Raw genomic sequence first — 72,089 nt, 5'->3', positions numbered from 1 at the left:
TGGGAGCTTTCCGTTCTTCAAGTATTCAATATATTTATTCCTCCAATCCCAGGTTAAGCTTGTAGAGTTTATCTCGGCGTGACCTTCCCCGATTACGGATCTCGAGAGTTGAACGACAGTCCCCGAGCTGATCTCATCTTCCTCGACCGATGACCCTAAGCTTGCAAGTGCATCGGCCTCACTATTTTATTCTCGAGGTACATGTTGTAAAGTCCATTCCTTGAAACGGTGCAAGGTTACCTGCAGCTTGTCCAAATACCTTTGCATTCTATCCTCCCGAACTTCGAAAGTTTTGTTTACTTGGTTCACCACCAGTAAAGAGTCACACTTGGCTTCAATGGATTCTGCTCCTAAGCTTTTAGCTAGCTCGAGACCTACAATCATGGCCTCATACTCGGCCTCATTGTTAGTCAACCTAGAAGTTTTGATAGATTTCCTAATAGTGCTACCCGTGGGAGGGTTCAAAATGATGCCTAGCCCGTACCCCTTCACATTCGAAGCACCATCTGTGAAAAGGGTCTATACCCCCGATTATGTACCCGATTTTAACAATAGTTCCTTTTCTACTTCGGGTACGAGGGTTGGCGTGAAATCGGCCATGAAGTCCGCTAAAATTTGAAACTTGATGGCCGTCCGGGGTTGATATTCGATATTGTACCCACTGAGTTCGACGGCCCATTTGGCCAATCGGCCCGATAGTTCGGGTTTGTGCAAAATATTACGAAGTGGGTAAGTTGTTAATACGCATATGGGGTGACATTGAAAGTATGGTCTTAACTTTCTAGAGGCATTTATCAGTGCAAGTGTTAATTTCTCCAAATGTGGATATCTAGTTTCTTCTTCTCCTAAGGTTCGACTTACATAATAAACGGGAAATTGCGTACCTTGCTTTTACTGAACTAGGACACCACTTACCGCGATTTTCGATACTGCCAAGTACAAGTAAAGTTTTTCATCTGCCTTTGGAGTGTGAAGCAGTGGTGGGATCGATAGGTATCGCTTCAATTCCTCTAATGTCTGTTGGCATTCCGGGGTCCAGGCAAAATTGTTCTTTTTGAGCAGAGAGAAAAATTTGTGGCTTCGATCCGATGACCTCGAAATGAATCGGCCTAAGGCAGCTATCCGTCCAGTTAGCCTCTGCACGAATTTTACACTGTCCACGATGGTGATGTCTTCGATGGCCTTGATTTTTTCGTGGTTGATCTCGACTCCCCGATTTGATACCATGAAGCCAAGGAACTTGCCCGAACCGTCCCCGAAAGTACATTTCTCGGGGTTGAGCTTCATGTTGTATTTCCTTAAAATCTCGAATATTTCCTGAAAATGAGCCAAATGGTCCTCTGCGCGCAGGGACTTAACTAGTATGTCATCGATATAAACTTCCATTAATTTACCTATTTGTTCTTCGAACATTTTATTTACTAGGCGTTGGTAAGTAGCTCCTGCATTTTTTAGCCCGAAGGGCATTACATTATAACAATATGTTCCATACTTGGTGATAAATTAAGTCTTTTCTCGGTCCTCCAGGTTCATTTGGATTTGATTGTACCCGGAATAGGCATCGAGAAAAGTAAGGATCTCATGGCCAGCCGTGGCATCGATCATGCGATCGATGTTAGGCAGTGGAAAAGAATCTTTGGGGCATGCCTTGTTTAAATCCTTATAATCTACACACATTCTAAGTTTGTTCCCTTTTTTGGGACTACAACTACATTGGCTAACCATTCGGGATATTTCACCTCCCGAATGGACCCTATCTTGAGAAGTTTAGTTACCTCGTCCTTTATGAATGCATGCTTTACCTCAGACTGAGGTCTTCTCTTTTGCTTCACCGGTCTGAACCTAGGGTCCAGGCTTAGCCGATGCGTCGTTATCTCCGGTGGGATCCCTGTCATGTCTAAATGGGACCAAGCAAAAACAATCTATGTTATCAATAAGAAATTGAATAAGCTTTTTCCTGAGTTCGTGGGTTAATCCCGTTCCCAGGTATACCTTTCGCTCGGGTAGGTACTCGATCAATATAACCTGTCCTAGCTCTTCGACCGTTGATTTGGTGGCGTCAGAATCTTCGGGAACAATAAAAGTTTGAGGGGTCAGAAAATCCTCCTCTTCTTCTTCTATCTCCTGCTTCCCTGATTCGGTCGAGGCTGGTGGCTGTGATTGCTATTTGACTTCCTGTTTACTTTTTATGCTCGACCTTTCCGAGGTTGATAGTGTCGATATCAGTGTTACCTCATCGACTGCAAACATTTCCTTTGCAGCATGCTGCTCCCCGTATATTATTTTTACCCCGGCCGACGCCGAGAATTTCATCATTTGGTGGAGATTCGAAGGGACTGCCCTCATATTATGGATCCAAGATCTACCGAGTAGTGCATTGTACCTCATATCGCCCTCGATTACATGGAACTTAGTATCTTGAATGGTTCCAGTCACGTTCACCGGTAGAATAATCTCCCATTTAGTTGTTTCACTGGTCATATTGAAGCCGTTTAAGACCCAAGTTGTGGGCACAATTTGATTTTGTAGGCCGAGCTGCTCCATGACCCTCGATCGGATGATATTCGCTGAGCTACCTGGATCCACTAAAATACGCTTAACTTGAACTTTATTTAATAAGATAGAAATTACCAGAGCGTTGTTGTGGGGCTGAGAAATGCCTTCTGCTTCTTCGTCATTGAAAGATAAAGTGCCTTCGGGTACATATTCTCGGGCTCATTTTTTCCCTAGTGATTGATACCTTAGTGCGTTTGAATATGGGTCCCTGTGGAATGTCGACCCCACCGACGATCATATGAATGACATGTTGGGTTCTTCCTGTTCATTTTTCCTATTGGCGTCCCTTTCTCTGAAATGATTCTTGGCTCGATCGCTGAGGAACTCTCGATGGTGGACCTCATTGAATAGACGGGTTATCTCCTCCCTTAATTGCCTGCAATCCTCGGTCTTGTGACCATGCGTGCCATGATACTTGCACATCAAATTTGGGTTTCTTTGGGAAGGATTGTTTTGTATGGATCTGGGCCACCAAGTATCTTTGATTCTTCTGATTACCGATACAATACCCGATGCATCGATGCTAAAGTTATATTCCGATAACCGAGGTGCCTCTGGGGGATCGTCATACTTGTCAAAACCACTTTTGCTCATAAGTCCCCAAGAATTCTGTCCTCGATCACTTCTTCGATTGCTCCGTGCGGAATTGCGTCCTGAACCATTGTTCCTTCGATCTGTGGTGTATGGTTGATATCGGTCTCTGTTCGATCCTGGCTCCCTGTTGACGTCCCTCTGGTTTTTAACTGCCGACCTGTTTAGATGTACTGAACCGGGAGGGGCTCCTAATTGGTCGTCCTCGACCCTGATCTTTGATTGATATCGATTGTGCACATCTGCCCAAGTTACAGCTGGATACTCGATCAAATTTTGTTTCAACTGATGTGATGCTATCAAACTCCGCTCGTTCAACCCTTGGGTGAAATCTTGAACGGCCCAATCATCTGTGACAAGTGGCAACTCCATGCGTTCTATTTGAAATCGGGATACGAACTCCCTCAGCATTTCATTATCCCTTTGTCTTACTTTGAAAAGGTCTGATTTCCTCGTTGCGACCTTTATGGCCCCGGCGTGTGCCTTTACGAAAGAATCTGCTAACATGGCAAATGAGTCGATGGAATTTGGTGGTAGGTTGTGATACCAAATCATTGCCTCCTTCGAAAGGGTCTCTCCGAATATTTTTAATAGCACAGATTTGATTTCATCATCTTCTAAATTGTTACCCTTGATAGAGCATGTATATGAAGTAACATGCTCGTTGGGATCGGTGGTCCCATTATAATTGGGTATGTCTGGCATACAAAACTTCTTTAGAATAGGCTTCGGAGCTACACTTGGAGGAAACGGCTTTTGTACAAACTTCTTCGAATCCATCCCTTTCAAGATTGGCGGTGCCCCCGGTATCTGGTCAACTCGAGAGTTGTATGTTTCCACTTTTTTATCGTTGGCTTCGATACTCTTCTCCCCCGATTCAATTCTTTTGGTGAGCTCCTCGAGCATTTTCATTACCGCAGGATCAGTCCTCGATTCGTTTCCATTCGACCTTTCCAGTACTGGCTCGGTACGGCGAGTAATTTCCGGCTCGACCCTATTCGAAGCTCTATGTTGAATTTGTAACTGAGCAATAGCGGCTTGCTGAGCCTAAAGCAACTCGAATATCACTTGGAGACTGACTCCTTCATCTCCTCTGCCTTGTGTTCCTTGGTCACTAGATCGGCCTTCTTTGCATACGCTCCCATCGAGACCTACCCCTAGGTCCCCATTTAGAGCAACGTGCAAATTGGCATCGACTGGGTTGGAAACCGGTGCTCCCCCGAAATTAGACCGTGGCACCTCGACTCCTGGAGCAATTACATTTTCGTTTTCACCGTGGAATCTGAGGCCGTTGTCACCGTGTATGGATGCGTTCTGTGAGTTTGACATGTTTTAACATGAAAGCAAAGATACTTGACAAGAACAAGCATACAATAGTGCGTTTTACTAGAATCAATATTGAACAATCACTATTATCCTCAGCCCCACGGTGGGCGCCAAACTGTTTACCCTAAAAATTGAGTAACAATTAAACTTATATTGTAGTTTTAAGGATATGTGATTTAAACCAGCACCAATTGATAAACAATGAATTAAATAGATAAATTGGACAATAAAATAAATCAAATCGGTCTGCAAACAATGCCTCGTCCTTGATTCGAGATAGTCTTGAGGTTAGTTAATAAGAACAATAGAGGATGGACAGTAAGTAAGACAAAGAAAGCAGCGTATATGTATATTCTTATCAGTGAATCTGATTAGAACTCCTCTTTATATAGTAGAGGAAACCTAATTATGGCATGTCTGTAATTACAGAAGGAAATCGTATAAACGGCTAGTCAACCGCTTCTGATTTGGTCCATTCCGAGATTCACGCCATGATCCTTGACCAATCACGGATATCCGTCCCGAGATTCACGCAGTGATCTTCGACCGGTTACTGATATCTAGCCATTCCGTTATTATGCTCCCCTCGAAGCCGGTCATACTTGATCTCGATTGTTGCTGACCTCGGTCTTAACGTACACTTCGATCTCTAGGCTTGATGTCTCATCTTCGAGCTCGGGTCTGATTTATTATGAGGCTACCCCCGATGTAACTCCCTTCTCTCGATCAAACAGCAAAATCGGGTAGGCCCGATTTTGACCGTATACAAACATATCCTAGTAGATTTCCTAATAGATTTCCTGTATAAAATTACTCATCTTTTGCTATATAGGGCGGGAGGCACCCATGGTCAAATTTGGCATTTGGTACCTCAGTTCGAGACCTACGGCCACATATGATATTTAACTTTTAGCTTGATTTTTCTTCTATTTTTTTCTTTTTTCTTTTTCTCTTTTGCCTTTTATTATTATTTTTTCATTTTCTTATTCTCTCCTTGATTGCATTCAACTCGATTAATTATCTCAAGACTTGATGATAAATAATAAATTAAGAATTTAGAGATTGGTTATTCATTGTTCTTAATTGAGATTTATCTTAATTTTGAACTACAACTATAAATTTATTTGTAAATAATTTATGTGATCATAAGATCTATTCTAAGTTACAGAAAAAGACTTGCTTAATTATTTTTCTTTCAATCAAATTATTGTTTAATCGTATTGTTATTCCAATTAAATTATCAAACTCTTTTCTCCAAATTTTTTTAGAATGAAATATAGTTCTCCTCTTTTGGTAAGCTCGCATATAAAGAATTAGTCATATGCTCTAAGGCTTTTTGATATTCCGTGCTTCTTTTTTCCCCTAAAACTTGTACAAGTGTTCAATTCTTATGGCATTAACTTGTAATTTAGTATTCTTGTATACGGGTAGAACCGAGCTCGACGCTTGATCGAGCATCTGGAACAATAGGTCAAGGCTCGACACATAAGTAAGAGATCGAGGTTAAAAATGTAACCGAGCTCGATATCGAGTATCGAAGTTCGAACAAGATCATCAGATTTTCCCTCGAGTTTATCAAGGGCACGACTGAACCTGCTTCTAACGGCCTCGAAGAAAAGTTTTGCCAACTCATCCGACAAGGATCCGTGATTCTTGCCATTAACCAATCATTATGGCAGAAATCACGGGATTAAGTCAAAAAGGAAGCCAACGGTCTGCATAATTTCTTATAAAATAATGTCTTAAATGCTTCATCTCCCTAGATATATAAAGGGAACTGAATAATTCATTAGGCATATTGGAACATACTCAAAAGAATAAGATACTACGTTTTTCAGCTTTGTTCATATTATTTCTTGCTTCAATAATATCACATCTAAATTCGAATGAAGTTAATCTTACGGGGCTTAAGTTGTTCAATCTGCATAATTTGCATTTATATTTCTACTTATTCTTCCATATTAGATCTGATTTCTCATTTTGTATCGAATTAGATCACATATCCTTAAAGCCGTGTATAAATTCAATTGTTATCCGATTTTGGGGGTAAACAGATTTGCACCCACCGTGGGGCTAGGGATAATAGTGGTTATTTGATACAAATCTTCATAACGTATACTACTTTACACTTGCTCTTTGAAGTGTCTTTAATTTCAGGCCAAAAATAACAAACTCTTTATTAGCACCTCTACATATCGCTAACGAGGCTGGTCATCAAGGTGAGAATAAGAACATGGCGCTCGCTAATGCGGGACCACCCGCTGATGTCGTTGGAATTCAGACTGTGGATCCAATTGATGTAAATTCACATGTGGCCATCGACGTGAACTTACGTACCGACCCTTAAAATAGCGTCTGTGGTGGAGCCCGATCTGCAGCTCGAAACACACAAAACATTGAAGAAGACGGAATTAGCCTACGCATGATCTTCGAAATGCTTCAAGCCTAACAGGTGGCGATAGCTCAGTTGTATAGCCAAACCCAGGCACCGAGCAGGGTTGAACCCGATCCGCCCCAAAAAGTCACCCGTAGAATTAAACCGGACATGGTAAGGTCGAATGAACAAGAGTCGGGGACTAACCCCAAAATTATAAAAATGCTCGAGGAGCTGACGAAGTGGATAGAGTTAGGGGAAAAGAAGATCGAAGCGAACGATAAAAAGGTTGAAACCTATAATTCCAGGGTAGATCAAATCCCAGGAGCACCCCCGATATTTAAGGGACTGGATTCCAAGAAGTTCGCGCAAAAACCTTTTACTCAAAGCCGCCCTAAAACCGATCCCCAAGAAATTTTGTATGCCCAAAAAACCTAAGTACAACGGAATGACCGATCCAAACGAGCATGTAACCTCTTATACATGTTCCATCAAAGGGAACGACTTAGAAGATGGCAAAATCGAGTCTGTTTTGCTGAAAACATTTGGGGAAACCCTGTCAAAGGGAGCCATGATATGGTATCACAACTTACCTCCTAATTCTATTGACTCTTTTTCTATGCTTGCAGACTCTTTCATAAAAGCACATGCCGGTGCCATCAAGGTCCAAACCAAGAAATCAGACCTTTTCAAAGTCAAACAGAAGGAGAACGAGATGCTCAGGGAGTTCGTGTCCCGTTTTCAAATGGAACAAATAGATCTGCTGCCGGTCGCTGATGATTGGGATGTTCGGGCTTTCACTCAGGGACTCAATATTCGAAGCTCGGTGGCTTCGCAACAATTAAAGAAAAACCTGATAGAATACCCTGATATTACCTGGACCGATGTACACAATTGGTATCAATCAAAAATCAGAGTCAAAGATGATCAACTCGGGGCACCTTCGAAGTCTATATATCTCGCCAGGACTCTTGATAGAGCCAAGAGGGACATCGATCGTGAACCAGGATCAAACGGGGATCGATATCGGCCCTATAGAGATCCAAGAAGCAGTGGGTCAGGGCGGAACCCGTAACAAATGACAGGAGAAGTGATCAAGGTCGAAGCAATCAGGGAATCAAGACCAAAAATAGCTTCGACAGGTCCTTCGGGCCTAAAGAGGCACCGAGGCTATTAGAGTATAACTTTAATATCGATGCTGCACCCATAGTATCTGCTATCGGGTGCATCAGTGATACCAAATGGCCTCAACCTTTATAATCCGATCCAGCTCAAAGGGACCCTAACCAGATGTGCAAATATCATGGCACTCACGGTCATAGAACGGAATATTGTCAACAGTTGAGAGAAGAAGTAGCCTGTTTATTCAACAATGGGCACCTTCGGGAGTTCTTGAGCGACCGAGCCAAGAACCACTTTAGAAATAGGGATTCTAACAAACAGACATGACAAGAAGATACCTAACCTCAATACGTCATAAATATGATCATCGATGGAGTCGACATCCCACAAGGGCCAATGTTGAAATGCACCAAAATCTCCGTCACCCGGGAGAAATGAACTTGAGACTACATACCTGAAGGAGCCTTATCCTTCAGCGACGAGGACGTGAAAAGGATCATAAAACCTCACAATGATGCACTAGTAATATCTTTACTCTTAAATAAAACTAGAATCAAACGTGTATTAATTGATCCAGGTAGCTCAGCCAACATCATTCGATCGAAGGTCGCAGAACAGTTCGGTCTACAAGAGAGGATGATGCCAGCAGTCCGAGTCCTAAACGGGTTCAACATGGCATATGAAACCACCAAAGGAGAGATAACGTTACCGGTCAATACCGCCAAAATCGTACGAGAGGCCAAGTTTTATGTAATCGGAGGGGACATGAGGTACAACGCCCTTCTCGGAAGGCCATGGATCCACCACATGAGAGTAGTACCCTCAACTCTTCACCAAGTGTTAAAATTCCCAGTCCCAGGGGGGATCAAGACAATCTACGGGGAACAACCGTCCGCAAAAGATATCTTTGCCATCGAAGAAGTGGTTCTGATATCAACGATCATAACACCGAAGGAACCGAATTCTGGCGCCGACCCAGAGACCAAATAACAATTACTGATTCCGGTAACAACCCAATCAGATAAGAAAAAGACTTACGAAGACGATGATTACGGGGTCCCCAATCTTTTATAATCCCCGATGACTCCAACACAACCAAATCGACGATCGAAGAGCTGGAACATATTGTATTAATCGAGCATTTGCCCGATCGAAAAGTATACTCGGGCACCGGACTAACTCCCGAGCTCAGGAAAAAATTTATTCAATTTCTTATAGTTAACATAGATTGTTTTGCTTGGTCCCATATTGATATGACAGGGATCCCACCAGAAATAACCACTCATAGACTAAGCATAACCCAAAAACTAATCCGGTCAAGAAGAAAAGGAGGCCCCAGTCCGAGGTCAAACATGCTTTCATCAAGGATGGGGTATCTAAACTCCTAAAAATAGGATCCATTCGAGAGGTTAAATACCCGGATTGGTTAGAAAATGTAGTGGTAGTCCCTAAAAAGGGGAATAAACTAAGAATGTATATAAATTACAAAGATTTGAATAAAGCATGCCCCAAATATTCTTTTTCTTTGCCCAAAATCGATCGTATGATCGATGCCACGACCGGCCACGAGATTCTTAGTTTTCTCGATGCCTATTACGGGTACAACCAAATACGGATGGACCCCGGTGATCAGGAAAAAACCTCCTTCATCACTAAAAATGGCACATACTGTTATAATGTAATGCCGTTTGGATTAAAAAATGCCGGTGCCACATATCAATGCCTAGTAAATCGGATGTTCGAAGAACAAATAGGAAAATCGATGGAATTTTACATTGACGATATGTTGGTTAAATCCATGCGAGCAGAGGACCATTTAAAGCATTTGCAGGAAACCTTCAGTATATTGAAGAAGTACATCATGAAGCTGAATCCGAAAAAATGCACGTTCGGAGTCGGATCAGGTAAATTTCTCGGATTCATGGTATCCAACTGAGGAATCGAGATCAACCCCGACAAGATCAAATCTATCGAAGATATCACGGTAGTGGACAACATGAAGGTCGTGAAAAGGCTAACCGGGCGCATTGCCGCCTTGGGGAGATTCATCTCGAGGTCCTCCGATAAGAGTCATCGATGTTTCTCGTTGCTGAAGAAGAAAAACAACTTCACATGGACCTCGGAATGCCAACGGGCCTTGGAAGAACTTAAGCGATATTTATCGAGCCCGCCACTGCTTCACACACCGAGGACACACGAACAACTATACTTGTATTTGGAAGTATCGGAGATAGCGGTAAGTGGAGTCCTAGTTCGGGAAGAACAAGGTACATAATTTCTGCTTTATTATGTTAGCCGGACCTTGGGTGAGGCCGAAACTAGATACACCCACCTAGAAAAATTGGCGCTCGCATTGCTAAGTGCCTCTAGGAAGCTAAAGCCATACTTCCAATATCACCCCATATGTGTCGTAACTACTTACCCATTTAGGAACGTTATGCATAAACCCGAACTCTCGGGCCGATTGGCCAAATGGTCCATTGAAGTAAGTGGGTACGATATTGAATATCGACCTCGGACTGCCATTAATTCCTAAATAATGGAAGACTTCGTGGCCGACTTTACATCGGCCCTGATACCTGAGGTTGAAAGAGAGTTATTGGTTAATTGAGGGACATTTTCGGAAATCTAGACCCTCTTTATAGATAGGGCCTCAAACGCCAAATGGTCCGGACTTGGTATCGTACTAAAGCCACCAATAGGTAATATAATTAGACAATCTATTAAGACTGTGAAATTGACTAATAACGAGGCCAAATATGAGGCCATGATTGTAGGTCTTGAATTAGCCAAAAGCTTGGGAGCAGAGGTGATCGAAGACATGTGCGACTCCCTCCTTGTGGTAAACTAAGTTAATGGAACATTCGAGGTCAGAGAAGAATGAATACAGAGATACTTAGACAAGTTACAGGTGGAATTACATCAGTTCAAAGAATGGACTTTGCAACATGTACCTCGGGATCAAAACAGCGAAGCCGATGCCCTCGCTAACTTGGGATCGTCGGTCGAAGATAACGAGTTCAATTCAGGAGAAGTCATGCAGCTTATGAGATCGGTGGTGGAAGAAGGCCACACCGAGATCAACTCAACGAGCCTAACTTGGGACTGGAGGAACAAGTACGTGGAGTATCTCAAGATCGGAAATTTGACATCAGGCCCAAAAGAATCGAGGGCCATAGGTACAAAAGTAGCCCAATTTAGCCTGGCCGAAGACGGAACCTTGTTCAAAAAAACATTCGATGGTCCACTTGCAAAATGTCTAGGGCCGGGGGATACTGAGTACTGAAAGTACAAGAGGGGGTTGAATTGCTTATTTTTAAATTAATTATTATAATTTGACTGGTTTTCCAATTAGTCGACTAGATGTAATAGCGAGATAATAAGAAATGCAGAATTAAAATACAGAAGTAAAGTGCAGGAATTAAAGACACCAGAGTTTTTATACTGGTTCGGATTCAATGTGAATCCTAATCCAGTCCCCTTGGGTTGCAAGAGAGTTCTCTTTCAGTGATTGAGTTTCTTGAGTACAAAGTGAATGGTGTAGTTTACACCAACAACTCAGTTTCTATGTCACTCGTCTTTTCTAGATACAATGCCTCACCAGTATTTTTCTCTCTTTCTTCTCTAACTTGTTACACAGCAGATCTAGTAGAGCTACAATGTTTGTTTGAAGTAGAACAAAGAGAGGATAATTGGTTTGATCAAAGTATATCTCTCTAAGACATAAGGTTGCGTATAAATACTTTGTAGGAGACCGTTACTGAAGAGATTTTCCAACCCAATTGATTTGATCCTTGGAAAGAAATTGATTCTTTCCAAGAATAAGGTTAATTCCCGTTACTCTTCCTTGATGTGTGGACTTTGACAGCTTTCCATTTTTAAGTCTTGATAGCGCCGAATTTGCTCCTTAATTCTGGGTCCTTCCAGTTTTAGCTACTGATTGATTATTTTGCTGGATCTTCAATGCTTCTTTTGCTTTTTAACTCTTCAACCAATCTCGGATTGATTATCTCGCCGGATCGTCAGTGCTTCTTTTCCCTTTGAATGCTTCAATCAATCTTTGATTGATTTCTTCCTTCAGCTTTGATTGTTTCTCTTTGTGCACTTCAATCTTGGTTGATTTCCTTGAGTCCCTACACCAAAAGCAATTATATTATTTTTTTATCATTAAAACTAAAACCTAACAATCTCCCCCTTTTTGATGATGACAAAAACAATAATATATGTAAACATCAGTTAACTTCCCTGTATTTTACTCCTCCTCAATGAGTGCAGTTGAATCCCCCTCAATAGGTGACGTTGGGACTACTTCTTTTAGTCGACTTCTCCTGTAGTATCTATAGTCGACCCCCTGCAATGGATATACATGCACGAATATATGTATAGCCTTCTCCCCCTTTTTGACATCAGCAAAGAGGGGATAAAAACAATAAAACACCAGATACTAAAGCAGAATTTGTAGCATGATATGCATGCAGAGTTAAAAAAATAAATTCATCCAACGACTGGTTATCCAGTCCAAAACAGCACAGCAAAAAAAAATTATTTGAAACTTCCACACTAATGATGCAAGAAATAAGTAAGAGTGTTGCAAATCGCCTCCTTCAATTGATCAAAGCTAGCATTAGCTGAGACAGTCACTCCATCAAGCCTGTCGTGTACTTCCTTGAATGCCTTGACTGCATTTTTCCTAACTCTGAGAATTGCAACCCTTATCTTTGAAACATCAGACCCTGTCTCTTTGAAGATTGCACGAATGTCTCCAACAGTGGACTGAGTGGCAGCAAGAAGATCTTTGATGGTGGTCAGCTGGTTGTCAATGGCAGTCAGTTTCTCAGCAAGATCAGGATTACTAAGACTATGATGGGAAACAGAGGCTTTGGTCTTGGAATCAGGTTGAACATTCTTGACCTCACCTTCCTATTTCTTAACCCAGGAGCCCTTCACGCACACATATCCCATACTAGCAAATGCCCTAGAATTATAAGATTTTGAAACAGAGACAAAGGGATATTCAGAGATAGAGATATTATGAGCTTCCAGAATGTGAGTGATGGCCATGCCATAGGGCAAACTGGTGGGGGTCATCAGCACTTTCAATCATAAAATTTATGACCCAGGAGGACAGTTTGATCTTGAGTTTGGTCACAAGGCAATAGACAAGAAAGGTATCTCTTTGAGAGAAGGTGGAGAAGGAGCCAATACGAGGGAGCAGAGTAGTTGCAACAATATGGGCTAGAACACGAGTTTCAAATCTAACATCACTTGGACCTAACTGGTTCGGGAGGGATTCAGATGAACACTCAGTAATACAACATTTTTCTTGATCAAAGGTGATTTCAAAATCATCAGGCCAAGAATTTTTGAAAAGCATGGGAAAACCAGAACACTTACATTTGAAAATTGAGTCAAACATGGCACAATCAAGAACGATGCGCTTTCCTAACACTAAGGATTCCAACTTGTCAGACTTACTAGAGCGAAGATTGGCATAAATCATTCTTACTAGGGGTTCATAGACTTTAGGAGGGGGAACAGAAAAGAATTTTGACCAGCCTTGATAAACAAACAGATCTTTTACCTTACAGTTTAGGGCTTTCATGTCATCAAGGTCGACTACTCTGCCATGAGCGATTGGCTTGTCTTTCAGAGCAATAAAAAAATCTTTGTTTGGAGAATCCCAGAAATTTAGGTCAGACTCTAAAGAACTTGAGAGATCTATTTTCGATTTCTTTGGAGTAAAGGATTCAGGAGGTTCTTCCAAAGGTCTTTTTCCTAGGGCTTTTTCTCCTAGAGGATGAGAATGATCGCTGGGAAGAAGGTTTTGCTCTGGAGCGAGTACTTTTTCTGGTGGAGGCTGAGGGATTTTTAGAGTGTTTAGCCATGGAAGAAACTGGTTAAAGAGTGTTTCGGAGAGGGTTTCTAGGTTATGGGAACGATGGAGATTGGAAGAGGGTTTCAGAGATTAAAAAAAGGGGTTTCTGACGATTGGGTACAGGAAAGGAAAGGGTGTCAGTTGAACAGGCATAATGATTGGTTTTCCTTTCTTGAACGCTGCAACTGATGTGAAAAGAGAGGAAAAGAGAGGGAATTCGGAGGCGCTATTAATGACTATGAAAAGACAAAGTTTAAACTTTAGGCATACAAAACATAAAAATACCTCATAGGTCCTAATATTAATGATCAATGGAAATAATACCAAGTAATTCTCTTAAAAAGCAAAATCTGTCTTCAAGTAAAGGTTTAGTGAAAATATCTGTTAATTGATCAGTAGTTCCAACAAAAGATAATTCTATATTTCCCTTAAGAACATGATCTCTAATGAAATGATGCTTGATGTCTATATGCTTTGCCCTAGAGTGATGCACAGGATTTTTTGAGAGACATATAACACTAGAGTTATCATAGAAAATTAGAATGGGTTTAAAGAATAGTTCATAGTCACCCAATTGATGAGACATCCATAGTAATTGTGCACAACATTGTCCAATGGCGATATACTCAGCCTCAGTTGTGGATAGTGCAATTGATCCTTGCTTTTTACTGTTCCAAGATATCAGTGCTTTTCCAAGTAATTGACATGTTCCGTTGGTGCTTTTTCTGTCTTCCTTATCACCTGCAAGATCAACATCTGAAAAACCTTCTAGTTTAAAATTGTTAGAGCGTGGATACCATAATCCGTGAGAAATAGTTCCAATGAGATATCGAATGATTCTCTTTACTGTAGGCAGATGTGATTCTTTAGGAGCTGGCTAAAACCTGGCACATTTACAAATACTAAACATAATATCTGGTCGACTAGCAGTTAGATAAATAAGGGAGCCAATCATTCCACGATATTTAGTTTCATCAACAGGATTTCCCTGTTCATCTTTGTCAAGACTTGTTGAAGGACTCATTGGTGTGCCAATAGCTTTAGCATTACTCATACCGAACTTCTGAATCAACTCCTTTGTGTATTTTGTCTGACATATAAACATTCCTTCTTCAGATTGTTGAATTTGAAGTCCAAGAAATAACGTTAGCTCTTCCATCATACTCATTTCAAACTCACTTTGCATAAGATTTGAAAATTCCTTGCACAGAAGAGAATTAGTACTACCAAAAATAATATCATCAACATAAACTTGAATAATGAGATTACCTTTCGATGATCTTATAATAAAAAGGGTAGTGTCTACTTTATCTTTTGTAAATCCGTGATCAATAAGAAATGAGCTGAGTCTTTCGTACCATGCTCGTGGAGCTTGTTTAAGTCCATACAATGCTTTGGTCAATTTGTACACATGGTAAGGAAACTTTGAATCTTCAAATCCAGGGGGTTGTTTTACATATACCTCCTCCTCAATGAAACCATTTAAAAAGGCACTTTTGACATCCATCTGGAAGAGCCTAAATCTTTTAAAGGATGCGTATGCAAGAAGAATTTGTATTGATTCCAGTCGAGCTACTGGAGCAAAGGTTTCATCGTAGTCGACTCCTTCCTATTGTGAGTATCCTTGAGCTACTAATCTGGCTTTGTTTCTCACAACCTTTCCATCCTCATTTAGCTTATTTCTGAAAACCCATTTTGTTCTAATTACAGGAGCGTTTTCAAGCTTAGGCAGCAGTTTCCACACTTGATTTTTGTCAAATTGATCTAGCTCTTCGTGTATTGCTTGTAACCAGCTTGAGTCTTTCAGAGCTTCCTCTATTTTCTTTGGTTCAATCTGGGAAATCAGTGCTATGTTTGCTTTCTTTTTGAGAGCTCCCCTGGTTTTCATTCCTTCGCTTGGGTCTCCTATGATAAACTTTTGAGGATATTCTGGTTCACCTCCCCATTCATTTGGACGAATTGTACTTGTATGAGTAGTTGGCTCCTTCGAAGATTCTGATTGACTGTTGCTAATCTCATTAGTTGACTCCATTACACCATCAGGTTTATTAGTCAACTTTTGAGATTTGCTTATCTTCAGAATTTTTTGAATTTGATCTTCATCACCTGCAATAATTTCTTTCTCGACCGAAGAGTTATTTTCATCAAATATAACATGTATTGATTCTTCTACACACAGTGTGTGTTTATTATAGACTATAAAGGATCTATTATTTAATGAATAACCCAGAAAAATACCTTCGCCACTTCTAGGATCGAATTTTCCAAGATTATCCTTACCATTATTGTGAATGATGCACTTGCTTCCAAACGGATGAAAGTAACTTATATTGGGCCGTTTACCTTTCCACAATTCATAAGGAGTCTTCTTCAGGATAGGTCATATGAGGCATCGATTGAGAATGTGACATGTTGTACTTACTCCTTCTGCCCAAAAGTGATTTGGCAACGAATATTCTAGTATCATAGTTCTTGCCATATCTTGTAAAGTCCTATTTTTTCGCTCAACAACTCCATTCTGTTGGGGTGACCTTGGAGCAGGCAAATTGTGGGTGTATCCTTGATCATTGCAGAAATCTTCAAATGCTCTGCTTTCAAATTCTCCTTCATGATCACTTTGAATTATTGTAATAAGATACCCTTTTTCTCTTTCGACCTTTTTACAGAATATCTCAAAACTTTTCAAAGCTTCATATTTGTGAGATAGAAAAATCACCCAAGTAAAGCGTGAGTAATAATCAACAATAACAAAGGCATATCGTTTTTCTCCTATGCTAGCAGTTCTAGTGGGTCTAAATAAGTCCGTATCAAGCAATTACAAGGGCTTTGAAGTAGATGCAATATCTTTATTTTTGAAAGAGTTTCTAGTTTGTTTACCAATCTGACATGCATCACATACATGATTTCTAGAGAAATTGAGTTTAGATAAACCAATAACTAAATCATGCTTGAAACATTTCTCTATCATATGCATGTTTGCATGGCCAAGTTTCTTATGCCATAACCATAGATCATCAGATATGGACGTTAAACAAATATGACTATCTATATTTTCAAAACCATCAAGAATATAGACATTTTCATACCTTTTACATGGGAGGATTATTTTACCTGTCTCATCTTCAATAGCACAACCTGTTTTCTTGAACTTTACTTCATACCCTGAGTCGCATAGCTAACTTATACTCAAAAGATTGTAGTTAAGTCCGTCAGCAAGATAAACCTCAGTGATATCACAGTTATTATTGAAAGGAACTGTTCCGGTACCGACTATTTTTCCTTTTGAGTCATCACCAAATTTGACACTTCCTCCGTCTATTTTTGTAACTTCTTTAAACATATTTTTGTCACCTATCATGTGACTGGAACACGCACTATCTAAGTACCATTTTCCTTTGTGACTCCTTCTGTGGTGTTCCTCGCTTGTTTCACCTCACGCCATGAAACAGTTCTCATTGTCATCTTTGTATTCGTGATCTGAAGTTTCCTCATCTATCCAGTACCTTGAGAGTTTGTTCATGTCGTTTTCCAGATAAGTCATGAAACATAGATTTGCTATCTCTTTGTGTTCTGAACTGTCTTCATCACTCCAGCTTCCAAATGATTTGTTCTTGTTAAATCCTCTGGAAACCTTTCTTTTAAGATTAGGACACTCAGCTTGAACATGCCCAAATCTTCCACACTCAGAGCATTTCCCATCATTTTTGTCTTGTTTGTTATATTGCCTAGTTCTCCTGGGTGGTATCCTGCCTCTTCTTGTATTCCTGTATCTCCTCATTAAACCATCCATGTTCCTTGATACCATGACAATTTCTTCTTGAAGAGCTTCAGGGTCATCATCAATATCATTGTCTGCTCTTTCAGTTGTCGCCTTGAAAGCAATTGTTTTCTTCTTTTCTTCTTGGTTTGTTTTCTTGAGATGAGTTTTCTCGAAGGCTATAAGTTCTCCTCGAAGTTCATCGTATGATAATTTGTTCAAATCCTGTGATTCAAGTGTAACCACTTTTGTCTGCCAAGTAGTGGGTAGACTTCTCAAAAGTTTCCTAACTTGATCACCACTTGAGTATGGTTTGCCAAAAGCTTTTAGATCGCTAATGATTTTGCTAAATCTGGCAAACATCTCTTCAATGGATTCTCCTTCTTTCATCTGGAAGATTTCGTAGTCATGAATCAACATGTTGATATGGGTTTCTTTCACTTTACTGGCTCCTTCATAAGTAACTTCAAGTTTATCCCACATCTCTTTGGCTGTATCGCAACTGGAGATTTTCTCATATTCCTCACCACTTATAGTATTATAAAGAAGATTCCTTGATTTAGCATTAACTTGCACAATTGCCATTTGTTCATCAGTATATTCATCTATATCTTCAGGATCAGCAGGTGGTTGAGCAGCATCCGGTAGAGGATAGTTCCATTTTTTGATAACTCGCTAGACCTTGACATCATAAGGCTTTGCGTATATTTCCATACGCACTTTCCACTGAGAGAAATATTGTCCATTGAAATATGGTGGCTTTACTTGCGATGTTCCTTCTTGGAAGAGTGCTCCGACAATAACTTGATTAGCCATGATCTTTTCTCACAAGCTGTTAAGCAAAAGAAAAATGTGAGCCTTGCTCTGATACCAATTGAAAGTACAAGAGTGAATTGCTTATTTTAAAATTAATTATTATAAGTTGACTTGTTTTCCAATTAGTCGACTAGATGTAATAGCGAGATAATAAGAAGTGCAGAATTAAAATGCAGAAGTAAAGTGCAGGAATTAAAGACACCGGAGTTTTTATATTGGTTCGGATTCAATGTGAATCCTAGTCCAGTCCCCTTGGGTTGCAAGAGAGTTCTCTTTCAGTGGTTGAGTTTCTTGAGTACAAAGTGAATGGTGTAGTTTACACCAACAACTCAGTTTCTATGTCACTTGTCTTTACTTGATACAATGCCTCGCTAGTAGTTTTCTCTCTTTCTTCTCTAACTTGTTACACAACAGATCTAGTAGAGCTACAATGTTTGTTTGAAGTAGAACAAAGAGATGATAATTGGTTTGATCAAAATATCTCTCTCTAAGACTTAAGGTTGCGTATAAATACTTTGTAGGAGACCGTTACTGAAGAGATTTTCCAACCCAAGAGATTTGATCCTTGGAAAGAAATTGATTCTTTCCAAGAATAAGGTTAATTCCCGTTACTCTTCCTTGATGTGTGGACTTTGACAGCTTTCCATTTTTAAGTCTTGATAGCGCCTGATTTGCTCCTTAATTCTGGGTCCTTCCAGTAATAGCTACTGATTGATTATCTTGCCGGATCTTCAATGTTTCTTTTCCTTTTTAACTCTTCAATCAATCTCGCATTGATTATTTTGCCGGATCATCAGTGCTTCTTTTCCTTTTGAATGCTTCAATCAATCTTTGATTGATTTCTTCCTTCAGCTTTGATTGTTTCTCTTTGTGCACTTCGATCTTGGTTGATTTCCTCGAGTCCCTACACCAAAAGCAATTATATTATTTTTTTCATCATTAAAACTAAAACCTAACAAGTACGTTCTGAGGGAAATCCACGAGGGTACTTGTGGAAATCATTCGGGCGTCGAGTCGCTGGTTCGAAAACTAATCAGAGCCGGTTACTACTAGATCGACATGGAAAAAGATGCAAAGGAGTTCGTTCGAAAATGTGATGAATGCCAAAGGCACGCTCCGATGATCTATCGACCTGGGGAGCCGCTGCATTCGATTTTGTCACCATGGCCTTTCATGAAATGGGGGATGGACATCGTCGGCCCCCTCCCTCGGGCACCCGGTAAGGCTTAGTTTATTTTATTTATGACTGACTATTTCTCTAAATGGGTGGAAACACAGGCATATGAGAAGATCAGGGAAAAAGAAGTCATTGATTTTATTTAGGACCACATCATATGCCGATTCGGGATACCGACCGAAATGTTTTGCGACAACGAGAAATAATTTATTGGCAGCAATGTAAGTAAGTTTCTCGAAGACCAAAAGATCAAAAGGATATTATCCACTCCCTATAACCCTAGTGGGAATGGACAAGTTGAGTCTACCAACAAAACCATACTCCAAAGCCTTTAAAAGACGTTAACTGACGCAAAAGGAAAATGGAAGGAAATGCTACCTGAGGTCCTATGGGGATACTGCACAACCTCGAAATCCAGCATCGGGGCCACCTCGTTCTCTTTAGTTTATGGCACCGAAGCTTTAATACCGGTCGAGGTTGGGAAGCCAAGTATTAGATTCCGATATGCAACAAAAGAATCAAATAACGAGGCCATGAATATGAGCCTAGAGCTATTGGATGAAAGGCATGAAGCCGCCCTTGTTCGATTGGCTGCCCAGAAGCAGCAGATCGAGAGGTATTATAATAGAAGGGCTAACCTTCGATATTTCAATGTCGGGGACTTGGTACTAAGAAAAGTCACGCTAAGCACTCGAACCCCGAAATAAGGGAAATTGGGCCCAAATTGGGAAGGACCATAAAACATTATCGAGATCACCGAAAAGGGATCCTACAAGCTCGAAATAATAAACGGCGAGCAATTACAGAACAACTGGAATATAACTCACTTAAAGCGATATTATTGCTAAGGTACGACCCCAATTCTTTCTTTCATTTTGTTTACATTCCAAACTGACACTTGCAGGCAACCTACAAAGAATAATACGAGATACTAGGTCTGAAAGCACGCGTTGCACTCTTTTTCCCTTGGACCGATTTTGTCCCAAATGGGGTTTTCGGCAAGGTTTTTAACGAGGCAACAACTAAATCGTGCTAACTTAGAATCGAAGGCCGGCTATCAACTGTTTGCAATGATCACAACCGCATTCGAGGCCTCTCTTTGGTCAACCTCAAACACTAGGGGGAAAGATCCTTGGGGATATCGAATTTGACATGGCATTTCAACTTCGTGATTAAAGGGCCTCGATCAACAGGATTTATTGTAAGGGCCAAACGGTCAAATGAACTGTGCCCGCTCAAATCAATCGACCCTTGGCACTAAACATGTATATATGTACAACTATTATGTGCAAGAATAAAAGAGCCCCCTTTGCATATAAACATCTCGTTCTCAAAAATATTTCTTGCATTTTTCAAGGAATTCCCTACAGCTAAAGATATCAAGCCTAAGGGCAACCTTAATCCGAGTTCGAACATTCACTCGGGGACTAGACATCAAGCCTAAGGGCAATCTTAAAATCCGATTTCGAACATTCACTCGGGGACTACCGATCGAAAAACAATCTCGGACGTTCCGAGATAGTAGATTACAAGGCCATTCCGAGTTAATAAAACTCGAGGGCATAGAGCTTATTTGGAATTGCCCGAATTTAAAGGCTAAGGCCATTCCGAGTTAATAAAAACACTCGAGGGCATAAAAGCTTATTTGGCATTGCCCGAATTTAAAGGCTAAAGCCATTCCGAGTTAATAAAAACACTCGAGGGCATAAAAGCTTATTTGGTATTGCCCGAATTTAAAGGCTAGGGCCATTCCGAGTTAATAAAAATCAAGGGCATAAAGCTTATTTGGCATTGCCCGAATTTAAAGGCTAAGGCTATTCCGAGTTCATAAAAACACTCGAGGGCATAAAAGCTTATTTGGCATTGCCCGAATTTAAAGGCTAAGGCCATTCCGAGTTAATAAAACTCGAGGGCATAAAGCTTATTTGGCATTTCCCGAAATTAAAGGCGAAGGCCGTTCGTAGTTAATAAAAACACTCGAGGGCATAAAATCTTATTTGACATATCCCGAATTTAAACGATAAGGCCATTCCGAGTTAATAAAAACACTTAAAAGCATAAAAGCTTATTTGGCATTGCCCGAATTTAAAGGCTAAGGTCGTTTCGAGTTAATAAAAACACTCAAGGGCATAAAAGCTTATTTGGCATTGCCCAAATTTAAAGTCTAAGGCCATTCCGAGTTAATAAAACTTGAGGGCATAAAGCTTATTTAACATTACCCGAATTTAAAGGCTAAGGTCGTTCCGAGTTAATAAAACTCGAGGGCATGAATCTTATTTGGCATTGCCCGAATTTAAAGGCTAAGGCCGTTCCGAGTTAAAAACACTCGAGGGCATAAAAGCTTATTTGGCATTGCCTGAATCTAAAGGATAAGGCCGTTCCGAGTTAAAAACACTCAAGGGCATAAAAGCTTATTTGGCAGTGCCCGAACTAAAAAGGCCACGACCATATTAACACGACTCGGAGACGTCCGAGGATCGTAACAAAAATAAGGCCTTTGAAAAACTCTTATAACCGGTTCTAAAGGCTGCCCTCGGCAAAGCTATAAACCTAAGATATTTCGGGGAAATATTATCGGTAACACCGAACCCCTACAAAACCTTAACCCAAAAAGGCGATAAAGGTAAGGTTTGTTCGAACCTTCGAACACAACCTAATTATCTCATGCTAAGGCATCTCGATATTTTGCAAGAACAAATAATAAAGAAAAGGAAAATTTTGTTAAAGGCAAGGTTCGAACCTTTGAACACAACCTTATCATTTCAAACTAAGGCATCTCGACTTTTGCGAATACAAGTAAAGCAAATGAGAAATTCGAAAGCTACGAAAGGGAAAAGCCTTATATATATATATATATATATATATATATATATATCTCAAAATCTTCTTTACAAAGGCTGAATAGCCCCGTTACATGTTATATACAAAGGCCACACTGCCTCGAAAAAGAGTCAGTACAAAAAACAAATTTGAACGGCCTATTCTTCACCAGGGGCTGCGTCATCACCTTCGGGGTCTTCTTCGCCACTGGACTCACCCAACTCTTTGGATGCCTCGGAATCCTCCTCAGGAAAAGCTATCCTCTGAGCATTGGCTTCGCATGTGTTGGCATTCTCGATTTCGATCAATATGTCAAAATTCTGGGCATGAACTCCCTCGAGGGTCTCCCTTCGGTATTCCCACCATGCATGCTTCACCATATTTTTTGCCTGCTCCTGGATAGCTTCGGCATCAACTTTAAGCTGGTCCACCCTTTTATGAGCTTCATTCCGGTCCGTAATAACTTCTGACATGCAAGCCTCGAGCTCCTTGGCCAGATTCTCTTGTCCAGAAACAGCTGAGCTCAGCTGAGATTGGAGTTCCTCGATCATTTTGGCCTGCGCCAAGTTCTTCTCCTTTGCAGCCCGAAACTGAACCTCAGCAGAAGCCAACTGTGTCCGGGCAATTTCTTTTTCTGAGGCCAGACGGTCCATATTTTTCTTCCATTCTTCAGCCTCGGCCTTCACCGCATCCACCTCTACCTGAAGCTACCCGACCTGGTCAAGTCTCTTTTGAGCCTGTAGTTTTGGGTCATTAGCCAAAGTGTCTGAATCGTCATCACTAAGATTGAATATTCATATTACTTGCTCGACCAAACCGGCATGCTCCTTCCGAGCCATTTCTAGCTCGGCCTGAAGCTTCTCACTAAGAAACATGTAAGTATCCTTCTTCTTGGCAAGCTCCCGAGTCTCGGCCTCGTGACACTTGGACTCCTCCCGGTATCGGAGAAAGGCCTCATGATGAAGCACCGAGGCCTGCAAACACAAAGGAAGATGTTAGGATTATTCACTATTGAATCTAAGTATATAGTGAAGGGATATGCGAAATTACCCGATTCAACGGCTGTTGAGCTTCGTTGAAAAAGCAAGGCGCCTCTACCTCGTTCATTTTGATTTGATCCTTTTCGGTCACCAAGCACCTAAGGTAACTAGCAATTCCCACCGGGGCAGAAAGAACCCGGGAGTTCTCCGAAACGGACATAAAAATGGTACGTCTCCGAGTATGATCAACACTTGGAGCAGGGAACCGGTTCAGTAATTTCAGGCTCGAAGAAAACCCGCCAGCTCCCAGGGACGGTATCTTCCTTGGCACCGGTAAGTCGCCCAAACTGGTAACATCCTCCGAAGCAGTAGAGTCCAGGCCGTCAAAAAAAATTATGGAAAGAATCGACTGCTCCTTGGGCCCCTTCGCTGAGGTTACCTTTCAACGCCTGAACCTCGTTTATCATAGAATTTTTAAACGAAGGCGACCCGGAAAGGTCAATCACCCAAGTGCCTCTTTGGGTATATTATCTTCTAACCGAGATGTACCGATCACATTTTCTTTTTCGACCTCATCGACTTGGGCCAAATCAGTCTCGACCCTCTCGGAGACTTCAGCCACTGTTTCTTCTACGGTCTCCATGGCTCGAGGCATTTCGGAGTCGCTTCGCACGTGGGCCACCAACTCAGAATTTTCTTCTTCCTCGGACTCATCCCTCAACCGGTTGAGTAAGTCCGATGAGAGTTCTCGGACTCCAGCTTTCTTAGGTTTATGCGTCGGCCACTTCCTCGACTTTTTCTTTTCAGGGTTCGAGGGACTCGAGGCTTTTCTTTTCTTCTTTTCTTTGACCTGTTTCGAAGCAGGAGGTCAGTGTATATATTATCATCAGCTAATGGAGGCCTCATCTCGACGTCTTTTGGTAAACTTGCAAAATGGAAATATAATGGATTAGAGACCGATGATGAAAAAATGAGATCAGATATATTATTAGGGAAAAACTTTTACCATGATTACGGGCCTCCCATCGGCCCTTCGAGAGCTCACGCCATAAATACTCGGAGTAAGGTCTCTGTGTCGCGATGCCCTCGACCCACTCTTTAAGTTCAGGAATGGGGTTCGGCATTTGGGCGACAGCTGCATCATATAACATCGATGAGAAATCAACTGAATGAAAAGCAATAAAAGGAATACCGAAGGCAAAGCTAAACTTACGTTTCATGTTCCATTTCTAAGAAAATGGCATGTCCGCAGTTAGGATGAAGTCCAAGATCCTCACTCGGACAAATCGACCAAACCAGCCCCGGTCTCGATCCTCGTCGATACTAGAGAATAAGGTCTTGGTAGCTCGGCTTGCAAGCTTAATTAACCCTCCTCGGTAAAGTCGAAGGTTGTACAAGCGCATGAGATGGTCGATGGTGAATAGACATCCCTCGACCTTGCTCAGAAAGAATCGAAGCAGAATAACGATCCTCCAAAATAAAGGATGTGTCTGCCCGAGCGTCACATCATACCTTTTGCAAAAGGCTATGATAATCGGGTCTAGAGGACCCAGCGTAAAAGGGTAACCCTCCACGTGGGTGGTGATTGATTCTTCAGGGGTAGGAACCATTACGAGTTTGCCTACCCAGTTGTAGTCCTCTTTAACTTTATCAAGGATGTTGTCCGTAATCGTACATATGTACCTCGAGACCGGTTCACATCGACCCTATACGATGGGCATATTCTCAACCTTGAAGTCAGCCACAGTAGGGCACCCGGTAGGGATATATGATCTCAGAGGAGGTTCCTCAGTAGCAGCGTGAGAAACATTTTCAGAAGGCTTTGAAGAAGAAGGTGCTTCTTTTTGAGGAGCAAACTTTGAAGTCTTTGCCATTTTTATAAAAAACGAAAGAAAGATATTGTTGCTAAGGGGAATCTTTGAGGTTAACAATGCGAAAACCAGAAGATGAAGAAGGTGAAGTTTTCTTAGAACACAAGAAGGATTTAAGCGTAAAAGTTCTAACAAACGAATTAAAGGGTATTTATAGGTTCCTCAAGCAACAATTCATCTCCCAAGGTAGCCGACCGGCAACTGACACACATTTAATGCCTCGAAGATCGGACTGACGGGACGTTTCCACTATTCTTATCACCTACGTCATGTACCATCATCATGATTTATCGAAGTAAGGACCGAAGGTTCATATCATTTTCCATCGCTTACTCTCCAAAAAATGAGGGGACTATCTGTATACGGGTAGAACCGAGCTCGATGCTTGATCGAGCATCTGGAACAATAGGTCAAGGCTTGGCACATACGTAAGAGATCGAAGTTACAGATGTAACCGAGCTCTATATCGAGGATCGAAGTTCGAACAAGATCACCAGATTTTCCCTCGAGTTTATCGAGGGCATGACCGACCCTGCTTCTAACGGCCTCGAAGAAAAGCTTTGCCAGCTCATCCGACAAGGATCCATGATTCTCTCCATTAACCAATCAATGGCGAAAATCACGGGATTAAGTCAAAAAGGGTGCCAACGGTCTGCATACTTTCTTATAAAATAATGTCTTAGGCTTCATCTCCCTGGATATATAAAGGGAACTGAGTAATTCATTTGGCACATTGGAACATACTCAAAAGAATAAGATACTACTTTTTCCAGCTTTGTTCATATTATTTCTTGCTTCAATAATATCACATCTAAATTCGAATGAAGTTAATCCTACGAGGCTTAAGTTGCTCTATCTGCATGGTTTGCATTTATATTTCTACTTATTCTTCCATATTAGAATTGATTTCTCACTTTGTATCGAATTAGATCATATATCCTTAAAACCGCGTATAAATTCAATTGTTATCCGATTTTGGAGGTAAACTGTCACGCCCCAAAATCGAGGAGCGCGACCGGCGCTCAACCGAGTGAACCCGACCGAGAAAGCCTATTAGATTTCCTTCTACCCAAACTCATTCATGAATGAAGAGAATATATACGTTTTCAATAATCAAACAATAAAGTGATCATGTCTGCAATACCAATTTTTTTACCAATAGTTACTTCATTTTTAAATTCTCAATTCCACACAAACTTTTCATAATCTGAAGTGGAAATGGTAATTCAAGCACAACACAACGAGTTTGACTTCCCCATCACCATTATGAAACCCACACTATGTCTATGGAGCCTCTATAGATAAAGAAGAGTACAATGATAATGTCGGCAACAAGGCCCTAGCTATACCTCAAACAGAATACACAAAGTACAAAAGATTCATGAACCCGGGATGAAGTGGGGCTCACCTAGTCAACTGGGAAGAAGGTACACTGCTATCATTGATCAATATCTCCTGCTGTGGAACCACCTGCATCCATTTAAAGATGCAGCGCCTCCGGCAAAAGGGACGTTAGTACTGTCGAATAGCACTAGTATGTATAACTAAACACCCTCTCAATAGAATGACAAATAATACAAATAAGATTATCATAATATTAATGGAAGCCTTAATCAACATCAAACCTCAATTTAGGATCAAGACAGTGTTTCAATTAATTTCCATATCTCACATTGGGAGATTTTTAGTATCGATATACCATTGTCCACAATACCGTTATTCACAATACCAGTACCACCGTACTCTTAGCACGGAGTCCGATCACGACCCGATCGGCTAGGCTATCTCATTAGAGCCATCAACCACAATTACTCATAATATCAATACCACTGTCTTTAACACGGAGTCCGATCACGATCCGATCGGCTAGGCTATCCATTAGTGACATCGACCACAATCACAATTTCAATTACAATTTTCAGCATAATCACCACCATGTATGCGATATGGTGTCCGATCACGACCCGACCAGCTAGGCTGTATTATTCGAGACATCAACCTTTTTATATCAATCATCGAATTTAATATTACTTTCACATCTTTTCATTTCATTGGCACAAATGGCCATAATTTATAAGATCATTCTTGGCACGTTGGCCATATTTAGTATTTCATGCTCACATTTTCCCTTTCTAACATCAACGTCATCAACAACAACAACAATAATTCAAATCAAGGCATGTAGTACACCTGTGAGCAATTAAGAGTCTAAGGTACATAGAGATTTTTCACAAAATTTGGCATAATAGCCTTCGTTTGAATTTAGCTTCAAGTCGAACATTTCTAATGCACAGCTCATATTTTTAACACATCCCCAATTGATAACATAACATAAATAAAGCATTTGGAATACTCGTTGAGCATATATCTTTCAACCCAATCTTACTCGGAATAGCCAATCTTATAATGAACCACTCGGGACTTACATAATTTACATGAATATCGTGAGATTCAATTCTAAGAGAAGAGTTTAGCCAACATACCTCAAATTCGTCCTTTAATGATACTACAATGCTCCACTACACTAAGCAACTTTAATCTACAATAACAACATCCAATAGAACCAATATTAGTAACAAATTTCATAGTTGATGCCATTTAGGCATTTTATCAAACACCTAGTAGGCATGAATCTCTACATCTCTTACCCATAGAATTAGTTCATCCAACTACTACCATTTCCCAACAATTTATACCACCATCATTCTTAAACAATTCATAACTTCCAACATCACATACATGACCATCCATCCATACCCAACCAACAAACTTTTATCAAATAATCACCTTTCAATCTCTACAATATTTTTGTATTTAGATTGGGAACTTATGGCTTCCAATCACCATACCATAAGTTCCAATACTTAATTCATACCCATATTCCCATAATATATCCATACATGTAAGTCTAAAGGTGTAGGATTACCTTTTGGAAGAAATCTTGCAAAACCCTCCTTTGAGTTCTTGAAGAAATTTCTTGAAGATCTATGTATTTTATGGAGGATTGAGTTAGTTTTAGGATGGAATTGATGGAATGAATCACAAAATTAGCAGGCATTACTCACCTTGAAGATGGGGGGGTGGGGGAGTTAGAGGTCTTGAGAGAATGGAGGAAAACCCCAAAGTTCGGCCAAGAAAAATGGGGTAAAATGAACTCCGAATGAGTAAATAGCGTTTCGGGCGCCACAGGTGGCACCGGGGGCTGCTTGTGGCGCTGGTTCTAGTAGTTGAAAGAAATCCCAGCGCCAGGGACAGCGCCCCGCACTACCCTGGGCGCTGGCAATGGGAAATGGTTTTTCCTGATACGGGAATGTGCATAACACTCTCATACAATGTCCGAATTCGACGATTCTTTTTGCTATGGCTCCATAATTTCAATACGAATCTAATTCTTTAATCAAAATGGAATTTGGATCTCGTTTGCTTAATGTGATACCACATATACTCAAAGAAACGACGTCGTTGAAACACTTTTGATGTCAAAATAATGCGGTTCCACCCCATAGGTCTCCTTTGATACTCGAATATGTTATTCCCGAATACCGTTGTCGTACTTCAAAATATTAAATCATTCGGAATTTTTAACGGGGCCTTACATTCTCCCCCGCTTAAGATCATTCGTCCTCGAATGAGGGTTAGAATTCGCTATAGACACCCAATGTGACTTAAATCCTCATCCACACTCCAATAGTTCCCAATTTTACTAACTTCATAAATTTCCAAAAATTTTGCCAGAGTCTCCCCTGTGACTGAGTCTATCCACCTGTCAGATAATCCCATAAACCAATCCTACAACATATACATAATCCGATGATGCAATATAACATGAAAACAACACCAACTGTGGCCTCATAAGCAAAATATATTACCAGAAAATGAACACCCTTAGCATAAGCTGTACAAATGATATGTAATTCAGAGGGAACAATTTCATAGAATGATTACATATCTATTCAAACAAATAATGGTACTTCTTCTTGATTTCTTCTTCGGCCTCCCATGTGGCCTCTTCAACCTGCTTGTTTCGCCATAACACTTTCACAGAGGCAATTTTTTTATTTCTCAACTTTCGGACTTGCCGATCAATAATAGAAACTGGAATCTCTTCATAAGTCAATTCCTCATTAACCTCAATAGTCTCTTCCAGAACAATGAGTGTCGGGTCTCCAACAACTTTCTTCAACATAGACACATGAAATACCGGGTGCACTAACGACATCTCAGGTGGTAGCTCAAGCTTGTACGCCACCTCACCAATCCTCTGAATGATTTTGTACGGTCCGACATACCTCGGACTCATTTTCCCTTTATTACCAAATCGCATTACACATTTCATGGGGGGAACCTTCAAGAATACCCAATCATCTTCTTTGAACTCTAAATCCCTACGACGAACATCTGGATAGGACTTCTGATGACTCTGAGCAGTTTTCAACCGCTCCTAATAATTTTAACTTTTTCCATAGCATGATGCATGAGGTCTGGCCCTATTAACTCTGCTTCCCCAATTTTGAACCACCCAATGGGAGATCTACACCTCTTACCATATAAAGCCTCGAACAGTGCCATCTGAATGCTAGCATGATAGCTATTGCTATAGGCAAATTTTATGAGTGGCAAATGATCATCCCAACTACCTTTGAAGTCTAGAACACGAGCACGCAACATATCCTCAAGCGTCTGAATAGTCCGCTCTGCATGCCCGTCAGTTTGCAGGTGAAAGGTTGTACTAAGATTCACCTGAGTACCCAAACCTTACTGAAATTTCTTCCAAATATTAGCAGTGAATTGTGCTCCCCGATTAGAAATGATGGAAACCGGAGTGCCATGCAGCCTGACTATTTCTTTGATATACAATTGAGCATATTGTTCCATTATATCGATAGCCTAACCGGCAAGAAGTGTACTGATTTCGTGAGTCGATCCACAATCACCCAAATTGAGTCACACTTACGAGGAGTACTAGGTAATCCTATCATAAAGTCCATATTAATCATTTCCCACTTCCACATAGGAATTTCTATGTTCTGTGCCAACCCACCAGGCCTTTGGTATTCGGCCTTCACTTGCTGACAATTTGGACATATCGCCACAAAGTCCACTACATTCCTCTTCATATCATTCCACCAGTAGACTCCCTTAAGATCATGATACATCTTCATAGAACTCGGGTGCACTGAATACCTAGAGGTGTGAGCCTGTGTCATGATTCTTTCCCGGAGACCATCTACATTTGGAACACATAGACGCCCTTGGTACCTTAGTGTACCATCACCTGTGCCAAGAGAAAAGTCCATGGTCTTATGTTTATGAATCCCCTCTTTTAGTTGTGCCAACAATGGATCGTTGTACTGTTTCTCCTTAACTTCCACAACAAGTGATGATTCAGCCCTATTTTGTACAATCACCCCTCCTTCACGAGAGTCCACAAGACGAACTCCCAAACTAGCCAATCGATGAACTCATTTGGCCAATGGCCTTTGATATGCCTCCAAGTATGCTAAACTACCCATAGATTTTCGGCTAAGAGCATCCACCACAACATTAGCTTTCCCTAGGTGATACAGAATATCGATGTCGTAATCCTTAAGTAACTCAAGCCATCTTCTCTCCCTCAGATTTAGCTCCTTTTGTTTGAAAATATATTGAAGACTCTTGTGGTCCGTGAATACATCCACATGGACCCTATAAACATAATGACACCAAATCATTAATGCAAAAATTCACAACCGCAAGTTCTAAGTCATGTGTTGGATAATTCTTTTCATGATTCTTAAGTTGCCTGGAAGTATAAATGATCATCTTGCCACATTGCATCATTAGTGGAACATCTATATCGGATTTATCTTTCTTATGACCTCCTAGATTGAGTTCTACAAATATTTCCTTGATACGGTTACAATCTTATTTGTACTTGCAACTTGTTTTTTCCAAATTTCTCAACAAAAGACATTACTAGGTCAGTTTTCTTATGGGACCATCTGTTTCAAATGAATAACATCTACTAGCTTGCGCGAACACCATGATAACATCAACCTGCGTGGCATTGCCTTAATATGTGAAGTAATATCGTGCTCAGACCTTTCTTAGCCACCCTATTTCCTCATTATAAGTCTTATCGGATTTTAAGAAACCACTCTACTTCCCTTGTGAACACTCTCACGATTCCTTTTTACTGCTAAACACTTCCCAAAACACATATCGACACCCTTCATATATATTCAATTCAACAAAAGTCATTGGCCCAAACAGGGCCTTTTTCTGAAACTTGAGATCCTCCTAACTTCTTCAACGGCGACTTCTTATTTTAATTATAAGTGTAGGACTTAGTCCACCTGATTCCATCCTCGATGAGTAACTCACCTTATTTCCAGTATTGTAGTCACCAATAGTGTTTCCTAGTATTTCAGGCTAAGAGCTATCATGTTAAACATGTTTGGTTCGTAACAAGTGTTCATCCTCTCTCAATCTGCTTCGAACATCTCCCTTTTTGCCCTTAATTCATAGTTGACAGCCTTATTGCGCCACACACATGTCTGCCTCCCATGAACTTGGTATCATTGTGCCTGGTTTGTTGAGTTTATCACACCACCACTTCATCACCAGTAGTCTCTCTTTCCAATGTATTATGTAGACATGAACTCCCTCTAATCTTTTAGTTGATATTCAGTGTCACTCAAGTCGGTTGTATTATAATTGATCTTTTATATCTTCTATTAACACTTGTGCTCTAGGCGAGTCCACCATTCTGATACAAACTATTTTGCGATAACCATGGCCACCTAAATTTATAGATTTTTCTTCCAATTATTCTCACCTCATTCTTCCTAGTTCGTGAATAGCTATACACGCTTCCATATGTTATGTGGTCTTTTCTCTTTGTTAGGAATTCATCCTGCTCACCTCTCGATACTTGTGGGGATATCCGTGGGAAAGTGTGTTCATCCGTGTATCACTTAACACTTCCTTACTTGTAAGATTCTTAAGAGACTCTCCATCAAGTCCCGATGCACTCTTGGGTTATTATAACATCAAATTTATCTCTCCCACTCGTTCTGTCTTTCTTAAAGCCTTGGAGCTTTAGCTAAATCGCAAATTTGTGATTAACTCAATCTAAGAACTCGCAAGACTTTCATATTTGATCTGTAGCACTTCCTTGGGTTCTATTGTCCCTGACTCTCTAACAAGTACAAAACCCTTTTGCAAACCCTACTCTTAGTTTCTAGTATCGTTGACCCTGTCATGTATATTGTTACGTACGAAAAATTTACATTTCTTAACCTTCCACATTATTTTCGTACTAGTAGTTTATCATTTGCATATCCTCTCAGAGAATCACGTTACCCCTTACCACTTTTCTATACTACACATGTCTTCAAAAAAATATCCAAACATCATAGCTACACGACCCTACTCTCATTTTATTGAACTTAAGTAGCCTCACCATGGCCAATCCCTCCCCACTTGGGGTGAATGTTTTACATTTCGACACAAGTCTTGAATTTAGCAATTTGAGGGACACATGTTTCACATCTCTAGTCCTCCTGTATATGATTAACTATTACGGAGATTTAAGTCCCCATTGTATTAACCTCATAAGTTCTCTACTCTTATTCAGCCACATAGGCTTAGGATCCAAATCCCTCGTGTTAATATCCTTTTTGGAGTGTAACACCACTTCGCACATTCCTGGGATTTTTATAACATTCATAGTGCTAGGGTCTTCTCATTGTGGGTTCACTTAACTCTCCTTTCATAACTTCTTGTCTCTCGTGAGAGACCTACACATTTATCATTACTCTACAAGCCATGACTTTCATATATCACGTGCCTATGTAACAATTTACATCTTTGAATCATACACATGGTTCCCACACTATCCATATGTATTAGTTAAGCTTAGGTCTCATTTATCACGTCAATGCCTCTTTGGAGATGGGTAATCACTTCTAGCACTCTTCTCATATAAAGTATGCTCATGGTACTATATACTTGTCTCATATGGTCATCCCATTCATTCAACACGATACATGTGTCATCTGTTTAATATTCAGGCCTTTACCCATTTGTCATGTCACATGACAACATTACATGGAATAAACCAAAAGAGCACTTAAACTTACCTTGAACCTCAACGCACGAGTTAGAGGAAGAACGGTTTCACAATCAGTTTCATCGCACGATTCAGAATATCAAAGAAGGGTATTATTCCTAAATGTCCATGTAGCATCCTAATTATAGATGTGGTCGACAACACACCGATAATAAGGACTCTACTAGACACGGCTCTGAGACATCCTATGACACTTTAAAACCTTAGGCTCTGATATCAAGTTTGTCACGCCCCAAATTCGAGGAGCGTGGCCGGCGCTCAACCGAGTGAACCCGACCGAGCAAGCTTATTAGATTTCCTTCTACCCAAACTAATTCATCAATGAAGAGAATATATACGTTTTCATTAATCAAACAATAAAGTGATCATGTCTGCAATACCAATTTTTTTTACCAATAGTTACTTCATTTTTAAATTCTCAATTCCACACAAACTTTTCATAATCTGAAGTGAAAATGGTAATTCAAGCACAACACAACGAGTTTGACTTCCCCATCACCATTATACAACCCACACTATGTCTACGGAGCCTCTATAGATAAAGAAGAGTACAATGATAATGCCGGCAACAAGGCCCTAGCTATACCTCAAACAGAATACACAAAGTACAAAAGATTCATGACCCCGGGATGAAGTGGGGCTCACCTAGTCAACTGGGAAGACGGTACACTGCTATCACCGATCAATATCTCCTGCTGTGGAACCACCTGCATCCATTTAAAGATGTAGCGCCTCCGGCAAAAGGGACGTTAGTACTGTCGAATAGCACTAGTATGTATAACTAAACACCCTCTCAATAGAATGACAAATAATACAAATAAGATTATCATAATATTAATGGAAGCCTTAATCAACATCAAACCTCAATTTAGGATCAAGACAGTGTTTCAATTAATTTCCATATCTCACATTGGGAGATTTTTAGTATCGATATACCATTGTCCACAATACCGTTATTCACAATACCAGTACCACCGTACTCTTAGCACGGAGTCCGATCACGACCCGATCGGCTAGGCTATCTCATTAGAGCCATCAACCACAATTACTCACAATATCAATACCACCGTCTTTAACACGGAGTCCGATCACGACCCGATCGGCTAGGCTATCCATTAGGGACATCGACCACAATCACAATTTCAATTACAATTTTCAGCATAATCACCACCATGTATGCGACATGGTGTCCGATCACGACCCGACCAGCTAGGCTGTATTATTTGAGACATCAACCTTTTTATATCAATCATCGAATTTAATATTACTTTCACATCTTTTCATTTCATTGGCACAAATGGCCATAATTTATAAGATCATTCTTGGCACGTTAGCCATATTTAGTATTTCATGCTCACATTTTCCCTTTCTAACATCAACGTCATCAACAACAACAACAACAATAATTTAAATCAAGGCATTTAGTACACCGGTGAGCAATTAAGAATCTAAGGTACATAGAGATTCTTCACAAAATTTGGCATAATAGCCTTCGTTTGAATTTAGCTTCAAGTCGAACATTTCTGATGCACAGCTCATATTTTTAACACATCCCCAATTGATAACATAACATAAATAAACCATTTGGAATACTCGTTGAGCATATATCTTTCAACCCAATCTTACTCGGAATAGCCAATCTTATAATGAACCACTCGGGACTTACATAATTTACATGAATATCGTGGGATTCAATTCTAAGAGAAGAGTTTAGCCAACATATCTCAAATTCGTCCCTTAATGATACTACAATGCTCCACTACACTAAGCAACTTTAATCTACAATAACAACATCCAATGGAATCGATATTAGTAACAAATTCCATAGTTTATGCCATTTAGGTATTTTATCAAACACCTAGTAGGCATGAATCTCTACATCTCTTACCCATAGAATTAGTTCATCCAACTACTACCATTTACCAACAATTTATACCACCATCATTCTTAAACAATTCATAACTTCCAACATCACATACATGACCATCCATCCACACCCAACCAGCAAAATTTCATCAAATAATCACTTTTCAATCTCTACAATATTTTTGTATTTAGATTGGGAACTTATGGCTTCCAATCACCATACCATAAGTTCCAATACTTAATTCATACCCATATTCTCATAATATATCCATACATGTAAGTCTAAAGGTGTAGGATTACCTTTTGGATGAAATCTTGCAAAACCCTCCTTTGAGTTTTTGAAGAAATTTCTTGAAGATCTATGTATTTTATGGAGGATTGAGTTAGTTTTAGGATGGAATTGATGGAATGAATCACAAAATTAGCAGGGATTACTCACCTTGAAGATGGGGGGAGTTGGAGGTCTTGAGAGAATGGAGGAAAACCTCAAAACTCGGCCAAGAAAATGGGGCAAAATGAACCCCGAATGAGTATATAGCGTTTTCGGGCGCTACAGGTGGCGCCGGGGGCTGCCAGTGGCGCCGGTTCTAGTAGTTGAAAGAAATCCCAGCGCCAGGGACAGTGCCCCGCACTACCCTGGGCGCTGGCAACGGGAAATGGTTTTTTTCTGATACGAGAATGTGCATAACACTCTCATACGATGTCCGAATTCGACGATTCTTTTTGTTATGGCTCCGTAATTTCAATACGGATCTAATGCTTCAATCAAAACTGAATTTGGAGCTCGTTTGCTTAATGTGATACCACATATACTCGAAGAAACGACGTCGTTGAAACACTTTTGATGTCAAAATAATGCGGTTCCACCCCATAGGTTTTCTTTGACACTCGAATACGTTATTCCCGAATACCGTTGTCGCACTTCAAAATATTAAATCATTAGGAAATTTTAACGGGGCCTTATATAAACAATTCTATTTTTTCTTCTTTTTTTGTGAATTTTTGTCGTAAAAACTAAATATATTCCAGGCAGATATTGTTCAATAATTATATAGATTATAATGGATAATATTAAAGAAAAACACAAATTTAAATTAACAAGATTATATTTATCGCTTTGGATAATATTGTGCAAAATTAATAATAAGTCATAAAATACCAATTTTATTTTACATCACTTGATATTATGACGTACATCTTTGTTACGTTAAATCTAGTGAAACACCCATAATCTTAAAATCGAAGATTCGCCTTGGATCGCCTGCGCATACAACTTAAACTCTTCCAAATCTTTATGAAGTTATGAGTGTTAAATTTATCATCAAAATAGCTACAATCACCGGTACTAGGAATTACAACAATTGTTAGAGTTGTTACCTCTCGCACTTAACTGGGCATTTTCATAGATACCTACTTTTGGAGCCGCCATTGACGCATTGCTCAAAACTTTGCAAAATTTACCTACCAAGATCTGAAATTTTTCACTCTCTAGAATGCAACTTCAGAATCGATCCGAGGTTCTTCTTTCTTTCCAATACAACTTCAAGAAATCGAATCTTAAGTAGTTCTATCTCTTTAATACAACTTCATAAATCGAATTTTAAGTTCTGAAACATAAACGTGTTCTCCGAATTTCAACAATCCAACACACAATTCAATGCCCAAATTTACTCCAAATGAGCTCAAATTTGAAACATAACTTTCACATATAATAAAGAACAAACTCAATCATCAAATTGTAAAAACAACAAATCTAACAAATTTATTTTGCATCTAAGAAGAAGATGAAGAACCCTAAACACCTACAATGGTGCTTTGCAACTAAGAAGAAGAAGAAGAAACCAAACGGCTCCTAAATACATGGGACAGGTATACAAAGAAGAAAGCAGCAGTGAAGCTCTTAAATACATGGAACACGAATACAGAGAAGAAGAAAGCAGTAGTGAATAAGAGAAAAGCGAAACTGAAGTTACCCAAAAATTGGATATCAATTAAACTTTTTTTAAAAAAAAAATAGGTACAGGTTAAATGGGGATGACCAAATAACGCGCCCTCGTAAACTTTTACCATTTAACTTGAAAGTTTCACATCTAAGAAAGCCAAAAATTGGTTCACTTTATAATCCAGAACCCAGGGGACAAAACAAAGGAAGACCAAGTGCTGTAGGAGGACTACAATAGCTCCCGCAAGAAGCTCAAAACAACTGTATAGTATGGGAAATGTAATTAAGAGAATAACATCATTTACATCCGCTGCGACATCGTTTGATTGATGACTCATTTATCCCCATTTATACAAGCAGATTAAGCTCATCGACTGCTGGTTCCAATCATATCATAAATTACAGAGTAAAATTCTCCTTTCCGTGACTGCAAAAGTATATAAAGTAAAAATGAAAAAAGGCTATGCTACCTTCCTCAAAAAAGAATATTCATCTCTCATCTCTGCTGAACTTCAAGGTTGTTTTTAGAGTAAAGCTCATTATAAATTTCTCAGTAGTTACTCTGATCTGGCAGCTGTGAAGAAGGAATGAAGGCCTGCAGCTTGAACAGGTAATATGTCACCAAACCTGCCCACTTGTCCATCGGTTAGTATTGATCCCAGTTTCAGCGTGCTCTCTCCAAATTTGCTGCCAACCTGGATATTGTTGGTAGAAAATTCAGCCTTACGTGAGGAAATAGAAACTTATTCAGTCAAATCAATAATTCATCCCATGATTCACAGTTTAAATAGCAGCTCCAGTAACTGGACCATTTCCCTGAAAGGCTGAAACTACACGCTCCAAATGGTAAAGACCTGAACTTTCTTTATGTGATAATGAGCTACAATATCAGATTCACTTCATATAAAGTAGCACTTTACATTCTAAATAAAAAAAGTATCACTTTACATTATCATCATTAACTGGAAGATGTTATGGTAGCACCAGTTTTGAAAATGAGGAAAAGAAAACATGACATGTCCAGTCTAGAGAATCATGGAGAAAATGTTTCAGAAAGAACCAAAAAAGGAAAAGCAACTCTCAGATCTGTTTCTCCCTATCGTCATGCATTCACTTGGTACGAAAGTGGGCAGCTTAAAGTAAGCAGGCCAGTTGATCATTCTAATGTGGCTTTTTGTAAAGCTATATCCGGTATTCCACATGTCTATGCTCCGGAGGTACCATGCCGACAGGTCCCATGTGTTAGATTACATCACAGTTCAGCTAGATGAGAGCTTGGGTTATGAGGAGGAGTCAGTTGCTATAGTTGACAGGCAGGTCCGCAAGTTGAGGTCTAAGAAGATTTCAGCGGTGAAGGTCCAGTGGAGGGGTCAACCAATCGAGGAGGCGACTTAGGGAGACTGATGCGGAGCAGATATCCACACTTATTCGGCGCTCCAGCTATGATTCTAAACCCGTTCGAGTACGAACGTTTGTTTAAGAGGAAGGAAATGTAACGACCCGACCGATTGTTTTGCTTTCTAGATCCCCGTTCCCCTAATTAAGACTTCTCGTATGTGCTTTTACTGTTTTATAACTTGCGGGGACGGTTGATTTGGTTTTGGAAGGGTTCAGGTTGAATTCGGAACACTTAGTTCCATAATAGTGGCCCTAAGGTGGCAAAGTTTGACTTGAGTCAACACTTTGGGTAAACAACCTCGGAATCGGGATTTGAAGGTTCTAATAGGTTCGTATGATGATTTTGGAATTGGGCGTGTGTTCGGATCGAGTTTCGGGTAGACCGGGAGCGTTTCAACGCTTATTGTTGAAAGTTGGCATCTTGAAGGTTTTAGAGTTTACTAAGTTTGATTTGAAGTAGACATTGGTGTTATCGATGTCCGTTTGGGACACCGAGCCTTAGAATAGGCTTGTATTGTGATTTGTGACTTGTGCGTAAGATTTGGCGTCATTCCGAATTGTCTAAGTATGGTTCGTTGCGTTCAGAGTTAGTTGGAAGAAGTTTAAAGTTCAAAGGTTGATTAATTTGGTTTTGAGGTGGGATTCTTGGTTTCGATATTATTTTACGAGTTCCGAGACTTCGAGTAGGTCCGGATTATGTTTATGGACTTGTTGGTACATTTGAATGGGGTTCCGGGTGGCACGGGTGCGTCTCCGACCACCCGGAGCAAAAAGTTTAAGTTGGAAGATTTTCTGGTTCTGGTTTTGTTCTTCGCGAACATGGAGGGAGTCTCGCGTTCGCGATGAAGGATCTGGGCTGGAGGCAATTTTGTGCTTCACATTCGCGTGGGTGGATTCGCGAAGACTTAGGGCAGTGAAGCTACGCGTTCGCGAGAGGGAAGACGCGATCGCGAAGGAGCTGGGGTTGGGGGATGGCAGGCCATTGGCCTTCGCGTTCGCGAAGGGCCATCCGTGTTCGCGAAGGGTAGGCCGGGTTAGCCATGGCGATCGCGGAGCCCCAGTCGCATTCGCGATGAGTATTTTTGGGGCGATAGCAGCTTTTCCTTCGTGATCGCGAAGAGGCTTCCGCGATTGCGAATAAGGAATGCCCGGGCAGAACATCATTTGAATAATGGGACTTAGGCTCATTTTTCCAATTTCTCACTTAGCTTGGCCGGTGGTGGAGCTTCTTGGAGGGGATTTTCATCATGGTGAGTGATTTTTACCTAATGTGAGTTAAATACATGGGTTATGGGTAGATTTTAACCTGAAAATTAGTAGAATTATGGAATTTTGTTGAAAAACCTAGGGTCTAGTAAAAACAGGATTTAACCACGAAATTGATAATGAAATAGGGTATAATTTATATATTTGAATTCGTAAGGTCATGGGTAACATTTATCTACAAAATTTCCGGAATCCGGGCATGTGGGCCCTGGGGCGACTTTTATGGACTTTCCTAGCGGGGTTGAAAAATTACTCTAATAGTTAATGTGAGAATGCACGGGAGAAAAATCTATTATTGATATTCTGTTTAATTGTAATACAATGAGCTTTGTTTATACAATACATATCATACTCCTATTCTATGTGGGACTAGGACTAATTCATATTATGTACATAACTATATAACACTTTCCCTCAAGCTGGTGCATACAAATCATATGTACCGAGCTTGTTACATATGTAACTAATACGAGGACTAGTAAAGGACTTGGTAAAAATATCTGCAAGCTGATCATTCGACTTCATAAACTTTATAGCAATATCTCCTGAGTACGAAGTGACAGTCAATCTCAACGTATTTAGTTCTCTCATGAAACGCCGGATTTGATGCAATATTAAGGGCAACTTGGTTATCACACACAAGTTTCATCTTGCTGAACTCACCAAATTTCAACTCATTAAGCAAATGTTTGATCCAAACTAGCTCACATGTTGCCACAGTCATAGCTCGATATTCTGCTTCTGCACTAGACCGAGTAACCACATTCTGTTTCTTGCTCTTCCAAGACACCAAATTACCTCCTACTAAAACACAATATTCAGACGTAGAACGTCTGTCAGAAGGTGATCCTGCTCAGTCAGCATCTGAGTATCCAACAATTTGCTCATGGCCTCGATATTCAAACAATAATCCTTTGCCTGGAGATGATTTTATATATCGAAGAATGAGGACAACTGCATCCCAATGACTATCACAGGGAGAATCCAGGAACTGACTTACCACACTCACTGGAAAGGAAATGTCAGGTCTAGTCACTGTGAGGTAATTTAATTTACCAACCAGCCGCCTATATCTTGCAGGATCACTAAGCGGCTCCCCCTGTCCTGGTAGAAGTTTAGAATTCGGATCCATAGGAGTGTCAACTGGTCTACAGCCTGTCATTCATGTTTGCTCAAGAATGTCTAAGGCATACTTCCTTTGTGAGATAACAATACTTGAGCTAGACTAAGCGACCTCAATACCTAGAAAATACTTTAATCTGCCCAAATCCTTAGTCTGAAAGTACTAAAAGAGATGTTGCTTCAACTTAGTAATACCATCCTGATCATTGCCGGTAATAACAATATCATCAACATAAACCACCAGATAAATACTGAGATTTGAAGCATAATACCGATAAAACACGGAGTGATCAACTTCACTACGAGTCATGCCAAACTCCTGAATAATTGTGCTGAACTTACCAAACCAGGCTCGAGGAGACTGCTTTAGACCATAGAGGGACCGATGCAACCGAATACAAAGCCACTAGACTCCCCTGAGCAACAAAACCAGGTGGTTGCTCCATATAAACCTCATCCTCAAGGTCACCGTGAAGAAAAACATTCTTAATGTCCAACTGATAGAGAGGCCAATGGCGAACAACAACCATGGATAGAAAAAGGTGGACTGATGCTACTTTAGCCACGGGAGAGAAAGTATCACTGTAATCGAGCCCAAATATTTGAGTATACCCTTTGGCAACAAGACAAGCCTTAAGTCGATCAACCTGGCCATCTGGACCAACTTTGATTGCATACACCCAACGACAACCAACAATCGATTTACCCGAAGGAAGAGGAACAAGCTCCAAAGTACCACTCGTATGTAGAGCAGACATCTCGTCAATCATAGCCTGTCGCCACCCTGGATGAGACAGTGCTTCACCTGTAGACTTAGGGATAGAAACAATACAAATGCACAATGGGGTGATGACAGACGATGGTAACTTAAACCGACATAATGGGGATTAGGATTAAGTGTGGACTGTATACCTTTACAGAGTGCAATCGGTTGACTAAGAGGAGACAAGTCCGCAGTATTAGCAGGGTCAGGTGTAGGATGTGAATCAGCTGGGACTGATGCTGGGTGCGGACGACGATGATAAGTCAGAAATGGTAGAGTTATAGAAGGTTGACTTGGGCTAGGCGGTGGAACTGGAGCTATAGGTGGTGAAGCTGGAGCTGGAGCTGTAAGTGGTGAAACTGGAGCTATAGGTGGTGAAGCTGTAGGTGAAGATGAATGGGAGATAGTGACTGAATCTCCAAAAGATGGAACTGGTAGCACCTCAGAAATATTTAAGTGATTACCTGTACCTGTGAAGTATGATTGGGTTTAAGGTACCGCCTGAGGTCAGGAGAATAGCATCGTTATCCATTTTGCATTCTTGAGTAACCCAAAAATACGCACTTAAGAGCACGAGGAGCTAACTTATCTTTTCCTAGAGTAAAGTTATGAATAAAGCACGTGCTCCCAAAGACACGGGGTGGAAGAGAGAACAAAGGGAAGTGGGGAAACAAGACAGAGAATGGAACTTGATTCTGGATAGCTGAAGATGGCATACGATTAATAAGATAGCAAGATGTAAGAACTGCATCCTCCCAAAAACGCAACGGAACATGAGATTGTATGAGTAGGGTACGAGCAGTTTCAATAAGATGTCTATTCTTTCTTTCAGCTACCCCATTTTGTTGGGATGTGTACGGACAAGATGTTTGATGAATAATCCCATGAGAGTTCATAAATTGCTAAAATGGGGAAGACAAATACTCTAGGGCATTATCACTACGAATTGTGCGGATAGAAACCCCAAATTGATTTTGAATTTCAGCGTGGAAGGTCTGAAAAATAGAAAACAACTCAGATCGATTTTTCATCAAAAATATCCAAGTGCACCTAGAATAATCATCAATGAAACTGACAAAGTAGCGGAATCTCAAGGTAGAACTGACCCGACTAGGACCCCAAACATCTGAATGGACTAAAGTAAAAGGTGACTCTGCTCGATTATCAAAACGCCGAGGGAAATGGGAGCGGGTATGCTTACCGATCTGACATGACTCACACTCTAGAATGGACAAGTGAGATAAATCAGGTACCATTTTCTGAAGTTTTGACAAACTGGGATGTCCCAACCGTTTATGTAATAAATCTGGTGAATCAGTGACAGGACAAGTTGCTGAAGGAAGACAAGATGTGAGTCCATGTGATTTTGGAAGGATAAGGTAATAAAGTCCATTTGATTAACGCTCGGTGCCAATGATCCGCTTTGTACTGCGTTCCTGTATAAAAACAAGGTCATCAAGAAATAAAACAGAGCATTTAAGTGATTTGGCTAAGCGACTAACGGCTATGAGATTAAAAGGACTACCGGGAACATAAAGAACTGAATCTAAAGGTAATGAAGGAAGTAGACTTGCTTGACCTATTCCAGTTGCCATGGTTTGAGACCCGTTGGCCTTGGGAGATATTGAGAACATGAAATAGTAGTGAAAAGAGATTTGTTACCAGAAATATGATCAGATGCAGCTGAATCAATGACCCAAGACTCGGAGGTTGAAGATTGAGAGACACAAGTCACGCTACTATGTATTTGAACAACGGAAGCTATCCCTGAAGATGTTTGTTTACATGCTTTGTACTGAAAGAGCTCAATATAATCCGGTAAAGAAACCATCTGGATTGGATTCAATGCATTGGATCTAACGGATTGTGAGTCAAAGGCTTCTAATACGAATGCCATTATAATGTTGAAGCCGAAAAAAAACAGAATTTTTTCTGGAAATTACTGTTCACGACGGAAAAAATCAATGTTTACGCCGGAAAAATATGAAAGTGGTCGGAATTTGATTTAAATTCGATGGGTAGGCTCGGAATTGCAAGGGGAACAATCTGTCCTGAAGAGTCGCCGCCAAACAATGGCCGGAAGGTGGCCCACGCGCCGACGCGTGACGTTGGAACTTTGCCGGAAAATTTTCTCAGCGCTTGGATGGTCTTCTGACGGAGATATTTTTTATGGGTTGGTCGCCCGAGGCCGATCTACTTCGTGGTGGTGTTGGTTTTTGCACAACACTGATGAAAAGTGGCTTTTTACTTGCGGCAGACCTGTGTTTGCCGGAAAAAGACTTCCGATTGACTCATTTTTCTTCCCGGAGTCACTGGAATTTATGCACAGCGATAAATCTCTCACGATTGCTCTGATACCATGTGAGAATGCACGGAAGAAAAATCTATTATTGATATTCTATTTAATTATAATACAATGAGCCCTATTTATACAATACATATCATACTCCTATTCTATGTGGGACTAGGACTAATTCATATTATGTACATAACTATCTAACAGAGTCAACAAGGATCGAATATAAACTTCAGAAGATCTTTGAATGATTAAGAGATTGGTAGAGTTGCTGAATATTTGAAGGCCCTAGAACCCTTCAAAGGCACAACTGAAATAGCAGATTCTCTCACCTGGAAAGAGGAAGTAGAAAGGGTTTCACGGTCAAAGGAGCATACAATTTGCTAAATAACGCTGGACAGCAACATGCGTATTGGCCTTGGAAATATATTTGGAAAGTTACAGTTCCTTTCAGAGTATCCTGTTTTGTTGGGTTTAGTAGCTAAAAAGGCTTGTCTAACCCATGAGAAGCTACAGAGAAGAGGAGTACAGCTGACCTCTAGTTGTTTCCTGTGCAAGCAGATCAAGAAGAGAACAGCCATCTTTTTTGGCACTGTGGTGTCACTACACAGTTGTGGCAGCTGTTCTTTGCTTTAGCAAACATTAAATGGATTAAGCCCAGGACTACTTGTGATCTGCTGAAGTGCTAGAACAGTGTAGGTGGCAATTTAAGGAACAAGAGATGGTGGAGAGCTATAGAAGCATGCATATGGTGGTTGTATGGAAAGAAAGGAATGCTAGACGTTTTGAAGATAAGCACAACTCTTTACAGAAAGTTAAACTGAACTGTATTTTGTCTTTTCATTTTTGGCTTAAAGAATCTTCTGTAGAGGATACAGAAACATTATTTACAGTTTTCAGAATCCTTGTAAGAAGAACAAGGACTGATTGTAACTTTTGGAATTGTAAATTTGGCTGCCAGCAGAGTCTTTGCGTTGATGAATACAATGTTACCTTTATTAAAAAAACGATTGTTTTGCTATTCACCTAAAATTCCGAGGTTACAAAGTAAAATCTAAAGAAAACATAAAATGCATCTTATGAAATTCAAAAACTGAAGTATGAGACAAGCTACAGTTTATACATAAGTTTATAGCAAGGAACAGCTCAATCTGCAATTTTTGAGATTTAATTTTCTATTTTTTTGAAATTGTTTTTTGAGATTGAGCTCAATCTGCAATTCTGAGAAGATACATATAATATCAATTTTTCTTAATACGTAGATTAAGATAACTTATGAGTATTTATACTTTGAAATAAGTTAAAATATAAAATAAAGTAAATAAATTTACTTAAGATATTAAAATTTGATGATTTAAAAATTAAAATAATTTCAAGCAGCAAAATAAGATCTTAAATAAAATATCTATGTTATAGAGGTAATATGAGAACATTTTAATATTACTAAAAAATATATTACCTGAATATTTTGGCAAAACAATCAAAGTGAATAAATTAGATTTTCAAGAGTGAAAAATCTATATTATACTTTTTATGTTAAGAAAGGATATTTCATCAAATAGTGAACTAATAAAAAGTCATATGAAAATGTAAAAATACTAAATAATGAATAATGCAATAATGACAAGTAATAATGAACAAAAAAGAGAAAAAGATATTTACATTTTATCAAGAAAATAATAATTTCTATATATTAGAAATTACTTATTCTGAGACCTATTATATTCTAAATTGGGAAGTTATCAACACGTAATATAACTGAACGTGCGTGTTTGCTGTAAAAAATATCAAACCTAATATTGTATATAGTTATTTGCTCATTGATATTTGGCCATAGGTCATTAATTACAAAGTTGTAATCCATATCTATATTATATTAAAAGAAGAGTATTTAAACATTATTAAAAGAAGAATCTATTTGTTGGATTCTATTTGCTTAAATTTTAATATATATTATTAATTGATATTTTTGGTCAAGAATATGGTCAAGAATACTATTTTAAATGGTAAGATATAATATTATATGATAAGAATTCTCCAGAAAAACTTTAAAAGAGTATTGAGAAAAGTCACTTGGCACTTTTAGGATAAAATTTAATTTTTTTTTATATATTCAATTTTTATATCTATATATCTATATCTCTAGATAGATCCACTCATCAATATTTCTTCTATATTCACTAGAAATATGGATGTGACATATTAAATAAAAAATTATAATATGAAGAAAAATAAAAATTGAAAAAAGGCATAGATTGAGATAACTTATGAATATTTAATTCTTTTGGATGTGGTCGCTAAATTTAGTATGTAATATATATATATATATATATATTATTTTTCTCCGCTCTTTTTTACACTGAAACGATCCGCGCATCGCGCGGGTATGTATACTAGTAGTTGCAAATAAAAACAAAACGGCAGCTATCAAATCAAGATCCACAAAGTAACACGTAAAATTTATTAGATTTCTCATTTCTTTCTGCACGAGTCTGATTACTCCTGCATATTTTCAGATCTAAGAAATTAAGGAAAATTCACCTCCTTTGGTTTAAAACGGAAAGAGTATGCGAGGAACTATTTTTAAAAAATATTACAAAGGAGATTCTACAGAGACTAGGCAAAGAGGAAATGGTTTACCTGCATAAATGATTTCAAAAATGGCGCTGTTATCCCAGAAGTTGAATTTTCATCGATGTCAACCTTTCGAGACAGCTCGTCATTCGTGTAACCTTTCCAGGGACTTCTCGATGAAACATCATCAATAGATGCTGAGATTGATGCCTTGGTTGTCCCCCTCGAAGACAGTGCTGGGGCACTGGATTACAAGCATAAATTTACGCATTCATGGAAGGATACATGACAAATTGTAATAAACCCATTCCACATGAGAAACATTAAAGGATGATTACTTTCAGAGAACAAAATCATAGATCCAACAGAAAGAATGCAGTGCGATTTATACAAATGTGTGAAATGTAATCCCTCCGTCGAGTCAATCAAGGAGGAGGGAAAATCCAGGTAGAAGTTAAAGAGTACCACTAACAGAGCAGAAAATGAACTGAACGGAGAACTGAAATTTATAAAATTCACAACAATATCAACCTGATGGGGAGATATTTGAAGCGAGGTACTGTGGAGCAGCGCAGGATGTTTGATTCTGAATTGGTTGGCAGTTTCTGGGCAGTGTCTGTGTACATCCGGTTAAGCTGTACAAAAAACCCAAGGAGCACAGCATGCCTCAGGTATGACTGCCTCTCATTCTCCCAAAGATATGGCTCATAGCTGGAAATGAATCAGATAAAGTGTCAACTAACAAGATCAAGAAGGCACAATATATCAATCTACTATTGACCCCATGGCACTACACCTCCCCAAAAAAGGCAATGGAACCCAAGTAAAACCAACACTATGTTATTTCATGCATTCTTTAGCAATAAGAGTGCACTTAAAGATGCAAAAGCAGATGAAGTAGTAGATACAAGAATCAACAACAACAACAACAAACCCAGTATATTCCCACAGGTGAGGTCCGGGGAGGGTAGTGTTGCGCAACTATTCCTTCTCAAGGGTGTGAACCTATAGTATGCAGTAGATAGTTCACAGGCCACGAACCATCTTTACATGGAATTCCCCAAAGAATTCCATTATAGCAGCACAAGCATTTTAAAAATCCTTCAGAATACACTGGACAGTTGAATCAGAAATGTACCAGCTGGAATCGAATGCAAGCAATGGATGTGAAACTTTTGTACAGGATGAATATTTGTCGTATCTTGTTTATTTCACATGGAAAGGACTCCCCTTTAGTTTTGAAAGCACACTGAACTCCTAATGTAATGTGCCTTGCATAAACTTCTCTTACAAGTATAGTTACTAGTTGTTAGCCTAATATTAATTTTCTAAGACATTCCCCTGTACGAATTATTTATTATTTTAGATAAGATCAAAGTTTAAGATAATCAATTTTAAAAAAAAAATAAACATCATGTATTTTATCTCAATTCTTTTTATCAGATGCAACAACAACAAAAAAACCAGTGTAATCCCACAAGTGGAGGCTGGGGAGAGTAGTGTGTATGCAGGCCTTACCCCTACCTTGTGAAGGTAGGGAGGTTGTTTCTGATAGACCATCGGCTCAGGAATGCCGTTCAATTATTAGTATGTCACTATCCACCTTGCTATTTTACCAAACTTAATTAGCATAGGATAGTAACCATTTTTAAAAAATTATCACCTTTATCAGCTTGTATTACTGATAAAACTAAAAAAAACTACCTCTACTAAGTTTAATCAAGTTTGTTAGGTGTTAAATTACGTTGACTAAGGGGCTATAAAAGTAAGAACATTACTCCCTCTATCAATTTAGGTGACCTTTGATGGGATTTAATCCTTGTTTCTAAGTGGTGCTGGAGCTTCAACCATTGAACTATAACTCCAACCAATTTACTCCTTTCGTGCTCAAAGAGTAAGAAAAAACGGTAAGAATGCACGGTTAACTGAGCTAGATGAGGTACTCAAAATAGGTTAAACAATTGAAAGTGGATGTTTGAGTTTCTATTTAAGGAACCAAAAAAACTGAAGCAGATGGAAAGACATGTCTGGTAATCTGTTATTAGATAAGAAAAAATTGCAACAACAACAGACCTAGTATAGTCCCATAAGTGGGGTCTGGGGAGGGTAGTGTGTACGCAGACCTTACCCCCACCTTGAAGGTAGAGAGACTATTTCCGAAAGACCCTCGACTCAAGAAAAATAAAAGGAAAGCAGTAGTAACAAGCATTAACAACAACAAGATAATAAGAAAACGAGGCGAAAGAAACAACTAGTAATAGAAATCTAACAATATAGAATACAAGCAAATACTAATATTACTGGCAAGGGAAAGAAACATTCTTGATTACTTACTAGTTTTCTACCTTAATTTTCGACCCGCACACCTTCCTATCAAGGGTCATGTACTATGTGAGCTGAAGCAACGCCATATCCTACCTAATCACCTCTCCCAATACTTTTTAGGCCTACCTCTACCTCTTCTCAGTCCCACCAAGGCCAGCCTCTCACACCTCCTTGCTGGGGCATTTGTGCTTCTCCTCGTCGCATGCCCAAACCATCTGAGCCTCACTTCCCGCATCTTATCCTCCACCGGAGACTCTCACTCTGGCCCGAATATCTTCATTCCTAATCTTATCAATCCTGGTATGCCCGCACATCCATCTCAACATCCTCATATCTGCTACTTTCAGCTTCTGGACATGAGAGTTCTTGACTGGCCAACACTCAGCCCCGTACAACATAGTCGGTCTAACCACTGCTCTATAGAACTTACCTTTAAGTTTAGGTAGCACATTCTTATCACATAAAATACCAGATGTGAGCCTCCATTTCACCCACCCCGCTCCAATACGGTGTGTAACATCCTCGTCAATTTCCTTATTTTCTTGGATAATAGACCCAATGTACTTGAAACTCTCTCTTAGGGATGAAATTATGTTCTTTGAATCTATAACGACTCTTTGAATCCAAAGAGTGGAATAATTAGGGATAAGAGAAGGATAATCTAATGCTTTTTGGTCTAATGGGAGGGGTAGATTTGGTAGGACAATGATCAGAACCAACGAGCCACACAATAGGTGAACGGTCTACTTTGCACGTTTCAACCATCAGCCCTTCACCTTTCAGTTTTGCAAGCAAGCTAATTTTATCTCCTTTAACTTTGATTCATTATGAAAGTCCCAACAACAGGTCTATTGCAATGTGGCAATTTGCGAGGAAATGGTTGCTCTATGTTTGATGCCAAGAGAGTATTGCTTCATATTTTATCCTATATTCCTACCCATAGAATGCAACATATTCTCCATTTTCAGATCTCGCAAAGAAAGAACATGTTTTCCCCTCTCACTCACTCTTATTTGCAGAGCTAAGGAAGTGGACTGTCACGACTGCAATATTTTCTGGAAACCAAGAGAGTTAAAAAAGAAAAGGGGTGTAGTCCCTTTGGCCTTTGGAAGGGAAAGACAGAAGAAACACTTATCTGAACAAAGTTTGTTTGCTTCCCACATCCTTATTTGTCATAAAGGGGTTTAGCTAATCTACCAGGGTAGATAAAGGGGAATGATATCCCTTGTGCACCTTCCCAACCCCTTCTGGATAATCCATAGCACAAGAGTGCCGTTACACAAACCTTTTATTTCATTTGTTCTCTCCTCCTTCCTGACCCCTTAATTTCCTCTCGAAAAGCATTTTTCATATTTATTTGTTCACAATAATTAGTTGTTATTTTAAAATCCTTGTTACCTAGATTTTATGCATCATTTACATATAAGATAACCGCAACAACTATATTTGATTATAAGGCTTCAATACAAATCTTTTTTGGAATAAAAGATATTTTTTAATACGCTGGATTAAAAGATATTTTTTAATAACTGAAACAAGCAAGCCAGAAACATTGTTGTGAAACCAATTTATCTCCAATACAACCACATCCTTATTCTCATCATCCAAACACAAGAAATAAAAATTTAATGACGTAGTACAATCAGGTTATACTGTCACGATCGTAACAACATTTTTTTGCAGGCAAGTTTTCAAAATAAAATTAAGCCATTATAGGATTTCATGGATGAAAAACTATCATGCTTCATATCTGTATATAGAATCTGAAAGTATATCAATTAGTTTCAAGTATTATAAGTTCTGTCAGCCACTAAACTTGCGATTAACTTTTCTTGAATCTGTAATTGTAAGCTATTCAAGCTGGCCAAGGTGAGAGAAAGGAAGGCCTGGGCCAAGTGAGGTGCATCAAAGACGAGGAGGGCAGAGTCTTGTTGGAAGAGGCACGGATTAAACGAAGATGGCAGACATACTTCCATAACTTGAATGAAGATGGGGATAGCAACATTGTGATGGGTGATTTGGAGTACTCATATAGTCGTCGAGATTTTGGGTATTGTAGGCGTACAAAAATCAAGGAGGTTGAGGGGGAACAGGGGCAGAGCGACCGGACCAGATGAAATTTCTGTGGAATTTTGGAAGAACGTGGGCAGAGCAGGCTTGGAATGGCTCACTAGGTTGTTTAACTTCATTTTTAGGACGAAGAAGATGCCCGAAGGGTGGAGGTGGAGTACGATGATTCCGTTGTACAAGAACAAAGGTGATATTCAAAATTGCAACAACTATAAGGGTATCAAGTTGCTTAGCCACACTATGAAAGTTTGAAAGAGGGTGGTGGAAGTTGAGGGTAAGGAGGACTGTGTTTATTTCTGAAAACCAATTTGGATTCATGCTCGGGCGTTCGACTACGAAAGCTATTTACCTTGTTAGGAGGTTGGTGAAATAGTACAGGGGAGGAAGAAGGGTTTACATATGGTGTTTATCGACCTAGAGAAAGCGTATGACAAAGTCCTAAGAGAGGTTTATGGAAATGTTTGGAGGCTAAAGGTGTTACTGTGGCGTACATTAAGGTGATTAAGGACATGTATGATAAAGCTAAGACGCGGGTGAGAACAATGGGAGGAAACTCGGAACATTTTCCGATTATGATGGGGTTACACCAGGGAAATGCGCTTAGCCCGTTTTTATTTTCCTTAGCGATGGAGCACTGATGCGCTACATTCAAGGGGTGGTGTCATGGTGTATGTTATTCGCAGATAACATAGTATTGATTAACGAGACGCGAAGCGATGTTAACAAGAAGTTGAAGGTTTGGAGACAGGACCTAGAATCTAAAGATTTCAAGTTGAGCTGGACTAAGAAAGAATACTAGGAGTGCAAGTTCGGCAACATGACGGGAGGGAGCGGACATGGACGTGAGGCTCAATTCACAAGTCATCCTCAAGAGAGGAAGTTACAAGTATCTTGGGTCAGTTATATAAGGGAATGGGGAGATTGACGAGAATGTCACACATTGTATAGAAGCGGGGTGGATGAAATGGAGGCTAGCATCCGGTGTCTTATGTGATAAGAAGGTGCCACCAAAACTTAAAGGTAAGTTCTACAAAGTGGTGGTGTTGTATGGGGCAGAGTGCTGGCCAGTCAAGAATTCCTATATCTAGAAGATGAAAGTTGCGAAAATGAGGATGTTGAGATGGATGTGCGGGCATACCAGGTTGGATAAGATTAGGAATAAAGATATTCGGCTTAAGGTGGGTGTGGCCCACGTGGAGGACAAGATAAGCGAGGGTTAGATGTTTCAGGCATATGAAGAGGAGAAGCTCAGATGCCCCAGTAAGGAGGTGTGAGCGGTTGACTTTGGTGGGTATGAGAAGAGGTAGAGGGAGGCCAAGGAAGTATTGGAGAGAGAAGATCAGGCAGCACATGACGCGGCTTCAGCTGATGACCCGACTTCAACTTATCGAGGACATAGCCCTTGATAGGGGGGTGTGGAGGTCGAGAATTAGGGTAGAAGGTTAGTAGGTAGCCGAGCGTATTTTTGATCCGTACCAGTGGCATTAAGGCTAGTAGGGTAGTTTTTCTTGTTCTTGATTGCTAATTTACATGTTTTCCTATTACCTTCCGTGTCGGTTTCTTAGTATCTTGTTGTGGTCAATGCTTGTTGCTACTCTTTCCTTCCGTTTATTTTCTGGTTCTTAGTTTGATATTACTATCTTTCTGGCCCTTGTTGTTGATATTGCTTTTTCTACTGTCTCTTTCCATCTTTCTTGAGTCGAAGGTCTATCAGAAACTCCCTACCCTCCTAGGAAGGGTTGTAAATAACGCTCGCCTCAGCGCTAATAGCGTGAGGCGATGCCATGCGAGGCAGCAGCACCATTTTCCTCTGTTGTGTGGCGAATTTAAAAAGGCGAGCGCCTCTACCTGTGTAGCGAGAGGTGTTGTGCAGTGAGAGGCTCAGAGTAGCGATGCCTTTTTGAAAAAATGAAAAGAAAAAGGCATCAGACTTCAGCGATTAAAAGAAAAATTAGGGCTTGAGTTTGTTTTCTTCTTTCTCCTTCATACTCATCGACCTAGCCCTATTGCAAAGAAGCAAACCAAATTTCTTCTTTCTTCTTCAAGTTACTTCGATCAGGTATGCTTCTCTTCATCTCTTTTCTTCTTTCTTCTTCTCGAGCAATGTCCATTTTTTCCATCTTCTTTCTCTTTCTTTCTTTCTTTCTTTCTTTCTTCCTTTTTCTTCTTCTCTTCTTCTTTTTCTTTTTTTGCTATGTTGTTTTCGAGCACCGTCCAGCAGCTGTTTCTTTTTGGCAGAGAAATTTCTTTCTTTCTTCCTTAATCTTCTTCTCTTCTTTTTTTTTGCTCTGTTTTTTGAATTGATATATTTATCAATATATTATTGCTATTGAGTTTTTAGTTTTTTTTATATATATATATATATATATATATATGTGTGTGTGTGTGTGTGTGTGAATTTAATATTTTATTTTTTTGTATTAATTGTCGCTTCACATTAAAAAGGCGAGCGTTTCGCTACTCGCCTCAGTGAAGCGGTCCCTCATCGCTATTTGACGCCTAGAGTAGGGGTAAGGACTGCGTACACACTACCCTCCTCATACCCCACTTGTCGGACTTCACTGGGTCTATTATTGTTGTTGTTGTTGCCATTGTTCCGTTATTTTTGTTTCTCCATGTACAAGGTAGGCACCCATTGCTACGAACATTAATATACTTCTTTACTACTCACAGAGAGAAAAAGAGCATAGAAAAGACAAAACATTTCTTAATAAATGAAACTTCTAATAATAAAAATTTTGAACAATAATGCATTAAACTAGCACATTAGCTGCAAAGATAAGGACAAAAATAAAAAAGGTAGAGAGAAAAAGAGGTGATTGGAATCTTTTTGTCCATTTAGAGAGATGCTAAACACTTTAACATGACATTCATAAGTTTCAAGAATCCAAATATGGTTCGACCTTGATGTTTTCAAAAGTACTTCATCATTTCATTTTGTGCAGGTTAAATTAACCTACTACTATTCATGCCTAGTCAGAAAATCCCCATAAAATGGAAAAGAGGGGGTAGTAGTTTTAAGTTAAGATACGAAAGCAAATTTACATAGCAGCATGAATATTTTCATCGAGTTTATCGGATTTGGAAAAGCTTACGTGAGCCAATCAATAGGATCCAGTCTCTGTGCAAAGCTACTTATCAACCCATTGACACGCTCTTCAGTTACTGACTTACTTAGTTGTACATCGTGCTTTCTTCTAAAAGGATGCTTCATTTTAAGCATTTTCAATGACTCCTCATTTGCATTAGAATCACCACCAGAGAGAATATCTGAAGCAAATCTTAGATCCAATAAAACTTGCAACACTCCTTTCTCTGAAATCAGAGATCCCTGAGTTTCTTGACTGGAAAGGAAGTCTCCATAAATATGAATCACCTATCAATATGCGACAGTCATCAGTATACAGAAGCATTAATTGCCAGAAAGCTTTTCTAGGGTGAAATTGCTAGAAAGCTTAAGACACAAAAGTAGCTCACTCAAAGCAAATCAAATTCAAATCCTTTTCAAAAGGAAAAAACAAGCCAAATAGAAATCAGTGTTATCAAAGGTAAAAAGTGCAAAAAAGCTCTAAGGTCCATTGGGGCTTTAATCACAAATAAAGCGTGGGCTTTAATGAAAAAAGGCGTGAAGGGAGAAAAATTACAAATATGTATGTATAGTACAAGACTAATAATTATAAGCATAAATAACATATGGACCAGTGTTGTCAAAGGGGCGCTTAAGCCCGGGAGCGAAGCGCAAAACATGTTGAGCGCTTCGCGTCGCTTAACGGGCGCTTTAGTGTCGTCATTAAGGTTAAAGCATACTCTTCCTTGCCAATAAGCATAACCCTGAAGAGGTGACACAAACAATTGATATTTCACTTTATCGTAATTGTTTTTCAATTTCTTTGTCCATATATTTGTTAATCATGCTTATACTTAATAGTCTTGGACTACACATATATATTTGTAGTTTTTCTCCTTTTGTGTCTTTCATCATTAAAGCTCACACTTTATTTGCACTTAAATATCTTTTTTGCGCTTTTCGCCTTTGATAACACTGATATGGACAAAGAAACTGGAAAAAAACATTACGATAAATTGAAATATCAATTGTTTAGCGTCGCCTCTTCAGGATTACTCTCATTGGCAAGGAAAAGTATGTCTTAAGGCCTTGGTGACGACACTAAAGCGCCTACTAAGCAAGGTGAAGCGCTCAACATGTTTTGCGTCTCGCCTCAGAGCTTAAGCGTACCTTTGACAACACTGATAGAAACGGTAGCAGAGAACGAGAATATTAAAAACTCTGAATTGTTAAAAGTACTTTACAGACTTGTCTAGCAGACGGTAGGCAAACCCAGTTATCAGCTAACCTATTCATGTCTTTTGAATGGTTTAGACAAGTGAAAACTTAGTGGTAAGGGCCCTCCACCTCTTAATAAATATTTATTTATCTGCAGACGTCATGCTCCTGAAAACTAGTGAAAACCTTGATTTCTAACTACAGAATTGCGTAACTGATCTACAAAAAGTCTCACAGACTTTGTTACTATTCTCACAAAAAAAAATCTCAGTCTTTATAACTGTTCAACCAATGAATTCTGAGACACAAAATCAAAAGACTAGGTTGTCAGATGCGCCCAACTTTAAATGATGTATTCAGCTACAGCATACTACTATCAATAAAAAAACCCTGTTTCCTTACAGCTTGATAGAGGTTAATGTGACTAGAACAATCCAACCTTATAACTAGTTCAAGCTTTGAGGAGCAGATATTCAGTAAATTCATCAGGATAAGAAAATCAGATATGCAAGAGAAACTCGACTGAATATAGCGGCTTCTTCCTTTTTTCAGTAAAGGCTCTAGAGAGCAATGTCAAAACAGGCAACACTATGAGATCAGCTGCTAAACTAATTTAGTAGATATTCGAAACAGCTGACTATTTAAATAAAATAGAACATAAGTTTCCAACTATAGAGACATAAACAAAATCCTTATGAAGTGAATAAGATCACCAATGCTGATGAGTCATATTTCCAGGTTTTTATCAACAAGAGATGAATGCATCATGAACCAAATTCAAATATTCAACAATAGCAATCTCTAAGAGGATGAGATCAGCAACAGGACATGAAAGGATGATTAATAAGAGGTTGATGTTAGCAATAAGAAAAACAAAACATTGAATTCAAGGTCAGTTTCAGGCAGATGGTCATTTCAATGAGGAACCTTTCAGGGTCCATTAATTCCAGCAGAAAATAACTCCGGAAAAGGGCATTCAATCCTTTCTTGCTTTCCATACCTTCCCACAATTAAAAGAGGCATATGTTGATAAAAGGTCAGAACTTTGGCAGATAATTCATGATAAATAACAAGTGAGGTTTTCTCATAAGCTTAGAAAATTGAGGAAAAGGAGAAGCTTAAATTTTTCAGTACCTTATCTAACAGTCTTGAGGCAAAGTTTTTCAGAATAGGTTTATCGAGCACATGTCCACCTACTCGCTGAATTTCTTCACAAGCTTGGAATAGAAACGAGGTTATGTACAAAGAAGGCATAGAAGGAAGCAATATCTTCATCTCTGACTGGCCTTCATTTAACTGATCTTGCTTAACAATGGTCTCCTCCCAGCCCTGCCAAAAAGTCAAAAAGTTAAGATGAAGAAGCTTGTGTAACCAATTTACAGCAATCAATTATCAATTAAGAGGAGATATCAACTTGATAAACTAATTTAGAGTGACCAAAGAAGAAATTTGCATATTATCTGAGCATGACAGACGCAAAAGAACAATAAAAGAGGACCATGTAAACCAGAGCGCACACACAGGTGCCTTACACCCGTGCAGGACACCAAACCCGCTCTACGCAAAAGAAAACCAAAACCTTCTTCTTGTTTTGGGAATAGGCATGTTTTCTTTTTACTATAACTATAGTGCATGCGCCAACTTGCGTGCACCCTCGACCAATCCACCGGCACATGCTACTTCCACCAACAAAAATATCAGGTTACTCTACCCACCAAACTTATGACATGGAAGAAATCACCTAATTTGAACCCTTATCTCCCCCCCCCCCTTTTTTCTTTCCTCTGTTTTGAGTAGGCATGTCCAGAAGCGAAAATCTTCTCATGTTATGTCATAGCCAAGTAAACTATACAGCATCAAGCGAAGCACCTATCAATATTACCATTCTCTCTTTAAAATTGGCCTTCAAGTGTACAAAGTGTTAAGTTGGATGTTTCTTAGTCGCTGCTCACGCACGGAGCTCACCGCTGAAGCGTTAAATGTGCTTCTATTTAGCAAATAGAGTTTGACTGACAACAACAACAACAACAACCCAGTATAATTCCACTAGTGGGATCTGGGGAGGGTAGTGTGTACACAAACCTTACCCCTACCCTGAGTAGAGAGGAGAGTTTGACTGCGATAAAACATAATCAAAAGGAGCTCTGGCCCACAACGAAACTATCTATCCAAAAAATTAAACTGAATTTACAAACAGCATTACACCTGACAGAACACAAAAGGAGGAAGAAAGTAGAAAAGAAAAGGGTGATGAATACTCCCAGACTTTGTGAAAGTTAATTTTCTTTTTCTTTTCCTGATAAAATTGTGAGACTTACTTTATGTGCAGCATAAGAAGTCATAAAAAAGTAGATGAGAATCGCATATTGTTTTAAAAGAAATCAAGAATTGCATCTGTATATGTAATAGGAAAATGGCACTTACTCTCAAGGCTGTTGTTACAAACAAGGCATCATCTTGTTTGAGATTTTGGGATAAGATAACTGAAAGTTCATCAGAAACCCAAGATATCCACATATTATAAGCTCTGATGCAAAGATCTTGGGTCATTTTACTTAGCTCTTCAAGTTGTGGGCTAGAACTGTCATCCACTCCGAACAAAGCAGCAGATGCCATCGAACTTTGTCTTCTAGGTGAATCAAACATTGTCTTTCCAGGACCTTCAGAGGTCGGGGAGTCGATGGGTGGCATAGAGTACCTTTGTAGAACTGGGGTCCTAAGCGAGCCAGCCCCTCTAGTTTCACTCACCCATGACCTTGGTGAACCAAGTATGACAGGAATGTGTCTGGAATGCTTTTGGAATGCAAACAAAAGCCGCCCTATAAATAGTGACCTCTCAACAAGTATAGCAGGCGATGGCACTGACTCATCTTTTGGGTTTTTGTTTTGAAGGTTAGCAGACAATGCATCCAACTCGCTCTTCAGTTCCATTAGTATAGCAGACATACTTAGGTAACATTTATTTTGTAAATATGGGGCCATATCTTTCAGTCTCAAGGATGCCTTGGGAGACTCCAAGAAGCTTAGTAGGTCTTTTAGAACACTCTCACAGCAGCTGTCCACGGCATCTCTTATCCTGCTGACTTCATCCCCAAAGTAAGCAGTGAGACAACTGCGAAAATCATTCTCCTCAGGCTGCTGTGACTTCGCACCAGGAATGGCGGTAACCTTTTTACCATTTGGCTCCATGAACCAAACACCTCCACCATTTAAAGATCTATTCAAGTACGCCTGGAAATTGACCTGCTCACCAGGAGTTCCTGAGATGACCCCCACTGACACTACAACATCAACTAATCCACTCAACTCATCAAATCCTTTATCAATAATTGCTTTCATCCTTCTAACGAAAGCAACTTCAAATATCTCATCCCATAGGTCCGAATCACCTCCCAGGACTAGCTCGTGTATTCTCTTCCACGGCAACTCAATTTCTGACCCAAAAACACTCTTAAGCCACTCCAAGCTCCCTTCCAAAACCTGTTTATTTTCCATAGTTTCCCGTATCAATGTCTCAGCAAATGCAAGATCTTTCCCACTGCTGATAACACCAATCAAGTATTTACCATTGATCTTGTTCACGATGTCCTTGGCACAATTCCTCAGCCAATCTGAACATACCTTGGAAACGAAATCCCTATCCAACATTACCATTTGCGATTCCAAATCATCTCTAAAAGAGTTCCACAACCTCACTTCCTCATCCGGATTAGGTATTCCACCAAACAATTGAGAGGCAGGAGGTGAACCCAATACAGTCTTATAAAACAAAGGCATATCATTCAATACTTGCAAGAATAATTCTCCTACTTGTCCCACAGTAACCTGAATAATCTTTAACGCTTCACAATAAACTAAAATCACATCAGAACTAGTAGCATTAACATTGGAACATGCATTTAGTTTCTGAGAAATACAAGATTTTCGCGAATCAAGGAACAATGTTAGAACCTGTTTGGGATCAAGCTCATCAATGACAGCAACTGCAGCTAGAGCATCCGCATAAGCTTTTATCCCGAGGCCAAGTTCCTGATCCAACAATCTCTCTCTGCTTCTCTGGGAGATCTGAAATTTAAAACTTTCCACGACCTGCCATTGATGCTGAAGCAACGGAAATTTCGAAAGCACACTTTTGTGATCCTTATTTTCATTCAAGCTATGGTGAACGTGTTTAGCACGAGCATAGCGAGCAGAAGATTCTAGAAACATTGATTCATCGAGACAGCCCCAGATATTCTCCGGCGTATCAACAAGATACTTAACCCGACAGGCAATACCGTAAATTCGAGCTTTTGCAGGGTCAGAAGAGGCAATGGACTTAGGGGAACCGGCAGCGACGGTGGAAGAAAGAGAATGAAGAATGCCGTGGTGTATCGCGGCAATATTGGCAGAAATAGACTCGCACGAGGATTTCATTAGAACAATGGAATCGGCGGAATCGATTAGATCGCGATAACGATTGCCGACGAGTTGACGGAGCTCTTCGCTCTTGTCTTGGATCTGTTTTCTGGTGGCGGCTTCCACATTTCGGATTTCGGCAATTGGCTTTGTGCGGAAGAGTAATTCAGCATCTTGGTTTCTGGCCACGGGGGTAGAGCTAAGGCGGTTTTGATCGGCGGGTGATTGGGATGTAGGTGTCACTACCCTCATTTTCGAGAAGAATTTGCAGTTGGAGTGATAGTTAGAGATAATAGGTTGGCAAAATAACTTCCATTTTTCGTCGGGAATAGTGTATGTATATGCTTGAGTAGAGCATTATCAAACAGTCTGCTTCAAGTTCTTCCTCTTCGAGACCGACTGGCTCCGGATACCCAGAGTACATACACCTGAGTTTTGGGTTTCTTTCTCGGGTTCCGGAACCGGGTGTTAATTGGGGTTTTCGGGTCGATCCGGATCTTTTTGATTGGAATTTGGGGGGTCGTTGAAATTGCGTTTGGAAGTGTACCAATAAGGAAAAGAACGAGTGTAATTGCTGCTCCTACGTTAACTAGTTGCCGAACCCAAGTGAACATGTTAGAAATCGTTCATTGCATTTTTTGACTTGTCGATGAAGAGTACAAAATAGGCAAAATAGCCTACTGTATTTATTCGTAAAACGGCACAGTTGAATTTGTAACGTGATTTATAGAAACGTGAATTAATTTGATCCAAAATATAAAATAAATAAGAATAGAGTCAAGATTATAAAAGAAATACAAGCCTGGTTGTATGATGAGCCTCTCCGGAAGCAATAATATGAAAAGTGTAAATGTAAAAGAAAGCAAGTAATTTTATAATATGAGATCAAACTATAGCCTTTGAGTACAGATGGTTTCTCGTGTCCTACAATGACTACTAATTCTCCTATTTATAGCTCTATTTAGGGAGACAAGATCCCAAAATCAAGCTCCTCTTGAATGAGAATAAAACCAGGAGCTGAGCTATTCAACAAGTAAGGTAAGTTTACTACCCTCTTTTATCTTCTTTTTTTCTGCTGGAAAACTAGAGAAATTCGTTCCATAATAGTAAGAACTCACGGGACGGTGATCGGAAGTTGTGAGTTCGAGTTGTTCAACTTGTAGTGGACTGTTTTGGACTGTTTTGTGGGTTGTTTCGTGTTATCATTGGGTTGTCTCTTGTGCTACTGTTTATGTGGAGTTTGGGAGGATAAAGGGCGTGGAGAAACGCCACATAATGGTTAGGTGGTGGGCTGGTCGTTCGTCATTACATTTTCAGTTGTTTGACACTAGTATGGTTGTCATTTTGTGTAGAGTAAACTTGTAGGTAGGGCTGGGCATATATCGGGCATAAGCGATAGCCCGAACCGATAAAATACTATTAGGTTATCGATATCGATTTATTGGATAAATAGTTCGATAACGGTTTAATGTTATTTGACTATTGGGTTATCGGTTCGGGTCTCGGTTTGCCCAGTTTTATTAACGGTTTAACCGATAGCCCAATAAGCTTTAACAAAATTATAATTTTACTCACTAAGTATATAAAGCCACCTTATGGCTTCATTCTCTCATTCTCTCAATTCTCTCGGCAGTTACTCTTTATCTTCAGACCTCAATCCTTAGAGTAAGTTTTAAACTTTTCTGAATTTCTCATCTTAATTCTTCAGTTAAGATTTTTAGTTTTAAACTTTAAGGAATTAGTTGTTCAAATTTTTAGTTTTTCTATTTGTTTCTTTTGTTGCAATGATTCTTTAGTATTTACAAGATTAGGATTTTATTATTTTTCTTTGAATTATGCACGCCCGTAGTGAGATAGTTAGTAAGATTAAATTGTTGAATGTCTTATTTCTTACTCATATAACCTTGAAAATTGAGCTCATTCATTTGGGATTTTCAAATGCAGAGAAAGTTTTCTTTTCTTAAGTTGAAATTTAATCTCTCTTTTCTTAAGAGACGATATTCAATTCCTTTCTCTTAACAGTATGATCACGATTTCTATAATAAAAACTAGAAATTTTTGGATATTTTTTATTCTTATCTGGTAAACCGATAACCGAATCGATAAGGATCGATAACCGACTAACCGATACCCGGTAACCGATATTTTATCGGTTCGGTTATTGATTTAGTATATTTATAAACCGATAACTGATATGTCTAACCGATAACATTCACAACTGAACCGAACCGACTGATGCCCACCTCTACTTGCAGGAGTTGTTGTTGTTGTGATTTATTGGAGGACTGCTGATCAAGGTATGTGATGGCTATCCCTTTTGACCCTTTTTGGCATGAGTTCGGCTTAACGACAATTTTTCTAAAAGAAAAGCTTAATGAAACTTCCCGTCGTAAATACTTCACTCATGGTTGATGTTCCATAGTATATGTAATGACCTAACCAGTCATTTTGAGCTTTAGTACTTTATTCGGCAGTCTGAGACCTTGTGAAACTTCATATGATGTATTTTGACTTGCATATATGATTGGTTTTGATGTTCACAGGGTTCGGGATTGATTTGACAGAATGATTCTCAATATGGAAGCTTTAAGTTAGAAGAGTTGATCAAGGTCAAACTTTTGAGTAAACGACCTCGGAATTAGGATTTGATATTTTCAATAGATTTGTATGGTAATTTTGGATTTGGGCGTATGTTCGTATTTGAATTTGGATGTTCTTATAAGGTTTCGGGTCTATGACGAAAGTTGAAAATTTGAAGAATTGGAGAGTTCACAAGTTCGGTCGGGAGTAGACTTTGAGGCTATCGGAGTCGAATTGTTGTTCCGGAATTAGAATAGGCTTGTTTTGTCATTTTAGACTTGTGTGCAAAGTTTGGGTTCATTCCGGATTGATTAGACTTAAATTGTCACGCCCCAAACTCGGGGAGCGCGACCGGTGCTCAACCGAGTAAACCCGGCTGAGCAAGCCTGTTAGATTTCATTCTATCCAAATTCATCCCTGAATAAAGAGGAGATGTACTCCGTTAATCAAATACTGAAAAGATTTCAATAACTACTTCTATTTCATTCCCATTAACAACATCATTCAATATTTCCAAAATAGTACGAGTTTATAGATTTAATGAAAAACATGTTGCCAAATACCAACAGTTCTAATTCAGTTCCCAACATCAAACACCACCCACAACCTGTCTACGGAGCCTCTAAGTACAACTGAAGAGTAATATGGATATACCGGCAACAAGGCCCCGGCTATACCTCAAAACACAGTACATGAGAAACAAAATATACATGACCCCGAAATGAAGGGGCTCACCAAGTCAGCTGAAGAGAGTGTACCGCTATCACAGATCAATGCCGCCTATTGTGGAACCACCTGCATCCATTAAATATACAACGTGCCCAACAAAAAGGGACGTTAGTACTGTCGAATAGTACTAGTATGTAAAGCTAAAAGTCCTCTTTCAAAATAGAATGACCATATAAGAAAAAAAACCCATAGAAATAGCAAGTCACAATCAACTATATCCAAATGCCCAATTGAAACATACCAATTTTCAAAATATGAAAATAATATATATTTTTGGTTGGGAGATCATTAGCACCGATATACCACCGTCTTTGTTAGCACGGAGTCCGATCACACCCGATCGGCTAGGCCATCTCCCCACGAACAATGTGGTTTGACATGTGATGCGAAAGAAAGTTATTACCAAGAGTAGTACCACCATGTGCGTAACATGGCGTTCGATCTCCACCCGATCAGCTAGGCCGCCTTCCCACATATGCCGTGTGGGTTGACTTTCCAATTCATAGCTATTACCAGTTTCATCCCAATTAAGGGGAATAATTACAATTTCACCAATATTTCAATTTCATCCCAAATAAGGGGAATAATCACAATCCACCCTTATACCAGCACGTGTAGTTTCAGGTGTGGTCCTTATGACCCACCCTTCCTCGGTTTTGCTAATGATACTGTAACAACCCGGCCGGTCGTTTTGAGTATTACAACCCTGTTTCCCCATTTACTTCTCAAATTGTACCTTACAGTTGTTGTGTGAATTGCCGGGGTAATTGGTTCGGGTCCAGTGAGTTTTTGGAAGGAATTGAAACACTTAGTTCCAAGGTTTAAAGCTTAAGTTAAAATAGTGACTGGATGCGAACTTATGTGTAAACGACCTCGAATTCGAATTTTAATGATTCCAATAGCTCCGTATGGTGATTTTGGACTTAGGAGCGTGTCCGAAAAATTATTTGGAGGTCTGTAGTGGAATTTGGCTTGAATTACCGAAAGTTAAATTTTTGGGAAGTTTGACCGGGGGTTTGACTTTTTGATATCGAGGTCAGAATTTGATTATGAAAATTTGAATACCTCTGTTATGTCATTTATGACTTGTGTGCAAAATTTGAGGTTAATCGGACGTGATTTGATAGGTTCCGGAGTCGTTTGTAGAAATTAGAAATTATAAAGTTCATTAGGCTTGAATTGGGGTGTAATTCATGATTTTAGCGTTGTTTGAGGTGATTTGAGGGCTCGACTAAGTTCGTATGATGTTTTAGGATTTGTTGGTATATTTGGTTGAGGTCCCGAGGGGCTCGGGTGTGTTTTGAGGTGGTTTCGGACCAAATTGGAGTTGTTTGGACTGATGTTGCTGAAGTCTGATTTCCTTCTTCGCGAATGCGAAGGGAGTCCCGCGTTCGTGAAGAGGAATTTGAGGGGCTGTTCGTTTGGCCTTCGCGAACGCGAACGCGAAGGAGTTGGTCATCGCGAATGCGATGAGGAGTTCGCGAACGCGAAGAGGAAATGATGGGGCAGAAACAGTTGGCCTTCGCGAACGCGACGAGGAGGTCGCGAACGCGATGAAAGATTTGAGGCAGTTGGGTTTTGGCCTTCGCGAAGGCGAAGCAATGGTCGCGAACGCGAAGAAGGCCTATATGGGAAGAATTAAAAGTCCCAAAAAATGGGGGTTTGAGTTCATAACTCAAAATCAAATTTGGAGCTCGGTAGAAGGCGATTTTTGGAGAGATTCTTGCATTAGGGTAAGTGATTCTTATCCAGTTTTGATTAATTTTCATGATTATGCCTTTGAATGCATCATTTAATTCGGATTTAATGGAGGAAAATCAAGATTTTTGTAAAATCTTCCAAAAATGAAAATTTAAGATTTGGAGGTTGAGTTGTTATTGGAACTCGATAAAATTGGTATGGTTGAACTCGTAATTGGATGGGTTATCGGATTTTGTGAGTGTCATCGGATTCCGAAATGTGGGCCCCACGGGTGATTTTTGGGGCGTAATTTCGGATTTTGTGAAAATATTAGTATTTTGATATGGAATTAATTAATATAAATTTTTTGGGCTGAATCAAATTTATTGTGACTAGATTCGAGCTGTTTGGAAGTTGATACGCGTAGAGTGGAATTGCTGGAGCATTGCTTAGCTTGCTCGATATTGGATTTGGTTTGTTCGAGGTAAGTAACTCTTCTAATCTTGGAGTTGAAGGTATGAACCCTGAATATATGTATTTCGTAAATTGTTGGAAGGTGACGCACATGCTAGGTGACGGGCGTGTGGGCGTGCACTATAGAAATTGTGACATAATTGTTTCTGTGAAATTTTGTAGTTAAATGATCTTGGCATTTTCCATGCGATTTTATGTGTTAAAGAAATTGAACTGAAAAGCATATTAAAAATCATGTTGAGGCTATGTGCCAGTATTATTGGGACCCACAGAGATCATATTGCTGTGAATTATTTGTTTTAAATTGAAAATTATACTCAGTCATATTCATGTCATTACATATCATATCTCAGTCTCTGTTATTATTTATTGATACATCATATCATCATTTTTGGCTATTTTCATGACATTGTGAGCCCATGAGAGAGAGACTGGAGAGATTGATGACTGAATGAGGCCGAGGGCTTGATTGTGAGGATTATTATGTGGATCGGGGCTGCCGCCCGCAACAGGCCATGTTGACTTTATATATATTATACTATTGCACGTGAGTTGGCCGTGCGGATATATATATTATACTATTGCACGTGAGTTGGTCGTGTAGTACGTGAGTTGGCCGTGCGGATCCAGATATGATATTATAGCACGTGAGTTGTCCGTGCAGCACGTGAGTTATCCGTGCTTATAGTGCTTGGGCTGTAGGAGCCCCTCATGAGTCTGTACACACCCCCAGTGAGCGCAGTCGACTATAAACAGGGATCGGGCTGCACGCCGCAGCAAGTATTGTATAGCGCTGAGTGATTGAGTGTGCTGAGCACAGTGAGAGAGAATGCGAAACGATGAGATTGAGTACTTTGAGAGAGTGTGAGTACATGAGTGAAATCTTTGAGATACATTGCATTGACATGCACACATGACATATATGCATAGAGATGTATTTTTTTTATGCTGTACGGTATCACATTGTTCATGATTTCTCACACATGTTGACAGATGGGCATAGTGATACATTTGTTTTACACTGGTTATCTGGGAAAGAAAATGAGATATTTTATTTATTATTGAAAGGATTTTGGAAAAATTAATGTTCTCAAATTATTTATATTTTTGGCAACTTCGGAAAACGATTTGGGTTTTCACTGATGTATTTGAAAGAAAGAACTACTATTTTTTTTTAAAATTATTATTTGGCTGAGTATTTTATCCCTGAGTTACTTCTGGTATTATTTGCTTTATGTTGTTATGGATTGTTGTGGACTATTGGTTTTGGACCCGACCTTGGTGGAAGCTCGTCACTACTTTCAATCTAGGCTAGGTTTGTTACTTACTCAGTACATGGGGTTGGTTGTGCTGATACTACACTTCTACACATTGCGTGCAAATGTTGGTTGTTGTTGTTGCTGTGCTCGATGGTTGCGGGACTTGAAGATGTACCTACGTTCCTGTTGTAGCTGCCTCTTGTTCAGGGTAGACTTAGAGTTTATAAAAGCTATGTTTATGTAATATTCAAACACACTATGTATTTATTTCATTTTCGCTTTGTATACTCTATTCGTAGAAGCTCATGATTTGTACTACGAGTTCTTGGGGATTGTACAAGATTAAGACCTTTATTCACTTAAATTGATTTAATAATTATTATTGAAATTGGATAGTTGGTAATTGGCTTACCTAACGGGTTGGGTTAGGTGCCATCACGACTAGTTGGATTTTGGGTCGTGACAGATACTCTCAAAAATATTTTTATTATTTGATTTGCAAACAAAGGTAATATAAATACAATTGTACTCGCCTCAACCTCTTTCACATTGTATAAATTCTCATTAGTATTTCCAGTGACTCAGCACAACAATATTTTCTTGGCTCATTTGGCCATTCACAAGATTCTTTATTCCTGGCACGGTAGCCGTATTTCATATTTCACACTTTCACCTCTTTTATTTTCAAGGACCACCATCAAATATCAACATACAAAATAGTTCAGAAATCATATACTTCAATTCCATTTGTAATGGGAACTTTAAACACAAAAGGTTTCTTCCCAAAGAATGGGGCATACCAACCAGCAATAGAAACACACATCAAAATCATAAATAATCAATACACAATTTATTCTTGCAATACTCTTCCCCAGAAATGACAATGTACAATTTTAACACCTGAGTATGTAAGAACTCGAATCACGCCGGACATATTTATAAAGCAAAGCATTAGTTAAAACAGCCACTTATGGGCATGAATTGAGTACAAAAGCTTTTAGGTAATTCTATTTTCGAAATCATTTTTAAACAATTGAGTCGAGGCTCATTTCATATTCTTTATCGCATCTTCTCATTTCATTTGCACTACTAGCTACAATCATAACTTAAATTCTTAGCACGTTGGCCGCACTCTATATTCCCAATTCACTTATTTCATTTTAAGCATTTTTATAGATTATCAACAACAAGACATTTTTAATCAAGACTTTAGGTACACATATGAGCAATTTAGAGCCTTAAACATATCGAGTTTTCCCCACACAATTTGGCATACTAGCTTTCATTTGACACACAACTCAAAGCCATAACATTTTAATACGCAACCCATACTTTGAAACTCACGGGAGCATTATGGAATTCGATTCGAAGACAAAAAGCTTAGCCAACATACCTTGTCCGAGCTTTCCTTAAGTTACTACAATGCCCCAACACTTCTAGCAATAACAATCTATAGGAAAATAGTGAAAATCAGTTAATAATTAGAAGGATTTCCATGATGTAACTCTCTTAGGAATTTTGTCAAACATCTAACATGCGAAATAGACCACAAGGCTCTACAATGGAGATCCTTTCATCCCTCAACCAATATCAACAAGAAACTACCCAAAATGGTTCATTAACCCCACATACTACAACTTTGTGTCACATGCATGGCCTATTTCCAACCACACAATATATTTAAACTCATAACCTCTTGTATGAAAGCTTAGAAGTAGGACTTACCCGAATGAAGGATAATCTAGTGATTGACTTCCTTGATTCTTGAAAATTGGTGCAAGATTGGATGATTGGGGGGGTTAGGTTTTCTCCTTCTCTCTCTAAGATGTTGTCACGCCCCGAACTCAGGGAGTACGACCAGCGCTTAACCGAGTAAACCCAATCGAGCAAGCCTAATTTACATTAATCTCTTATCATTACTCATGCATGATTTACCATAACATAATTAGATCTTGACTTTTAAATCGAATACATTTGGCTCAATGGCCTACAATCTTTCTCATGATGGGTGCGTAGCCTCATAAATACTGTGAACATAAATGCATGACAAAACTCAAATACTTAATTACATTACCCACAGTGTACATGAAGCTTCTATGACAATAGATACCTAAATACATAAAATGAACTAGACCCAAACACTTACTAGAACTGTAGCGGGCTCACCATAAGCTGAGTAGTGAAGAAGATCCCTATCAAAGATCCATATCATCTTATAGAAGTATACCTGCATCCATTAAAAGATGCACCGCCCCCGAAAAAAGGGGCGTGAGTACATGTGGAATAGTACTCGTATGTAAGGCAGTCAAAACAACATATAAAAATACGGTAACTCAAATAAGAGGCAAATAAAATATATCAAGAAGCTACGAAATATCCCTTAGAATCACATTTCAAGTCTTATTGTACTTGCATCATTCTAAACTTCTTTTAGGATCAACTGAGCCATATGAACTATACGTGGAATACATTATATAATGCAATTGTAACAACATGTACAAACAAGGTAAATGAAAGTGGCACCTTCCTCTCTTATTTTACACATATATATTTCATAGACCGTCCTTAGTGTTCACATATCATATTATACACCTATGCATCTCATAGACCGTTCACAGTCTTTACTTACATAATACAAATACACCTATTCAAGGGCTTGGAATACAACATGAATATGATGAATCATGGTAACAATAAAAGGGCTTAGATAGCCATCAACGTCGAGCCAATTTACTAAGAGCTTCTATTAATCATTTATAGATATCAAGTCGGGGATCCTCTATAATCACCTTCACACAAAGCAGCCCTGTCGCCTTACCCCAACATATGCGGGTGAAGGTGTATCACGATACCACAATCTCTACACGAAGCGGACCTACCGCCTTACCCCAATATATGCGGGTGGAGGTGTATCATAATACCACAATCCCTATACAAAGCGGCCCTACCGCCTCACCCCAATATATGTGGGTGGAGGTGTATCACAATACCACAATCCCAACACAAAGCGGCCCTACCACCTTACCCCAATATATGCGGGTGGAGGTATATCACAATACCACAATCCTAACACAAAGCGTCCCTACAGCCTCACCCAAATATATTCGGGTGGAGGTGTATCACAATACCACAATCCCAATACAAAGCGCCCATACCGCCTCACCCCAATATATGCAGGTGGAGGTGTATCACAATACCACAATCCCAACACAAATCGGCCCTATCGCCTCACCCCAATATATGTGGGTGGAGGTGTATCAGAATGCCACAATCCCAACACAAAGCGACCTTACCGCCTCACCCTAATATACGCAGGTGGAGGTGTATCACAATACCACAATCCCAACACAAAGCGGCCCTACCACCTCACTCCAATATATGCGGGTGGAGGTGTATCACAATACCACAATCCCAACACAAAGCGGCCCTACCGCCTCACCCCAATATATGCGTGTGGAGGTGTATCACAATGCCACAATCCCAACACAAAGCGGCCCTACCGCCTCACCCCAATGCATGCGGGTGAAGGTGTATCACAATACCACAATCCCAACACAAAGCGGCCCTACCGCCTCACCCCAATATATGCTGGTGGAGGTGTATCACAATATCATAATCCCAACACAAAGCGGCCCTACCGCCTCACCCCAATATATGCGAGTGGAGGTGTATCAAAATACCATATATAAACTCAAAGCGACATAGTTTGTCATTACATTTACGGTCGTAATTTCTCATATCATTTGAATACTTCATGTTCATGCTCATCATGGAGAAACACAACTCATTACATTAGAACATGCATGGTAAATCAATAAGTCGATTACAATGGCGCATGGACCAAATACGATATCCATAAGATTTATCGTCTCTTAGCATAGGACATCCCTCTCCCACTACATTATATACTCTCTTGTTATCTTAAGGTCATTAGCTAAGTTCATGATTCTTGTGGGCTTAACATCGAAGTCATTTACATATATTATTTCATAAGCATACAACTATAGTTGAAACCATTGGGACATACAACACCTCATAATTCTCATTTAGGCAAACGACCACACTTCATATCCATACCATTACTTACTTGTACTTGCCATGGGTGATCATAGGACATCAAGAACATTTAAAATATTTAGGAACACTATAGCCTCTCCTCATGAGGGCGTAGGAGCTTATAACACATTGGAAACATAAGTACAAATACTTTCATCTCATAACCTTTCATACCATATATCACTTCATAATTTCTTTCAACTACTTACACATCATTATTTCATTGGATCCCTTGGCCATACCTATTATTCTTCATTCATGGCACTATGGTTGTATATCATATTCCGCACTTTTATTTCTTTACTTTCAAGGATTATCATTATAAACATCATCATATAGAATACTCTTGAAATACTTTTTCCCAAAAGGGCAATACACAATTTCAACTCATGAATATGTAAGAACTCAAAACATATTAGAAATACCTACCAAGCATAACATTAGTTAGAACAACCACCTTTGGACATGACTTGAGTACATAAGCTTTTAGATAATTCTATTTTCGGAGTCAATTCGGAATAGTTGAATCAAGGCTCATTTCATAATATTTCACACATCATTTCATTTCATCGGCGCTATTGGCCACAAGTATAACTTTCATTCTTGGCACGGTGTTCACACTTTATATCCCCAACTCACTACTTCACACTTTATATCCTCAACTCACTACTTCACACTTTATATCCCCAACTCACTACTTTCACTTTCAAGCATCTATATAGATTACTGACAACAAGGAATCCCTAATCACGACTTTTAGTACACCTATGAGCAATTTAAAGTTTTATGCACATCGAGACTTCTTACACAATTTGGCATAATAGCCTTCACTTGAAACATTACTTGGAGTCATAACATTTTTATACCCAACTCATGCTTTGAACACATTCTCGAAGGATAACATCATATGATAAGAGCATCCGGAACACATTTTGAACATATACCTTTCAACACAAAGCTTATTCGAAATAGTTGGTTTATAAAGAATAACTCGGGACTTACAAGAACATCATGGAATTCAATTCTAGGAAAGAAGTTTTGCCAACATACCTGGAATTCGCCCCTTAATAATACTACGACGTTCCACCACACTAAACAACTTCAATCTATAACAATGCAACACAATTGCACTAATATTAGAAAGATTTCTATACTTTAAGTCATTTAGACTTTTTATCAAACACTAGATGTGCAAATTTGACTACAAGGTTCTTTTACAATATTTCCTTCACTCCTCAACCCAATCTTTACTTATTTTAGCTCAACAATCTTCCCACAAATTTTATTGGTACAAGTATGTATAATTAATACTCTTACACCCAAGAATCATACTCCCAATCACCCATTTTTTACCCCAAACTCGAAATTGAAGACTAGGGGTTTGAATTTTACCTCTTGAAAGAAGATCTTGTGAGATTTTCTTGTTGGATTTCAAGGATTGAACAAGATCTTGATGAACAAAACACTTCATCTACTTCCTCTCTCTAGAACACTCTCAATTCTCTCTAAAATATCAGGTTTTAGCTCAAGAAATGACTTAACCCCTCTCTCTACCCGGTCTTGGGGTTATTTAATGGGTTCCTACGTGCGCAGCCGCGCACCTGGGCAAGTGGCCGCACATTGGGGTG

General features: G+C 39.4%; 2 protein-coding genes across 2 annotated transcripts; one reads left to right on the top strand and one right to left on the bottom strand.

Moving 5' to 3' along the window:
* The first annotated feature begins 7,295 nt into the window (after positions 1-7,295).
* On the top strand, positions 7,296-7,922 carry LOC138907703 (uncharacterized). The gene has a single exon (XM_070198308.1). It carries the CDS (start codon positions 7,296-7,298, stop codon positions 7,920-7,922), a length of 627 nt encoding a protein of 208 aa, XP_070054409.1.
* A 29,530-nt stretch (positions 7,923-37,452) lies between these two features.
* Positions 37,453-60,072, bottom strand: LOC104090874 (conserved oligomeric Golgi complex subunit 1). The gene is made up of 6 exons (XM_009596067.4): positions 57,710-60,072; positions 56,420-56,614; positions 54,096-54,376; positions 47,137-47,316; positions 46,672-46,849; positions 37,453-37,881 (listed from the first exon to the last, which is right to left on the bottom strand). The coding sequence occupies exons 1-6, from the start codon at positions 59,933-59,935 to the stop codon at positions 37,744-37,746; spliced, it is 3,198 nt and encodes a 1,065-aa protein (XP_009594362.1). The 5' UTR covers positions 59,936-60,072; the 3' UTR covers positions 37,453-37,743.
* Between the last annotated feature and the right edge of the window lie 12,017 nt (positions 60,073-72,089).

The sequence above is a fragment of the Nicotiana tomentosiformis genome, chromosome 3 (genome assembly GCF_000390325.3).
Source record: "Nicotiana tomentosiformis chromosome 3, ASM39032v3, whole genome shotgun sequence".
NCBI lineage: Eukaryota > Viridiplantae > Streptophyta > Magnoliopsida > Solanales > Solanaceae > Nicotiana > Nicotiana tomentosiformis.
This window is presented reverse-complemented; position numbering and strand designations above follow the sequence as displayed.

Excerpts from the sequence above, each read along its gene's own strand:
- LOC104090874 (XM_009596067.4), bottom strand. The coding sequence starts at position 59,935 with ATGAGGGTAGTGACACCTACATCCCAATCACCCGCCGATCAAAACCGC. Across the intron at positions 46,850-47,136 it reads TTCAAATATCTCCCCATCAG|TGCCCCAGCACTGTCTTCGA; the intron begins GTTGATATTGTT and ends CTTGTAATCCAG. Across the intron at positions 37,882-46,671 it reads TTTTGAAATCATTTATGCAG|GTTGGCAGCAAATTTGGAGA; the intron begins GTAAACCATTTC and ends AACAATATCCAG.
- LOC138907703 (XM_070198308.1), top strand. The coding sequence starts at position 7,296 with ATGACCGATCCAAACGAGCATGTAACCTCTTATACATGTTCCATCAAA.